This window comes from Nymphaea colorata, chromosome 12 (assembly GCF_008831285.2).
Source record: "Nymphaea colorata isolate Beijing-Zhang1983 chromosome 12, ASM883128v2, whole genome shotgun sequence".
NCBI lineage: Eukaryota > Viridiplantae > Streptophyta > Magnoliopsida > Nymphaeales > Nymphaeaceae > Nymphaea > Nymphaea colorata.
In genome coordinates, this window is record NC_045149.1 from 838,614 (window position 1) to 910,702 (window position 72,089).

The window sequence follows — 72,089 nt, forward strand, 5'->3', positions numbered from 1 at the left end:
AGATATGACGTTTAATGAAGATATGGAGGAACATCTCAAATACAATTAGAAAAAAAAAAGTATTTTGTTCACTTTGCTATATTAGAAGTATAACATATTACACCACAATTTAGATGTAATGCACATAGAAAAGAACATATGGGACAACATGATTGGTACATTAAATATATGCAACAAATTGAATGATCATTTGAATGCTAGAATGGACTTGAAGAAACTAAACATACGGGAACCACTTCATGCATGACAACATCCAAATTCAGATAGGTGCATACTTCTTTCAGCATGTTACAACATGAACATGACTAAAAAAGATAACTTTTATCATATGTTGAAGAATTTAATATTTTCATATGGTTTATTCAAGCAACCTATCTCACAAAATAGTTGTGAGGGGACACAAGATTTATAATCTAAAGAGCCATAATTGTCACATACTTCTACAATAATTTCTTCTTTTTGCTTTATGGGGATCTCTACCAAAGAAGGTGAGTTTCATCTCGATAAAATTTTGTGAGTTTTATATAAATTTGTGTAAGAATGTCATAATGGATGCGAAGTTACATGAATTAGAACAACAAATTACAATAACACTTTGTCAATTACAGATTATATTTCTAATAAATTTTTTCATTTGTGAAGGAATGCCATAATGGTACATTTAACGATTCATTTGGCAAATGTGGTTCAATTGGATTGACCAGTGCAATGCCATTTGAGATATCATATGGAGAGGTACATTAATCATTTTATTTTAGGCAAGTTGTACACAAAAGTATAAGTCTTCACCCTATTGGTTTCTACTTATGTCATGCATTTATTTAAGTTTAAGATATATGTATATAATAAAAGTCAACCAAAATGGCCAATTCCAATGAGATTTTTGGCATGTGAATTATGATATTCTATTCAACATATTGTTGGTATATAAAATCAATAATCAATAGACCTGAAAGGAATGCCAATGACTTTGTTGTTCATTCAAAAGATGAATCCACAAAACAAAATTTCAAGATTGGTCTGAAAAACATGTAAAACTTTATATATATTTACATAACTATTTTCCATTTACATTTTTTATGATGTTTATGCATGTATATGTAATGTTACAAATTAGAAAGAAATGTTATCATAGAAATAAACATATACTAGAATATATTATTTAGTTGTCTCAATTGCTAAACAGGACAGCATTTAGATATAAAGGGTTCATATCAAATGGATCAAATTTCATGCAAGGGATAAAGGTATATATATGAAATACAAGAATAGTAGTGTTATAGTTGATACACATACTCCTAATATTTGTAAGAGACTAAAGTATGATAGATTCAGATGTGAATGGTATGGAAACATGTATAAAAAACATTAGAAGGGCATTTATTTTGATGAATTTGATTCACATGTGTTAACATTAACTTCAGATGTATGAAAGACGAACCATTTGTTTTAGCATCTCAGTATCAACAATTTTTTTTTTTTGGTGAAGGATCTAATAGACAATAACTAACATGTTACCATTAAACAAAAACCTAGATAATTGTACGACGGACTGTGACAGATGACAAAATATGTATAGATATACACAACTCATTAACAAGTCAAGCTAACAGCGTGAATGATGATATTGATTAGGTTAAGGATACTTACTATTCTAGTTTGGTTAATAACTGGTAAGATTATATTTTTTTTATGAACTTGCATTGTAGAATTCAATTTTATTATTTCATTTTATATGTATCTTCATTTGTTGTTATCTTATTTGAATAGTTGAAACTAATGTATTCATGTGTTGTTTGCGTTACATATAGCAAATACATATAGGGGAAGACATAATGTTCCATCAACATATGAGATTGAGTATGAGAATGATGAAAAATATGAAACTATGGAGAGCGAAGATGTAGGTGGTAAAGAACAAACATGTGATACATGCCCTTCTGGTAATGAATATGCTCGAAGTCACAGTCGATTAATCTATCAACATATTATTGTTAGTTAATATTTGTTAACGTTATCTCATTTATTTGTAGACCTCCCAAATAGAAATACATGTGAGATCGCTCGAGCTTTAACTACAAACAATCTTAGAATAGGATCAAAGCACAAGGTAGCAACGAACCCATTGGAGCAGCCGATTAAAACAGAAGCTCAATATTTGACAGTATAAATCAATACACAAGCATGAGATCTTATTGCTATGTTACTACTATATCAAATTTTTTGGAGCTTCTATCAACCTTCAAGACGTATCTTTGGTTGCATGTATAGGTATGTATATTTTCATAAATATTAAGCAATAGAAGGGTTATTCTAACATTCACTTTATTTGATGAAAACAGAAGAAGTATGAATTCCCACAAACATAAGTCAATTATGCTTGAATATGCACACATTGGAGACATGAGTGTAGAAAAATATTCAAACTACCATCATACCTTTGAACTCATACTAGAGTTACAAAATTCATCAACAAAAACAATATACAACAAAAGCATTGGGAGTTAAGTACAAATTACTTTGCAGAAGATAAGTTGAAAGTATGAATGGTTTATGTATATTATTTTGTATACCACATTAGGAGTCCATAAGCAATATCTATGCATTGGTGTTTCAAGAAATTAGCAAAAAAAGTGCATAGACACGTGCTGAACAAAAATATTTACATACAATAGGCACGCAACGTTTCATATGTTTTAGGGAGAATGAAGTAAATGTTTTTATGATTTATGTATTCTATGGTTGAATATATTAACTTATAACATATTTTACAATATACAGTTTCAAAAATGTTCAAAGCAGTCATCACATGTTGATTTGTCCATTGCTTCTAGAACTAATAGGAACCTGAACTACCCAAACCCAAAAATCAATAGTGTCGTTATAAGTGTCAATTAAATAATTACATTCTTTTATCTTAACGCTGCATATATGAATTCATTAACTATATTATTATATTTGTAAAATCAATTATAAGAATAACTCTATACATTGCCTAAAGGACACCAGATATACTAGAAAGTAATTATCTCTACTCTATGGTGATGAGACATGAGAGACGTGGTTGAGTACAGATGATAGGATTGGTGTTAGCCCTTCTCAGTGTACTTTCTCATCTAACACAATACATTATGTGCCCTAAAATTAGAAAATGTTGCACTAAAAGTTAAACTTTACACGCTCGACTCCAAATTCCTTGACTTTCATGATAGGCTTAATCAGTTTATGGCACAACAACTAAAGACTTTCACTTACGTAAATTTCAACTATCAGTTGTGGATTCTATTTGTAAAACTATATTGCTGATTGCTCTAATTTGTTTTCTTAATGTTCATTATAGGCATGCCGACATCACATAACTTTACACGAGTTCCACTTCAATGATGACATTTTAGGGTGTAGTTTTTTTTTGGGTTTTAGGTTATAACAATGTGGATACATACATAACCTCATTTAATACATAGTTTTTAATTCAAACTTTGGTTATTGAGTTTTGGTGTTATGTTATATAACTTTTAACTTTGGTTGTATATAATACACATGTTTATTTATAGACAGGTACCTGCTTAGATGGCCTTATAGAAAGCAACTTTTTGTTTATAGATGTATTCTGATTTTCGAATATTGTTTCAATCATCAATTGTAAAAAAATAATTAAAAATATTTACTGACAATGTTGCTGTGCGTCAATAAAGTATATTACCTACGCGTCAAAAAACATTGTGAAAAGTTTATTGACATTTTCAAATATGTTGGTAAAACTATTACGGATGTCCATCTGATCGTCGATAATAATCCTTACCAATGTTATACAAACATTAGTGGCGATTATCATCAACATATAGATAAATATCGCTAATAATATTACTGACGTTCGTTGACATCGACAATGTAATTTTCAACCACGTTCTGCATGGATCAGTGAACATTATCTACATGGATGTGTGCAGATGAAATATAGGTGATGGTTGTTACCAACAAAATGTTTACTGACGTCCATTGTAAATCTCAGTAAAAGTTTTGTCGACGCTTAGAGCACCTTTACCAACGTTTTTTGGCTGTCGGTAACATATTTATTTTTTTGTATTGAAAGTTTGTCTCAAACTCTTTTATTGTCTTGAACCATTTTAATTTTTTTCTCGGTGATAGCCCATGGAATCGCCTTCGAGAGCTTCATCTCTGCTTGTTGAAGCCTGAGCTTCTTTTCATTCACCAGAATATGATAAATTTCATGGACTCCCTTGTGTTTTCAGAGATTCCAACATATAACGTTCTCTTTCCATTCTTATTTCCATCACTGAGAATCTCTCTCTCTCTCTCGTATTTAGTCGTGTATCGAGGACATGGTGGATATTGGTGAAAAAAATGTAACTACAAAAGCAAGAAGGCTTGGGTCCTAAATCTCACCTGGACTGGACTTAGGGGTGGCCTAGACATCAACAAGTCCTGGACCAAGTTTGTATCCAAATTTTGGTTTCGGATTTGGACTATATAAATTTAAAATCGGATATTCAAATTTGGATTCAGATTTATAAATTTACTTTAATTTAGAATAAAATATTTAATTTTGGATTAAGATATGTAAATTCGGGTCAGATATCCGATATCTTTTTAAGAAAATTTTATTGTCTGGTCTGTTGTTTATTTAATATTAAATCCAAATAAGACTTTAATTGAAAGTCAATTTTTAATATCGAATTCGATCTGATTTTTTATTCGGATATCAAATTTTCTTTCATATCCAATTTACTTAAATCAATTTGATCGGCATCCCAATCCTACTGAAATCCGTTGACATACCTACCCAAATGTGAGCCGTGCGCCTCTACTTTTTCCTACCCTTCCTTCACAAAAAAGTTTGTACTTTTGTTTTTCTTTTGGTTTCTGTTTTTTCTTTTCAACTTATCATGAGCTTTTGTTTTACTTTGCTTGCTGAACTCAGCTCACTGCAAACAAACTTGGTTATATTGGTAGATGAAAATTTTGTGCACTAAGAATGATAAATGATAAAAAATGCCCCAGATTGATAACGAAGCTGGAAATCAAAGAAACGAAAATACTTAAAAGAACATTTCTTTTTCAACAGTTTCAAAAATAGCACCTTTTTTCTTTTGGTGTGACAGTTTCAAAAATACCCCCAAACTCCACTACAAATACTATTAGAGCATGGGTCCTTAATTCGCCGTCCATCTTGAAGTCGGTTGGGATGAACGGCGCGCATTTAGTGTGATCACTTATAAAGAGCACAATCGCATGCATAGGGGGTACCTTTCTCTCTCTACGGCCGTTTGGTGGTGGTGGTGTTTGCCGCGTTGGCTTATTGCTTCATATCTTAAAGATGGAAGAAGCATCTCCCCTGCTGCTCAACGGTGCCAGTCGGGAAGTCTCCGGCGACAATCCGGAGGTGGAGAACGCAAGCATGGCTTGGCGCCTATTCCTCAAGGAATCGGGACGCCTCTGGTCAATCGGCATCCCCATCGTCTTCCAACTGCTCTGCATCTATGGCATCAACGCCTCAACCCAGATCTTAGTCGGCCAGGTCGGCGAACTGCAGCTCGCTGCCATCTCGATCGGCCTCTCTGTGATCGGCAACTTCGCCTTCGGTTTCCTGGTAAATTAAGTTCACGACTCTAACATCAATTAATTTGTTTGGTTTCATTTTCCTGCGTTGAATTTCCTACGGCGCTGCACTGGCCTAAGTTATTAATGGCTTAGTTACAGCCGGTAGAGCGTATAAAGGAGTCGGGCTTGAATATAATTCCGTCAGGCGAGGTTGGCGTCCATACGTAGGCCGAAGTTATTTTCTACGAGGTCCATCTATTTCGCTATAATTTCAGTTTTACAGCAGTGTATTATATTTTTCTAAAACAGGCGTAGTTAATTTTTGCAAACAAATGATAGAAAGAAGTGTTAGGGGCCTAAGCCTGAATCAAGGTGAAAAGCTAGTGTCACGCGTGTTTTAGGTGACGTTAAAACCGAATTTGTCGAAACCCCAGTTTTGACAGACCTAAAGTTTTTACAGGACCTTTTCTTCCACTAGGTTTTTTTTATCTTGTCATCCAAACGCATAAACTAATTTTCAAAAATAGTAAAAAGGTTCATTTTCTACAAAATCTGGATTTTTGACAAATCACCATATTTTTTTAAGGATCCTGTTCTATTAGATCAGATTAAAGAACCTGAAAATTGTGCTTTCCACCCTTGTCTGTTTGGATTGGAAAGATTTATGAACATCGTCACTTGCTTGATATCGTTGAATATAAGGCAGGCATTTATTTATGGTTGTCCATTACTTAACAGTTAGTTGTGGTTGGAAGTTGACCTGCAGATATTTAAAATCTATAAATATCGAAAGGCTTAATTGTGACCTGCCACCTGCAGTGTCTTCAAGGCGGAAGGTAGCAGTGCCTAGTGTAGGTATTCATACCCTTTTTACATGGCACGCCGATGACCTAGCAGGCCAACTGCGCACACACACACGCATAAAATATATTATTTTATTTTTTTGATACGCTTTAATCATTTCTGTATATTAGCATATATATGGTGTTCTCTTTCTTCATGTATGGAGACATCTAATATTTCACGATGACAACACTGCCAGGTAATATATATTTTAAGTGGAGGAGGAGGAGGAGGCTGGGGCTCTAATATGCATGGCCTTTGCTTGCAAACGACAAGCTGCCAGATCCAAGTATCTAACTTTATTTAAAAATATAAAAATTTACCCCCAGTAAAACATTGAATCCATGTTAAAACATGGAAGCTGGTTCTTTGTTATGCCATTTTACTTAGGACGGTTAAATATGCTTTCTTAAAGCATTAAGCAAGCACTGCTCTCTTAAGAGATATAAATAAATAAATTAAAAAAAGCACTTAGTTATAAATTTATTGAGTTATCTTTACATGTACGTAAAATCTTGGCAGATTGGAGGGAAAGGACGGTTTGTTGTGTTTTGGAGTTAAGCTAGGCTGTCAGTTGTATGGGGTGGGCCACTCGACATCTATAGATAACAATAAGAAAATAAGAAGACATTTTAGAAATAAAATATTGTCTTGCCTCAACAATGCAATGTCTAAGGCATGCTTGTGTAACCCAAATACACAAACTAGATTTTAAAAGCTAGTTAAGAAAACCATTTTGAAATTGAGCTTCTGGAAACCGAAAATATTGCTTTTTGTCAATGTCACAAACAATGATTTTCACAAAATGTTGTCCTCTTAACAAACACATGGTTTGCATTTGATTCTCCATGGATCTCATATCGGAGGGAATCTCAAAACTATGATAGCTGAAATCCACATTTGTATCAAAATATAGATTTCAGCTTCTACAGCTAATGTGTGAAAGGTGTGGATTTGAAATCTAATTAAGGTGGAGGGATTGGATTTGAAAATCGTGGATCTCATAGTCGTGAAAATCAAACTCAAACTAAAGAAAAGGCTGTTGCACAAAATGTACTTCTAAGTAATTGCTCCATAAATCTTCTATCTATTTATATGAAGAAGAAATCATGTAAGGAAACAACATTTTACAAATTTTATATATATATATATATATATATATATATATATTACCGTTGGGGCAAGAGATGGAGCCTTCAGCTGGTTTTACATATCTGTGCCCAATTACTTAAGTTACGTAGGAGAGCGACGATGTCCCTTAACTTAGGTTCCGGTTTATTGTAAACAAAATAATAATAATAATAAAGATAATTAGAACCTTATCATTGAGATGGTTGACTAGGGAGGATGGTTCTCTAGCATTAGTAAAATAATTTAAGTTCAAACTTGCCACTTAATGTTTGCAGGAGTACTCACAGAGTTAATACGTCGTACAGTTGGATGTCTATTAAATCCATATATTAACAAACAAAATTCAAGGATATGCCTATTAGTTGAATCCAGTTTTAATTTCTTGTCAGGTCCAGTGAGTGGGAACCACATTTATACAAATCCCAACACCCCAACATGGTAGATGTCACAGACATTTGTAATGACTGTAAGTGTGAAGTCGTAAAATCTAATGATTTTTCCATAATATGTTAGTACCATATTAAACTGATTGGGCATGTCTTAATCAAATCAGTCGGAGCGCTGGATCCATATCTAGATGTACAAAACACAATACCGATCTTCATCCAAATTTTTAAATGTAATTAATTTTTCTACCAGTCTCGCGCGGTGAGAAAAAATCCCACATATACTAAATGTGAGATATGTCGCGTGAGATATGTCGCACAACAGAATGCTCACACCTTTTGGCTTTTAGGTTGCTTAAATTCAGATACGACTCCAATATCTCAACTATTAAGCTAGGAGACTTTCAGACCGACTGGTAGTTGTCCATGAAATCAGTCCTTAACTTTCCCGTATAGATTGAAAGCTGTCATGTCAGCTGACACTTGCAAATTGCATTCATATTGAATGCAATTTGCAATTGTCAGCTGACTTGACAGCTTTATACAGAAAATTAAAGTGAATTTATACATCATTGGCATCAGGATTATTCACGAAGGGATCGTTTGATTCCCTCTCGTACTATATTTGATTTTAAATGATTAAGTTTTAATATCCATGCAATCACGGGAATTTTTGTCTTTTAAATCGTCGTTCCGAAACCGACTGTGAGAAGGGCCAATATATTGTTTGAAAATTGTTCAAGAATCGGCGGGTGCTGAACCCTTACAGGGTTTGTGCATGTCATCTTTGCGCAAGAGGCAATGCTAATTTCCTTTGTATCGTTTCAATTTTGTCCAAAAGATAAGGGTCTAATTTAAATTTATGAATGCATGGACATAGAATTAAATTAGACCGTTTTCCCTTCCTTCTTGTGAGAAACTTTTTGCAGGTGTAAAGGAGTAATGACAATTCATTCAAACACAAATGTTATGTTTCACCCGAAATTCTTCCTTTGATGATCGGTAGTGACCGTTAACATATTTCTTTTGATGCTGCACCTTGCCATATTAGATCATGAATTTAAGGTCAGAGGTAATCAAACATCTATAACTTCATCATCTTAATAAAATTGTGGAGGCTGACAGGAATTTTTTTCCTTTACTTTTTTTTTTTTTTTCCGGGGAGGATAGCTTGGGATGGGGAGTGCTCTTGAAACGCTATGTGGTCAGGCATATGGGGCTGGGCAGGTGCACATGCTGGGCGTCTACATGCAACGTTCGTGGATCATTCTGCTCGTTTGCTGTCTAATCATGAGCCCCATCTATGTGTTTGCTGGACCCATTTTGAAGCTCATTGGCCAAGAGGAAGATATAGCTCAACTTGCTGGCAGCTTCACCATTTTGATTATACCACAGCTCTTCTCCTATGCCATCAACTTTCCGGTCCAAAAGTTCCTCCAGGCTCAGTCTAAGGTGAGTTTTATAATGATGGTATGTATTGTTATATGTACATAGTAATTGGTAGCAACCATACCAATACCAATAATTCAGGGACAAATCCAGACCCTTTATATATGGTATTTAAAGATTTTTTTTTTTTTTTGAAACCTAACCTTACTAATATGAACCCAACGATACGCTGATGCAAAATGTATAATAAGTTAAATCAAAATTTCAACGTGAACCTTGCAAAATAATCTTTTATGGCCTTGTCAATTTCTTGAGCAAATATTACTAGCACCCTTCCCCAAGTTAGGCATACATTTGAAAATGGTTTTATATACCATTATCGAAGGACTTCGGTTCATGCATTTCCTTATTCCGAAGGGAAGTGTTTAATTGAAGAAAAATGGCCTTGAGGATGAAATTAACTCAAGAGTTAATTGAGCACCAAATTAATTGAATTAGAAAGAAAGAGAGAGAGAGAGATTGTGCGCGTGTGTATAGATAAGAGAGAGAGCACAGGAGAGAGAGAGAGAGAGAGAGAGAGAGAGAGAGAGAGAGAGAGACGCATAGGGCCACCTGAGTATTGACCACTTAAGTTTTCGTCCACCCAGTAATATATTTTGCATTAAAGAAGAAAAACCAATTTATGTATATGTTCTTCATGACCAAAATTATAAGAGCAAAAAAATAATAATAGTAAAAATAAAGTTGCATTGTTTTTTTTTACATACAAGTCGAATTTTTTAAACTAAGAGAATTCTTACTATAATAATAGGGATTTTTCCTATGTGACATGAACCCTTGGTCCACTTCAATAGCAGAGCCAGAAAATTTGCTGTGAGTGGAACTAATTAAGAAATTCTCATATATTGAGTGGCACACACACACATATTTTACTTATATATATATATGTGTGTGTGTGCGCGCACGCCCGTGTGCGCCAAATATAAAGAAAATAAACTTTTAGGTACTGGTGGTGTAGACAATCGCCCACCAAGGATGGATGCAGGGGGCAGGTAGGAGCCATGGCATGCTCTCAGATTTTAAAAACTCAAAACTGTGCATATAAATTATTAAAAATTTTATTTGGACCTATATAAAAAATTGAAAAATTATATTTATAGTTAAAATTTTGAAACTATAGTTCTGCCCCAACGAAGAAAAATTCCTAGATCCAATTTTGCTGCCCACACCTACCTAAATGTGGCTCTACCACTCCTATCCCGTAGATCCTTGCTTTGCATCTCACGCCTACCAGTCTACTTGAGTTGTGGTCCTTAGTTGCTAAAGAAGGACGCTGCTACCCTTACATCCCGCCATAACCACACCTACCTAAACGTGGCTCTACCACTCCTATCCCGTAGATCCTTGCTTTGCATCTCACGCCTACCAGTCTACTTGAGTTGTGGTTCTTAGTTGCTAAAGAAGGACGCTGCTACCCTTAGATCCCGCCATAACTGAAAGCAGTGGGCAGAGGCTCGAAGCCAAGTGGGGTTGGTGGGGAAGCGGGGTTGTATAGTTTTCAAAAAATTTAAGTTGGCCCCTGTAAAAAAAATTTGAAAACTATAATTGTAAGAAATTCTTGGCTCTGCCCTTGATCAAACTGCCAGGTAATTGGCCCAATGATGAGGCCATTCATTCTGCCCAAGCCATAGGTTCCCATGCAAGGACCAACCAGACGACGTTGGTCCTTTATTGATTATATGTTTTCGCCACACGAGCTAAGGGCCTTTATTGATTGGTTTAGTTATTTTGCTTAGGTTATGGTTCTGGCATGGATTGGACTTGTAGCGCTGGTCCTTCAAGTGTTTCTCGTTTGGCTGTTCATATGGGTCTTTGGCTGGGACTTGGCTGGAGCAGCCGTAGCACTGGACATTAGCGCCTGGTTCATTGTGGTCGCACAGCTGGTATATGTCTTTGGCTGGTGCAAAGATGGATGGACTGGATTTAGCTTGATGGCCTTGAATGACATTTGGGCGTTTGTCCGGCTCTCCCTAGCCTCGGCTGTCATGTTGTGCCTAGAAGTTTGGTACATGATGATACTTGTTCTTCTCACAGGATATTTGAACGATGCTGCCATCGCCGTGGATGCTTTAAGCATATGGTACTTTTAGTCATCAAGTCCAATACTCCCCATCTCACATTTTGCTTGCTTTGATTAATTTGCTTATTTGTTCGTTTTTTAACCCTTCTTTATCTTCTAATAGCAATAAAGTAAGGTTTATGTGTGTGTGAAGTTTATCAGTAACTTTTAATTTTCGTTCACTTAGAATTTTTATCTAAATATGGTTACCTGATTATCTAAAACTAACTGACCAGTTCTTTTTAACTTCCAGCATGAATATAAATGGATGGGAGTTCATAATTTTTATTGGAGTCAATGCAGCGATCAGGTGAGAAGTAACTCACTAGCATGTGATCCTTTTTCTTTCTTTTATTCCTCTTAATTTGCTTTATAGAGACGTACCATAGTAAATAAGAAGTCATGAATTACATCTCAATATGGATTTTAATAAAAATAAAAGGAAATAGGCCTAACTAATTATATAAGCAACATCAACTTCCAGATTCAAGGTTTTTTCAGCTTGTCAGCTACATCAAATAATGGTCAAGTTTATAAATTGATGCAATCTTCATATATTTTATCTATTGTTTATGTTTTTTCATGTTGGGCAAGATTAGAGAATTAGGCATGCATTAAAAAAATGATTGAATTAATACATTTTCATTCCCAAAAGGAAAAGTTCTTTCATCATTAATTAATTTGCTTTAATCAAGTGAGCATTGGAAATGTTGAAGCCGATAATTATTTCCAACAGTTTCTTTCAACTACGTGGTGAATTAAATTCGCTCTTTGTGATACAAATGTTTAATGATTCCCTCTTTGTGATATAAGTGTATTTTTTTTCAGTGTTCGTATATCAAATGAGCTTGGATCCGGCCATCCTAGGACTGCAAAGTTTGCAGTGGTCACTTCTATCATCTCGTCACTGCTGATTGGGTTTTTCTTCATGGCTGTGATTTTGATAGCTAGAGACTATTTTGCTGTGCTCTTCACCAGTAGTAAGGAAGTGCAAAGGGTAGTTACTAAACTTGCATATATTCTCGCAGTAACCATGGTGCTCAATAGCGTCCAACCTGTTATATCAGGTAACACTTCCATATTTCTGAAGGCTAACTTTAGGGTATATATCACATAAAATATTGGCCAATTTTAATGAAAAATTTGGAACTTGAGCATTTTTCTGTTAATTTACTAAAATTGGGTGACTTTTTGTGGAATATGCATTATTATGTTAAAGAAAAAGGGTTGTCTTTTTTTGTTATGTGTGTGTACTTTTATGTGGTACATGGAAGACAACTCTCTATTCTCTCTCTTTGTTAAATCCCAAGAGGAGAACAATCAAAAGGAAAAAGAGCTTAGCCATACACATATGCACCAGCCTTGGATGGTGATATTATGACTAATGAGTATTTCTCTATGACAAGGTAGACTGAGTAGGAATGTGCAATAGTACAGAAATGAGAAGAAACTCATTTCCTTTGTATGTGCCGACAAATATATGTTCTCTCAAAGTTGCTTATCCAAGAAAAATGTATGAGCTACCCATCCAAAATTGATGTCTCTTTTAAAACTCATGTTTTTAAACACATAAAATCAATTAGATTGTAGGATCTATATAAATCATAGCTGAAGTGTAAACAAGCTAGATTGCCTGAATAGTTAGATATATGTATGATACCGTATAAGCCACTAGATATAGGACTTATATTTTTAGAGTTAGTTATACCTACAACTTACTTAAGACATCATAATCAGGTTTATCTTTGACCCTATCCATTGAATTAGATAGAATGCGTGACAAAAGCCCTATTAATGGACTAGTTGTTTGTGTTACAAAAAACGAGCTTATGATTTTCAATGTTTTCTATTGAGACATTTGAAACATTAGAAAACCCTGACAGACAAAAATCAATCTTTTCTAATCCAACCTTAAAAATTTAATTTAACCAAATTGGATGCAAGGTTTCGGGCTGATCCTGGACTCTATCAAATAATTTAAGGGAGATAAGCATGGTAGGTTCACAAGTTCAAGGTGTCATTTTATTTTTTCAGAAATGATATATTTTCTTTTAACCCTTTAAATATGATGTATGTACATTTTATTGTAAAAACCATGCTTAAGTCATGTAGTTCTCACAAACAAACAAGTATGAGAAGTGTATGCCTATGAGTACCAACAATGGCTTGTCATTTTCTCGTAAGTGGTATAGCATTTGCTAACAAAAGACACACTCTATTTTACATTTATATATCTATTTGGATCATCTTCTGCTTCACACAATTTTTAGGTTAGCATTTTTATAGATTGATGCTGCACATGGACAAATGTTATAAAGCGTTTTACAATTTGTTGTAAAATCACATTCAAAACTATTCTTTTTTTACATCACTTGACATTCATTTTGCAGTCATGTTTCTGAAAAAAAAGTTTAAATGGTTGGTAAACAATACATACTAAGAATGTTTTGTGTGTATGTGTATTTTGCACATGTACTCGGTAGAAGCAAACTAGAGAGAGAGAGAGAAAGAGAGAGAGAGAGAGAGAGAGAACTCAATGGGTGGCATAGTGTCCAGAGAGAGAGAGAGAGAAAGAGAGAGGGAGGGAGACGTACTTACTATGGTAAGACACTATGCCACCCATTGAATTCTCTCTCTCTCTCTCTCTCCTTTTCTATTTTCCTATGTATGGTTAATGCACAATAACTATCCATTCAATTTTCTCCCCCTCAACCTTACTACCAAGTAGAATGGGATCTATAGATTCACTGACGAGTCTAAATTACCGTTATTGCAATGCAGGAATTGCTATTGGAGGAGGCTGGCAAGCATTAGTGGCTTATATAAATCTTGGGTGCTACTATGTATTTGGCCTTCCTCTTGGCATCATTTTAGGTTACAAATTGGACTTGGGAGTTCAGGTAAATCTCTACTTTGTCTTTGTGCCTCCTCAATCATCTTTGAGAATTTTTGCATTGTTTATCAATATCTCTCTATTACCTACTCATATTTTGCTTAATTTGTATTTGAAGAATGCATTCTAAATATGCTAGCATCTACTACTGTACTTATATAGGTGAGCTTTTTAAGTTTAATTCTTTTCACGTGCTTAGACAAAGTATATCCTGTTACAAGTTTGAACCATTCTTTCTTGTATATTGGTATGATGCTCTTTATACAATTGTATGCTTAGGGTATTGTAGAAACATGGAAAACATGTGATGGATTTACCAATGTCGTGAAAAGATGATATGACAACATGAACCTATAATACAACCTAAAACAGTCAAAAAACAAAGTGAGATATTTAAGTTGGTGAATTGAATTTATTTATTGAAGCATATCATGTGAAATCTATTCATGAACTTTTGAAACTTTTCCAATTTGTGCTGCAGCTTCCTACAAATTTTTTATTATTTTCCTTCTTTCTATTAGTTTGTGCCCTTTTGTCACCTTTTTATTGTTGAAAGCAATACACAATATGTCTAACAGGTTCTCTCTGTTTTATGATCTCTTATGCATCTATTGATCAATATTTTACAGGGAATTTGGTCTGGCTTGCTTGCCGGAACTATATTGCAAACTCTCATCCTCATAGTAATCCTATGGAGAACAGATTGGAAGAAAGAGGTAACCAATCTCTCCCAAAAAGAATAAAGAATGATCTCAAAACCTTGGAATCTATAGTTGTTTATTTCGCAAAGCATCAGATGATGTCATGCACAAATAAAAACTTGAATCATGCTTTGGAGAAAATTTTCATTAAATATTCATGAAGTCCCTGTTCATTTTTTTTGTTCCTTTGTCTCAGGCTGCTGTCTCATCTAAGAGAGTAAAGACTTGGGGTGGTCAAATAGAAGACGAGTTGCAGGTAGATACTTGAATGCAATTACAAGAAAGTTGAATTGAATTCAAGATAAAACCGTGAGGTTAAAAGTGCGGGAAGCTTGTTCATTTTTTTTCCTTGTGAAGTTTTTTTTTTTTTATATATTTGAGAACCATTTTCATGGTTATGTTGCCCAATAAAGTTGCAACTAAACAATTAAAGTTTTCTATATTAGAAGTAAGATTTATCTAGTCTGACATGCATATGAACAAGAGGATTTTAATGTCCTCCTACCAAAAATATTTCTAAAATAATAAGAGGCAATACTCTCTGAACATGTAAACCACATGGTTTAATGTGAATACACTGATGCTCATTATCCTTTTTCTCAACAAAAAATCGTATGGTAGAATTCGTCCCCTCTCAAAGATTTTTTAAGTTATCTCATAAACGTGGGAAATATTTGGACCCTCAATGTAGTTGAACTCATTCAGATGAGTTTTTGAATTTCAATGAAGTAGATATATTTTGGAATGGCTCTCATGTGACGCTTCTCTATAGACTCATCTTTCTAATTGGAACCATTTTCTTATTTCATTTTGTTTGCATCTTCTTTAAAAAAAATGGTTCTTTTCCAACAGAGTGTGGCTAGTTCCTTTAGTTTAATGTTTTTTGTTTCTCTTCATTACCCATTGGGATAACCGTAGAATATATAGCCTACACTAAAACAAGCATGTGGTTATCATCCATGGCAAATGCCAATAACCTTAAAAGCTATTGCCAAAACTATTTTTGGCAATAAGTCTGGCCGTAGCAGATTGCGATAGGTGGCATGTGGTGAACATCGCATGGTGGGTGCCACTGGGTACCATTGGCACCAACTAGAATCAAACCATTCAAAATATAATGGTGCAATAACGGTGATTAGACGTGAATAAAGTGTAGCCACGTAATTAGCACATACTTGATCTGTCCTACCCAAATATGTGTTGTACTCTAAGCATGAAGCAAGGAGTAATGAGTATGAATCTATTGAAAGCATATAGCAAAACACACATAATGGGGCATATGAACAACAAAAGGGGGCCCCTTAAGCCAAAACTTAAGTGACATCAATCAAAGAATGGCATTAGTGTCGTCCAAGATATTCCCCAGTGTGCTCAAACCGAACCTTGATCATGGATCTGCATAAGCTGCTTGATGAATACATGGAAAACATCAAAACCAAAGGAGTAAGGGCAAAACCCTGAGTATGGTCCAAATCCTCCAATCAGTCATCATTATGAAAAGGGAGATTCCCAAGGACACGGTCTAAACTAAGAGCAAGGAAGTGCAACAACAATACCTTAAACAGAGAAAATAGACCAGTGTCAAGGAGTGAGTACTGTAATGCCCAAACTATTATCATATAAATTTCTAAGCAAGGAAGGATGCCACCGAGCTCCTTGGATAATTCGGTCTGACTGTTGTGCAGATTATGGTCTACAACATCCAACTGACTCACTGGGATTGAAACTAGGCAAAGGTATCCATAGCCGTAACCTCAACTCACAAGTAATGATGAACTCAGTCTACTCTATAGTGGAAAGTTTCACACTCCACAACTGTTGAACAGGCAAGAACTAGCTCCTCATTAAAGGCCTAGAGAGGAGCACTTTCACTATATGCCAACCATAAATATCTGGGTCCTTACACCATGCAATTGAACCCTTTTTATGGTGGGCTCCACTTACTACAACCGATATACATAACGTCTTGGATCTTCGACCACATGCCGTTGCCTATGCCCACTTATGTTAAGGTCCAATTAATGCATGCTCATGATACGTAGTTGATGGAAACACATTATAAAATAATTCGAGACAGCAATACATCTCATGAAAGTGCCCAACCATACTCGCACGTCTAATGACCGCTCATATGGTCCACAATAGCATAAATGTCGTGCCATTGGATCATCAAAATCATGGCTGATCACATGACATTTTCAAGTCACAACTTGGGCACACTATGTATAGACAATCACCAGTCCATCACCAAGTTCTGCTCATGGGCTGATTCCAAGCCCGCTTCTAGAGATCAATAGCTCAGACCCACTTTCTACTATGCCAATAACAAGCGACCCTCTCCAGGCCCCACCTCCAACCAAATGCACAACTGACTTCATAAAGGGTCAACTAATGTCTCTGTAAGGTGCAATCATGCAAACGCTAGGGCTATTAACATCCTTGTGAATTTAATGCCCTGAATTAAATGATTTATGATCTAGCTATGGCCTGAACTATCATTCGTCATTTTAAGGTCCCTCAATGGACAGTAGATCCACTGTTAAGACTACAAGCTATAGGGGCAAACAAGAGCCTAGTGGCACAATCAGTCCCCTCCCAACTGTGAATGCAGATAGAGGGTTGACATGTCAAGTTTGAGAATTGAAGAGATCCATGCACATAGGTGTTCCAATTTCTCCAGGAAATTAATACATACAAGGAAAGTCGAGGTGTGGATGCATGGCCTGACCCCAGCCGAGCCCTAACTTGCCTTGGCCTGGCAATACGGTCTTGGCCGGCCAGCTTGGCTTTGGCCTGGCTAATGTGTCCTGGTGTGGCCAGGCCAAATCCTACTAGCCAGGCAATATCACACTTGGCCTGGCCTAGTGGGAATAGATCTTGGTAGACAATATCCTAAAAGTAATGATTTTGCTGATTTTTCTGGTAATTTATCATTGCACACAGTACATTTGTGTCCCAAGGCACTAAATTTGTAGTATTGCCCACCCTAGCGCCCACACAAGCGTTTTCTCCAAATTTGACTATAATATGACAAAATCTCAGTTGTACATGCTTTGTAAAATTGAAAATAGGGGTATATCGTACAAGCACCACAGAGGTTGCCGCACATGGCCCACTCACAAACATCATTTCTAGTAGCATGCAATTCCAAAAATCACCTTTTAACTACTAAAAAGTAGTCAGAATTGAACTAAACTTGAAATGGTGAGCTTTCTTGTTAATATGCTCTCCCCCTATGTTCATGCGGCCTTTTGACATGTAGTTGCCCCTCCAGTCTATCAAACTCTCTCTCTCTCTCTCTCTCTCTCTCTCTTTATCTCTCACCCCTGTCTACTCTCAAGTTGCCGCATCCTTGAGGTGGTTTTATTTGTTTATATGACAAATATTATTATTTTATTCATAGTTATTATTTGATTCTTGCGGAGGTGTACTAGAGAGCCCACTTGGGTGCAGGTGACACCACCTATATGGGCCTAACTGTATTTAGTTAACTCCAGTTAACCTTAATTATGCTTAATGGAAGTCCATCCTAGTTCAATGACTTAATATGTCCTTAAAGAGTAATTAGGATCTTAATATGTAAACATGCTTAATCATGATTAAGGGACCTTAATCCAAGATTAACCTTTAACTAATTTGCCCATGGTCCTGACTAAGAATATGACTATGCCGCTGGTCCCATTAACCAAATTCTGAAGTCTTCCTAGGTTTTGGACACCCATGTCCCATAGGTACGACTGCAACTTTTGCTGGGCTCGCAACATCTGTTTCGCATCCCGATTGAAATATCAGATAGATCTGGTTGTGTTTGTCACACCCCAACCTTTTGTCCCTCAAATAAAATTTGTTTTTTTTTCTTAAACATAAAGCATCGAGGTGCGACGACACAACAATTGAAAAGGAAATGAGCCGTGCAATTTCGAACAACGGGGCAACTTCCCATTATATAATCAATTTCATTCATACAAAAATCATGTCAGTACATATGACAAAAATGTCTCAAACCACAATTTTGATGCCTAACAAAAACAAGACATCAAAGAGACCAAGACACGATGTGCCGATACTACAAAAAACCCAAAACCTTTTCAGTAGGATGTGAGTGAAGCCATCTGATCAACTTGCTGCCCTGGGTCCGTCAAACCTGAAAAAGAAAACAATTGAAGGCTTAACCTTCGCAGTATGACAACAAGCCAGAAAAATCCCTAACCCTCTATAGTGAGGGTTTAAATGTGGGATATAATAATTTCGAAAACAATCACTATCATGTTGTGATGGGGCATAGTTTTCTATGACTTGCCATGAGAGTCTCTCACATGTACCACGACATGTAAAGCCACCATAGCACATGCACAAATCACATGCAACTCATGCATAAACTTATCATTCTCATTCACTTCATTCACACTACAATATGTAAAGGCCACTTAATGACTAAACTCAACATAATTCATAATCGCATTAACTTCATGCATATTCACTACATTCATATACACTTCATTCATATTTACTATCACATTCTTCTCATTTACTTTAACTATGAAACAATTTACTATCATGTTGTAGTAGTGCACATAGTCACATAACTTGTCAAGAAGCCCCTCACATATACCACAACATGCAAAGGCCATACAAAGGCCACAATATCACATTCAATAGTCACATGCAATTCAGGCATATCGCATCATTCATATCACTTCTTTCACATTCTTTCATTTACATTAACTTTAGTGAATTGAAAGTTCATGTGGGTGCAAACACAGGCATGTGCACACAGCGGGTAGCCTACAGCCGAGAGACAACCTTCATGGTGGCCCATAACAATATGGATCCATTCCCACTGCAGCGGTAGAGCATTCATCCATGGGTGTGTGAATTTCAAGGAGAGATACTCAGCCTTCCCTACGACACCCAGTTTGGGAAGGGGGAAGCCCAATGCTCCAAGCACATTACACAACAGTACCCTAGGGCCTTGCACCGCCTGCGCTCCGAACAGGCGAGACCAGTGGTGAAGGCGGGACAACTCCCAAACACATAGCCACATCCTACTGGCCTCTCATCTCTTATTCTTTTATTATTATCATTATAATTGCACATTAACAAAAAGACTGGCTAACTCACGAGGTTGGTTCACTTTACGAGTGCATCTATACCTCCAATTGCCTCCACACAAGGGCCACACATAACATTAATAGTCTTAGCTAGCCGTCATAACAATATGGGTACATCTACCCTCTAATCTCATTCAATTGCATCATTACCACGGCAATACATATGCAACAAATCACCACATTCACATTCATAAAAATTCACATCTTATCAAACACATCAATAATATCTTTTAAAACCTAGCCAAATCTCGGAGAGTAGTCTCGATCCGTGATTGCTCGTAGCCATCCTATACAATTATTATTCTATGATTCTCTCTAATGCACAATTGAGGTCGAGGAGACGCTCGACTCGATACCCAACCTCATTTGTCTTAAGCAGTTTTCAATTCTACCATGCACATGCAAATGAGTAACAATTTTTAAAACAAGCTTCTAATAGCTTTCCAAAACAAAACTTGTCACATGACGAATCATTTCCAAATTGACTGGCTAGCTCATGAGGTTGGTCCACTTCACGACTTCACACACACCTCCAATTGCCTCCCCACGAGGGCTACACATATCATTAACATTCTTAGCTAGCCATCATAACAATATGGGTACAACTACCCTTCAATTCATTCAATTGCATTATTGCCCACGGCAATGCATATGCAACAAATCATAACATTCACAATCACACACATCAGTCACATCTTTCAAAACTTAGCCAAACCACGGAGAGTAGTCTCCATCCATGATTGGCTCGTAGCTGTCCTATGCAATTATCATTTTATGATGCTCTCTAATGCACAATTTGGGTCGAAGAGATACTCGACTCGATACCCCACCTCATCTGTCCTAAGCAGTTATCAATTCTACCATGCACATGCAAATGCGTAACAGTTTTCAGAACCAGCTTCTAATAGCTTTTCAAAACAAAGCTTATCACATATTAATCATTCGCATGCGTACATACATTCACTCACAAAACAATCATTCAATCACATCACAATCCTAAGATCCAACGATCTTAGGAACACACATTCTCAAGTTGGCCCCAGGCAGGGATTTACCTGGAATGCCGTCATACCTGTCGCGCGTCCACAAAATACTTCAAGACACCTCAAGCTACAAAACGCATTGCTCAAGGTCTACTTGACGTACCCGGTGTACCTGCAAACATAGTCAAACGATAAGTTATCTATTTGGATCATTATCCAATCTATACAAATCTGAAAATATAAAAATTGAGGCATGTCATTGCCTCAAAAGGGTGTCGGCGAGTAGTATCGACTCACAAAACCCTCCAATAGGCCTCTACCCCAAAACATTGAGGTTGTGACCAAACATCTAAACTCAAAGCTTCGATTAACCTATCACTAACACACTTCTCATTCGCTTTCTTTAGTAGAGGCGTCAACCCAATAGTTACATCTAACTTACGTATTCTTTTCCCAAATAACGCCAAGATACACACGTTCACAAAAGCATGCACCACGTGCTCACTAAGACGGTTCTAAATCTTTTCCACAACATCACAATCTCTACCATGCTTCCCTATTGCTCCGAAAATCAACATATGATGCTAAAGAAATACATATACACGTGGATTCATGTTCTTCTCAAATTAATCATGAACTTTCCCCCAAAATAGCAACATCGCTAAAATGCAATCCAAATCATGAGTCTAGTATGCTCAAATAATAATTATGCATGCTCCAATAGATAATATTCAACAATCTAGGCTCGATTAGGCTTTGCTCACATCAATTTTAGAGTCTTAGCTGCTGCAGTCCTCCCGACAGCCACCTCACGAGTTAGAGTGATCCTCAAGCAGCCAAAGTCCTTCAAGGCCACCACCACCAACACATTCTAGTCACTGTTAAGATGGGGAGAACACGCCCCCAAACTGCAATCCATCGAACAGCCACAAAAGAGTTGAAATCAGCGAAAGTGGAGTTTACGAGAGGGGTCTATCATTAGAAGAGGCCCACGGCAGTAGTGTGGGAAGCTGAAAACGAGTGAGTGAGGGGGAAACAAGGGATAGGGTGAGGGAGACAGGTTTGGCATAAGAGAGCAAGAAAGAGCGTAGGGAGTGTCTGGTTGAGGGAGAGGGCTCGAGCAGGGAGGGTTCGGGCAGATGGGAGAGGCAAACAGAGAGGGAGAGAGAGCATGAGAGTGGCGGAAAGGGGGAAACAGTACGGGAGGGAGAGGGATTGGTGCGGTGAAGGGCGAGTGAGAAAAAGATGAAAGTAAGGATAGGGAAGGACCAGCGTTTCTCACCTGTGCGCCGCCGCCGCCACCATTAACCTCTGTCGCCGCTGCTCAATCCTCTGCCTTCTTCTTCTATGTGGTAAGGACAGGGAAGGACCTACGTTTCTCACCTGTGCGCTGCCGCCGCGACCATGAACCTCTGTCGACGCTGCTCCATCCTCTACCTTCTTCGTCTCTATGGTAAGGTCGTAGCAAAGGGAGAGACGAAGAGGAGAAACAAGGGAGAAGAGGGAAAGACGAGGGAGGAGAGGGTGAGGTTGGGACCGTCTTTCGTGATGGGTTTGGGTCTGGGTCTTGATCCCGATCCGACCCGACCTGCCCAAAAACAAATAGTGTTACAATGTTATTCCCAAGGGTGTTCTAATCCATAGAAGAGTGTCTCAACCCAACACAAAATGAATAACCCTACATCAAGATACAAGGTTCATCAAAAAATTATATTGGGAGCAAAATGTGTGTACCTGGAAAAAGCTGGCATTACATTCCTACCCCCCTTAAGAAAATTTTTGTCGTTGAAATTTTCTAAGGGTCCAATTGTTGGTATAGCTTCTACATATTCACTTTGGGTTCCCAAGTATATCCAGTGGTTCCATGATGTAGCCACTCGACTTTGACGATACAAATCTTCTTGTTGCATACCACACGTTCTTGTTTATTCACGATGCAAACTGGACATTCCTCGTGAGGTCTTCTTGATTGATTACTTGACTAGGGCAGGCATGTATTTCTGAAGCATTGAGACATTGAACACATTGTGCATATGTGAATATTATGGTGTCAAGGTTGTCAGCAATGTTGTTTCTCCAATCCACTCCAATATTTCAAAAAGGCCAATGAATCTTGGGCTACTTTATCTTTCTTGTCAAATCTAGAAATTCCCTTAATTGAGAGACACAAAAAAAGCATGTTCACCAACTCAAAAGCTAATGCTCTTTGTCTAAGATTAGCATATATTTTTCGATGTCTCTGAGCCGCCATGAGCCGCTTCTAAATCATTTTGATTTGATATGTACAATTCTATAGGATGAGGAAATGGTCTAAATTCCTTAAAAGTAGGTGATCAACAAGGGCGACCATAAAGTTCCTTGAATGTCAATATTTGAGTGATATCTATTATTGTATGCAAACTCTACCAACTTTATATGATCATCCCATTCACCTTTCCACACTAGTGAACATGCTCTAAGCATGTCTTCTAAGTTAAATGGTCCTTTTTGTCTCTCCATTTGATAAATGATGAAAGGCAGAACTCATGTGCAAATTAGTTCCAAGGGGAGCTCAAGTGTCCTCCAGAGCTAGAGATAATTGGGATATCAGTCTAATCTACTAATGTGCACTACACCATGAATTTATACAATCTCATTGATACAGAGATCTGATAAAGAGTTCAGGGACTGGTCATGCGTGCATATGGAAAAAATATGTTGCCTTGGTCAACTAATCTACTATGTCCTACATCACATCATGTTGTCATTGCATTCTAGGTAGTCCCATGACAAAATCCATTGATATATTTTCCTAATGCCATTGAGGAATATCTATAGGCTGCAATAGTCCTCAAGGTCGCTAATGTACTACCTTTACTTGTTGACAAACAAAGGCATCCTGCTACATAATTGGTGATGTCTATTTTCATTCTTGGCCACCAAAATTTTTGTCATGCATCATGGTACATTTTGTTGGATGTACATTGTGGTTAGCATTTAAGGTGAAGGCATCATCCTTCTACTTACGTGGAATGGTTTCAATCAGATCATCCTAAATCAATGCATGTAAGAAAAGTTTATTAGGGCACACTGGGAAGGTGCCATGAAGCCAAGTCTTCCATGGCATCCACCACAACGTTGGCTTTGCATGGATGGTAAGCCAATTTGAAATTGAATCCATCAAATGCTCTATCCAGTGTCGCTGTCAAAGACTTAAATCTTTGTGAGAGAATAAATAGGTGAGCGACTAGTGATCGGTGAACACTTCAAACTCTATGCCATATAAATATTGATGCCACATCTTGAGGACATGAACTATAATGTCAAGCTCCAAATCATGTGTGGGACAATTGCACTCATGTGGTCACAACTGCCATGATACATAGACAATAGCTTGGCCATTATGCACTCACACTCCACCAAAGTAGTAATTAGAAGCATAATGTAAATGGTCAATCCTCTTTTATTGATGGCAAAGCTAGAACCTAGGCTGTGGTCAATTTCTGCTTAAGAATTTGAAAGCTTCGCTCACAAACCTCATACCAATTAAATTTTGTTTCTTTCCTCAATAACATAGCAATTGGGAATTCTATCTATGAAAACCCCTTGATGAATCTTCTAGAATATCTAGCTGGACGCAGAAAAGATCAGTTTTGTAGTATTGGTAGGAGCCTTCGGTTGCTGAACCACTTCCACCTTAGCTAGATCTATGGCAACACATTGGGCAGATATAATGTGCCTCAAAAAGCTAATTTCTATCTGCCAAAAATCACACTTCCATAACTTGTCATACAATCTGTGTAAACCAAAAGTGTTTAGTACAGCTGCAAATGATCAACATGCTCTTTCAGACACAAGAACAAACAACATTTTTAGGAACAGCTGGAAACCATTCCTAAAATTGCGGGCAGTCCTTCCCAAATGTAACTAGGAACGGTCAACCAGCCATTCCTAATGAAGATAATTAGGACTAGTTTTCTATATGTGTTCCTAAAATTTGTAATTATATTTTAATATGCATAAAGGAACGACCAGGGAAACTGTTTCTAATACTTCATGCAATAACTTTTAGGGACAATACCCCAACCATTCCTCTCTCTCTCTCTCTCTCTCTCTCTCTCTCTCTATATATATATATATATATATATATATATATATATATATATATATATATATATATTCCATAACAAAATTGAAGGAAAAATGACCTTGTAGAGCTTGTTCTTAAATCTTAAAAAGTAATATACAGTAAAAGTTTCGTCTAAAGCTGGTTTATCTGAACCCTTGAATGGGTCTATCATAGTCCTTGGGGTTCAAAAGCTCTACCCGACCAAATTTCTTTGTTGAAATAAGCAGAAAGCAAAGAACATGTAATCTACAAGTAAAATCAGAACAAACTGGATCATGTTCATGCCATGATAAATACACGCCTCCTTCAAATCTGTTGCGGTTCAGATCAACTCCAATAGTTCATGAAGCTCTGGTGATTCTTGCACCTTCAGAAGCCTAAAAATTGCAGAAAAAAAGTCATGTTATATCTAGGACATAAAAGGGAATGTACTTACAAAGATTTTAGGAAACCCAAGAACTTATAGCAAGGCCTATGATACGGGCCAACTTAGAACCATGCCGGAGCTGGCCGAGGACATGGTCGAAAGTAGCCATTTGCGGCGGGAGCAGCCCGCCTTGCAACAATTTAAGGCCAATCCAGGCATTGTTGACCCAAGTTTGGGTCAAGCGGGTGGAGAGGGTGGTGCAGATCAAGGCCCTAACAATCAAAAGGAGGTTAATCCAGATCTTGGAGTTGGAGCAGAGGGAGGTGAGGGTGGAAATGGCAACGGCTCTGAGACATGGAATTGGAAGGGAACACTAACACTTGGGCGTGGCTTCTTCAAGCAAAGGCCAAGGCGATGGACTAACCTCGGTTTAGATCAAGTCCACCTAGGTGTTGAGTCTAGACCCCAAACACTTAGGGCCAGCCTAGGGCGACGCCTTGGCAAATGGGGTCCAAATCCTAGCCCAGACTAGTGCGGGAAGGAGGAGGATCCGGTTAGGAATTGAGACATTTGGTCTCAATCTTTGCTTTTGTGCATTTAGATTAAGTATTTGCTTTTGCGCCATTTGTTTATGCTTTGGGATTCAAGTTTTAATCCGGATCAAGTGTTAGATCCGTTTTTCTTAGTTCAGACTACATATTCTTTGTATTCTTTTGTTTTCGTATGCAATCAAGAATATTGGAATTCATTTGTCAAGTTCCTCTCTGTCTCCTCATGGATCTCTCTTTCCCTAGCGCTCCTTCTTCTCCACGGCACTCTCTTGTCTTCCTCGTCCCCACATTTGGTTGAAACCGGCAGCCATTGCCGATTCAAGCCAAGCTTCCCCAAAACCGAGGGTTTCTTCTTCTCCCTTTGCTTTAATCTCTTTCTCTCTTCTCATCCACTCGCCCAAGGTTCGACGGCTAGAAGATCTCCAAGTGCTTCGGCGTGAAGAGTCTCCTTGCCCACGTTTTTCCCCACTTCAACATTCAGCTATCAATGGTGCAATCTTCCTTGAACACGAGGGAGGATTAAAGGCCAGATCAGCCCATGGGAGGACCACATTCTGGCTAGGCAACTAGGTGGCGTGGGGTGTCGACATTGAACCAAGCGGTAGAAGGTTAGTGCAATAACTTTCCTTGGCGACTTGTGAAGTTTTGTTGACTGTTTTGAGGTAAGATTCGACCCTAGAGACCAGCTCTTTCCCATGGTGTAAACCCGTGAGTTGGGGCTGAATTCGACGGTGGAAGTTTGCTTCAAACCCGTTTTTACAAGCCACAAGGACACCTTGTGAAGTTCGTGCTTTCTCAAAGCTGCTTGAAAAAAGTTCACCAGCGAAATCCATCATAAAACTCAGTTTTAAGCTTCGGATTAGGCCTGAAATTTTTGCCAAAAATCAGTGAGAAAAGTCTTGGAAAAACATTGATTTGGACGGTGGAAAAATAGGAAAAAGCATAAAAGAATTATCGTCCAAGCAAAAGAAAGAATTTGGCCAAGTTTGAAGCGATTCCAGCTTGAAACGGAGTAGCTTTGGGCTCGCCGGAATTCTGAAATTCTGGCGACCGCTGCTCTTTTTCTAGCCAACATTTGGGTGCTCCGGCCAAAAGATCAGATCTCCTACAATTGTGCAAAGGATCAGCCACATTTGGTGAAGGCGCAAGTGGGAAATCGTGTGGCAATCGGGAGGATCTCCTAGGAGCGTACACCTAGGCGCCGGTGCAATTGGGAATCATTTGGTCGTCCTACATTTGAGGTAAGTTGATCTCACCTTTTGGCCCTTCGCAATCTCCACCTTACATCCTCGCCAAGTGGAGGAAATCTAGAGCACGAGAGATATTCTTGGAGGGAGCTCGCTATCTCTTCCCTAGTTTCTAGCTGAGCTTAGACCTAGTTTGACCTACCTAGCACGGACCCACCTAAGTTCACCCAAGCCAAAAGGGCTCACTCCTAGGCGGTCTCAACCTTAGTCCCCAAGGCAGCCCGCGGTCTTCCCTACCGCAGCCTTGTGTTCTTGAGACCGGTGAGTCTCGCCGCCGCCGCTTCCGGCCGGTTCAAGGAAGATTGCATCATTGATAGCCGAATGTTGAAGTGGGGAAAAACGTGGGCAAGGAGACTCTTCACGCCGGAGCACTTGGAGATCTTCTAGTCGTCGAACCTTGGACGAGTGGATGAGAAGAGAGAAAGAGATTAAGGCAAAGAGAGAAGAAGAAACCCTCGGTTTTGGGGAAGTTTGGCTGGAATCGGCAATGGCTGCCGGTTTCACCCAAATGTGGGGACGAGGAAGACAAGAGAACACCGTGGAGAAGAAGGAGCGCTAGGGAGAGAGAGATCCATGAGGAGAGAGAGAGGAACTTGACAAATGAATTCCAATATTCTTGATTGCATACGAAAACAAAAGAATACAAAAAATATATAGTCTGAACTAAGAAAAACGGATCTAACACTTGATCCGGATTAAAACTTGAATCCAAAAGCATAAACAAATGGCGCAAAAGCAAATACTTAGTCTAAATGCACAAAAGCAAAGATTGAGACCAAATGTCTCAATTCCTAACCGGATCCTCCTCCTTCCCGCACTACTCCGGGCTAGGATTTGGACCCCATTTGCCTAGGCGTCGCCCTAGGCTGGCCCTAAGTGTTTGGGGTCTAGGCTCAACACCTAGGTGGACTTGATTTAAACCGAGGTTAGTCCATTGCCTTGGCCTTTGCTTGAAGAAGCCACGCCCAAGTGTTGGTATTCCCTTCCAATTCCATGTCTCAGAGCCGTTGCCATTTCCACCCTCACCTCCCTCTGCTCCAACTCCAAGATCTGGATTAACCTCCTTTTGATTGTTAAGACCTTGATCCGCACCACCCTCTTCACCTGCTTGACCCAAACTTGGGTCAACAATGCCTGGATTGGTCTTAAATTGTTGCAAGGCAGGCTGCTCCCGCCCCAAATGGCTACTTTCGACCATGTCCTCGGCCAGCCCCGGCATGGTTCTAAGTTGGCCCGTATCAGATCCACCCTCCTTAAAATGAGCTTGTCCCCAAGCTCCTAGCAAACATTTCCTTTGGTGGGTCTGTTCATAGTCACTCTCTTTTCCGTTTCCTTTTTGGTCCATAATCTCTAGGTAACGCTCCTAAAGAGTTTCTTAGGAAAAGGAAACATCTTCTCGGTCCTCTTGTGTAGAACTTAGTAATCCCCCGAGTCGTTCTTTTCCTTTATTTTATTTGGCTGGTTTGCAATTGCCCTGGGCCATAGTCACGGGGTAGCTGTCCAATCAATACCCTATGCTGCCCTGTCAGTTGTTTGCCCAATTTAGTGTCCTCTAGTTGTGGACTGGCTCTCCCACGGTCATGTGCTTGCCATTGTCTGCTTTTCGCTCAAAGAACTTGCTGGCCTTTACTGCTCAGGGCCTGTTGCACTTTCATTGCGCTACTCCTTTTGGAGTCATGAGGTACAACTGACTCCAGTTTATGGGGCATAAGAGGCCCAAAGCTTTCCCATAGCTCACAAGTACAGTTTGGGGAGTTGTAAACTGATAGGCTCTCCATCTTTCCGGGTAAAGCTTTTCAATCTTGTTTCCCCGAGTTTGTGACATAGTATGGCCACCATTTTGAAGGTCAAGCCACCGTTGTGTCGTTTCCAAGGTGGCTAGAGTAGATCCCTTGAACTTGTATGGTTCAGTTTGTGAACTAATAACTCCTTGGTCCACTTTGTTTACTTTGTGTGCACTATAGTAATTGGCTGGATTTTCCCTTTCATTATTTTGGAATGGACTCCATTTGAAGTGGATCCATGGAGGTCCTCTGAGCTACTTATTCTATCCTCTTCGGATTCAAGGAGGATTCCATCACACTCAGCCAACTGCTCTTCTTCTAACATTTCTTGGACGTTGAGGGGCTTAGTCCTCTGCTTACATCCATTCCTGGTCAATCTTCTAGAAGAGAATGCACATTGCTTCGAACTACTCCATTTTCGCATGTTGGGAAAAGCATTCTTCCTCACATAGGCTAACTGGTATGCCTTAGTTTTTCTTGATGTTTGAGAAGATACTTCGCATGGTTCCCTCTTCGCTGCTTCATACTTGTTGAGATTGCGACTTAATAACTCTTGAGTCATGCACCTTTGCAGTTTCTCCCTTATCTTAGTAATAGACCTTTGTTCCTCATATGGATCGTGACCACCCTCCTTAGGTTCTATCTTATCTTGGATAGGGAGAGGAAGTGGTCGCATACTCTCTTCCTCGATGGGATGCTCTACTTCTTCCATTTTCATGGTGGCATCTCCGGAGTTGGATCCAATGCTTTCATTGTCGAGGGGTTCTTTTCCATCTAGAAGGAGTTCTTCCTGTAGTTGGTATCGGATTAATTCCACTGCATCATTCGGAAGTATGTGCTCAAGGGGGTAGGGCTCAAAAGGCTCTTCCTCCTTTCCCATTGGATACGTTGGAGCTTGACAGATTAAAAGCTGATCTTTGCCTGGGATTGATGCTGGCTGAATACTGGTTTCCAAATTTTCCACTTCGGATGGGTATAACGTACCATGTTGTAATACCGGTTGTTTTATGTTGGATGAGTACCCTTTGCCCATGTCAAAATCTCGGTATTCCCAACCAATCTCCATCATAATTTCTTGTGTGGTCCTTGTTTTTGTTGATCTGGCTGGCTCATTTAATGGAAGTATCCCTTTAATGTTGTCACCTCTCCTCATACTCTTTGTCTCGCTTTCGGCCTTTGGTAGGGATAATAGTACTAGACCATCAGTCCTTTTTTCAGGCTGCTTTTGAAGTACGTCCCCAAACTGAACATTAAGATTTTCAACCTTGGAATAAGCTGCTGGTTCCCGATTTTTACTTTCAGAATTTGGTTCTACCATTCTTAAAGACTGTGGTGGTTTCTCCTTCCATGCTGGCCATAACTTTTTGGTGGGGCTTAGTTTGACTAAGCGGTTTGGATGCATATAGCTGCCTATATGCCCTTGTATTGCCTGTCCTTCTCAGTGGAGGAGCGGTGTTGGTCTTTAGCTGAGCATTGCCCTTCACTTTCTTGACAGAAGTTAATGTTCGAGGAATCCTTAGTAACCCTTTCCCATTGGTTGTTGCTCGTGGCGTGCCAAAAGTGACGTTTCTTTCATTACACGATTCAGATTCCTCATCATTGGAAAATTCCGCACTGTTCTCATTATCGGACCCTGATGATGTTTCATTGTCACTTCCACTACTCGCCTCACCCAAATTCTTTTCCTGCTTTGGGGTGTATTGGGAGGATTCCATTTCCAACACCAAACACGTTTTCGTGTTTCCCACATATATAGTTTCTCCTGGAGAGATTGTCTTTCTTTGATAAGGTCTAACCTTGGTTCCTACCACAATGAGTCTACCCGTTCGTGTATCATTGGTGACCCAAGTCGTACGGGTATCCTTATTCACGACCAACATAAAATGGTATTCTTCGACACTTAGGTGTTGCATAACCAAATCATAGTAGGGCGAGCTACCAGCCTTGATGTAAATTTGTCTTGGCCCTCGGTTCCAATTCTCCCCACGAACTAACCAAATTCTCCCTTTACACTTTCCATTCTCATAGGTGCTTAGGAACATGTCCATCTTGGATCCTTCCAGACGGGCACCTATATCTGTCATCTACTCCTACCAAACAAACTACGAAAGCAACTCTAATGCTGAAACAAACACACTGAAAAACTGCTCAACCACTGCCGCGATAGCTGCCACTATCCGCTCCGTGTGCGTTTAAGGAAGACGGAACTAGTCCGCCTATCACCGCGCCCACCTGGCGCCTCGGTGACTAACTCTCACTCTCAGCCAGGCCCAAAAGTGGGGCTAAACTATCGCGTGCGCCTGACGCCTCGACAGCGCAACTCGAGCTCAAGCACCTTAGTGTTGTGCGGTGTGCACAACCACAATCTAGACTGTTTTATGGACAGTCAAAACTCTTCGCACATAAATAGCAAACGGTGGAGTTTTGCCTTCAAACTTGGTCAGCAAAAGATAGGATAGTTATCTAACTACCCTCTAAATTTCAGCTCAATATGACCTCGGAAAGCCTATGGACCAACTCGATTTTTCTGGCGGACTGCTACCCGGACAGGTTCTGTCCGCCCAGCCTGTTTCGCTAATGAAGGGTCAAAAGTGAAACTTTTTCAGAAAATCCAAGTCTGGTTCCCTATATGACTTTTGTAGAACAAATAATTACGAAGCTCTCAACCAATTTTCGGGCTAATCCGACTTCATTTGCCCCTGGAAAACACCGATTTACTCGTGCTGGCTGCATCAGTCCAGAAAACAGCAACTACTATACTACCGCAATCTCCAAAAACAGAACTCCAACACTACTGAAAACTGAAAAATCTGCTACTAACACCAAATGAAACACACTGAAAAACCTCTGGCTGTGCCCAAGGCGGCTCTGATACCAAATTCATAGATTTGGTATCAGTCGGTCCAAGGTGGCTGCACCACAGAAATCTGACTAACTACAAACTGAAAACTGCAACAACTATAAACTGAAATCTTCTGGTTGCGCTTCAAGTCTCGCTCTGATACCAAATTGATAGGATCTAACTTCGGAGTCGATCAACGCCCAATCCAGACTGCCGAACCTATCCCCATGATCACCCTTGAGACAGCCTAAGCTAAACCTAGAACAAACAAATACAATGACACTACCCAGTCGGACAGGAACCCGACTTCAAAATCCCAATAAGTAAGGAATACAAGTGAGGCTAACCCAAAACCAAAGCTGGAACCTACTACAAAATACTAGAGATGTGAGGCCAGTACAAAGCGCAAGCGATACAATGATAAATCTCTCACAACTCACTCAAACAAACCATCAAACCAAACCTAATCGAGCAAACCACACCCACCCGTAGGAGGCTAAGTTGGCTAGAGGGCGTGTCTTTGGCTTGGAGCCTCTGAGGTACCTCTATGCACAACGATGGCCAAGGCCGGGCTAAAAGCAAAAGCGGAAGCAAAAGAACAACCTCCCACGTATCTATAGGGTGTGTAGAGATGTACCGGTCAATGCTAGCTTGGCGAATGTATACCCAAGGACCACGAGGTGAGATTCCACACTCGGGTATTTTCAGCAGCACGGCGGAAGGGGGCTGGAAGTTGACACTGGCTCCAAGGAAGAAGGGGGCGCCCACGGTTGAAGACATCTCCAAGAAGCCGTGGATGAGGATAAGCCTTCACCGAAAGTCGCCTAGGAGCTTTGCAGGACCACACTGAATGAAGTGGTAGCTGGCTGGAAAAGTCACCGGAGGGTCGCCGAAAAAGTAGCAGCGGCGGCCGGTGGTGGCTGGAAGCAGCGGCGGCCGGTGGTGGCTGGAAGCGGTGGCGGCGAGACTCACCGGTCTCAAGAACACAAGGCAGCAGTAGGGAAGACCACGGGCTGCCTTGGGGACTAAGGTTGAGACCGCCTAGGAGTGAGCCCTTTTGGCTTGGGTGGACTTAGGTGGGTCCGGGCAAGGTAGGTCAAACTAGGTCTAAGCTCAGCTAGAAACAGGGACTAGGTCAAGGATAGAGTAGGCGAGGTAGGTTCTAGGGTTCGAATCTAGGTTCAATTGGGCTAAGGGAAGGGGTCCAAATGTGAGTTCCTAAAAAGTAGGAAGGGTAGGTCTAGGGCTAAAACATGAAATGGGAATGGAAATGAGCTAAGGCTAAGTCACCAAATGGTAGTGGCGGCTGGCTAGAGACGCGTAAGGCAAAGGATGGCGAGAAATGTGGGAGAATGACGGCTTGACTAGGCTAGCTAAAACGTAGGCTTAGGTGTGAGGCTCGTTGCGGCTATCTCCCTCCAATGTTGGGAGAGAGGTTGAGCAAATGGAGAGAGTGTAGGGCGAGGTGGCCAAATGTGGTCCACTAGAGGAGGTTTGGAACGGGTTCGGGAAGAGGACAAGTGGCGAGGCTTGGGGCTTCTAGATCCTAAAATGTCGAGCACTAACCTAAAAGCTTGGGATTTAGAATCCCAAATGAATCTCAAAAAGGTGGGGCGATCCCACCAAATGTGGTCCACCTCCTCCAAATGTGGGAAGAGATAGCAAGCTCCCTCCAAGAATATCTCTCGTGCTCTAGATTTCCTCCACTTGGCGAGGATGTAAGGTGGAGATTGCGAAGGGCCAAAAGGTGAGATCCACTTACCTCAAATGTAGGACGACCAAATGATTCCCAATTGCACCGGCGGCTAGGTGTACGCTCCTAGGAGATCCTCCCGATTGCCACATGATTTCCCACTTGCGCCTTCACCAAATGTAGCTGATCCTTTGCACAATTGTAGGAGATCTGATCTTTTGGCTGGAGCACCCAAATGTTGGCCGGAAAAAGAGCAGCGGTCGCCAGAATTTCAGAATTCCAGAATCGCTTCAAACTTGGCCAAATTCTTTCTTTTGCTTGGACGATAATTCTTTTATGCTTTTTCCTCTTTTTCCAACGTCCTAATCAATGTTTTTCCAAGACTTTTCTCACTGATTTTTGGCAAGAATCTCAGGCCTAAACTGAAGATTAAAACTGAGTTTCATGATGGATTTCGTCGGTGAACTTTTTCCAAGAAGCTTAGGGAAAGCACGAACTTCACAAGGTATCCTTGTGGCTTGTAAAAATGGGTTTGAAGCAAACTTCCACCGTCGAATTCAGCCCCAACTCACGGGTTTGCACCGTGGGAAAGAGCTGGTCTCTAGGGTCGAACCTTACCTCAAAACAGTCCAACAAAGGACATCAATGCAGGAGATAGCCACTAGTTCGATAAGTGACCAAGGAGACCAGGTCGAAGAGATTCCAGGCTGTACAAAGAAGAAACTTGTTCCAACGCCTTGGAAGGGAGGGCTAAAACATAGCAGCATGGGATCACAGAAAGGGTATAGTCAGATCATCCAAGAAGATAACCTCATACGAGCTTGGGGTCAAGCTCGGTCTAAGGAGGGTGGATCTGATACGTGCCTTATTTTGACACCATCGAGGACGGTCGAAGGCTTGGACGAGGGTGCAAGAGCAGAGCCGACCAGCGGCGTTAGTAGCAGCTGGGCACGCCGATTACCACCTGACAGGCTTATGTCCTCGTTGCCTTGTGAGGTTTGTCTCGGCGGGGAGTGCCGAGAGCAGCAGGCCGCAGCATTGCGCGCGGCCGAGGATGGGCGCAAGCCCAAGAAGCGATTTGCAGGGTTGGGCAGTAGCACCTATGTGCGTAGGGCCAAGTGCACGCGATTGAGTTGGACCACACGACACCTTGGCATGGTTTCAGGGTTCGACACTAATAGAACCCTTGGGCATTACTTATATGGCTGCAGTGGGAGGAGCGGGTGGAGCAGCTAAGGTCGAAAAAAGTGAGACAGGGTCCGGATCCGTAGAGAGAGCGGGTGCAACCAGATCCAATCCAGGTGCCCTTTTGTTTATGTTTATTTACTCTTTTGTACCGTCTCGGTTTGAGACGTGTTAGAATCTTTTTATTTTAAGTTCTTTGTACCGTCTCGGGTTAAGAGCTAAGTGAACCAAGACGCTTCTCATGTATATAAGCTTTGAAATTAGGGCTTTTGGGATTACGCTTGAATGAAGAATGAATTGATTTTCGTTTTGGGCGTCACTCTCTCTCTCATCGCATCTTCTCCTCAACCAAGTCGACTTGTCTTCCCGGCGGTGGCCGGATTGATTTCTTCTCACCATTGACCAGCGACGGCTGGTGTCTTTCTTCGATCCGACGGCGTCAATCCTTCTCCCATCCTAATACTCATTTCTTCCTCTTCCCAATCGGCCGAAGGAACATCTGCCTCCCCTGTTGCTGCAATAGAAAAAAGAAGCGGTGGCAGACCACAAAGTTGAAATCGATTTGCCCTACTGAGCGTGATCTTGGGTAGAGATAGCGCCTCGGCAGTGAGGTTCTATTAGCCTATCACACCCAAGTAGAAAACTGCCACACTCTGACCCTTCTTTGGTTTAGCCACAATAACAATGACTCCAAAACTTGTAACACATTCCAGGGAACAATTGACTAAGAAATCTTTATTTTCTGGAGTCAAAAGAAAGAAATGGAGTGAGAATGTGAGGATGATCTTGTAAATAGTTTCCCATGCATGTTGAAATTCCACAACTAAGGGTGCATACTTTGTTGAGAGGACCCTCTGGATTGACCTTGTCAAGGAAACCCACTTGTACAATAGTATACTCATTGAAGGTGAAGGTGTCAACAAAATCATAGATGGGCTGCCCTTTAATGGAGACCCTTGATTGCTCACCAGCAAGAATCAGTCGCCTGTCCATGCTGATGCCGAGAAGGTTGCACCTGATCAGACTTGAAGTGAGCACATTCCCCACATTCCCAAGTGAAGATAGGGAGAACATGGTTACCAGGCTGAAGATCAGTCACGCCTCAAATGGCTCTCTCAACAATCCTGCCAAATTCAAAATTGAAAATCAGTGGTTCTGAGGGTTAGGAAAATAAAACCTCCATTGCACTGATCATGTTCCTATTTCTTTATTTCTTGGAAAAATATTTCATTAACTTCAGTTATAGGCTAGTAATTGTAACTGTGATATTAAACAGCAGAACCATCTAAACTATATCATAGTTACGATTGTAAAAGTCTAACAAATTTTGTGTGAGTAAAAAAAATCATATATTTCTGTTGGAGTTGTAAAGGAAACATAGCATTTTGTACTACATCAAGTAGAGGGAGCAGCCTTCTTGGAAAGCTCATGAACTAAAAGCATGAAAAACAACATTTCCGAAAGCCAAGAAGCAACTTCAAGGAGAGAAATGCATAAGAAACACACCTGGTAAAGTTGAAGTGCTCCACTTCTTTCTAGGTTTCACCACTCTTCAGTCAATAGATTTTCTTGAGTTGGTTTGAGGGGGATGCTTCAATTTCTTCTTGAAAGGTATCAAATGAGACTTTGTTTTGTACGTCTTCACGATAGACACCCTGCTTCTCTAGGTGTAAAATAAAAATCAAAATGTTACAAAGTTGTTAAACCTAATGCTTTTCCAAGAGTTCAGTGCTCATCTTTGTGCTTCATTGTTATTCATGTTGGGCATACAAATGCCAGAAAGCAATGGTCCATAGAAGGATTTTTAGAAAATGAATGTGAAATTGCAATCAAGATACTCTTAAATGGAAAAGTACTGCTTAACAATAACCGAGACTAGCTTATCAAGACCTCCACAGCACAGTCAAGCCCCTCCAAATCTCTAAGCCAAAAAGAATTAAACTTCAAACACTATGCCATGTATCCTCTCAGCAATAAAGGTATGACATCACAATTCCATTACCAAAAAATATTGATGTTATGTAACAATTTCTTAGATAAACAAAATACTTGTAATTTTTACATTGTATGAACTTATATTTCCCTAGCATGATTCTATCATAACACCAAATAATGGAACATGATAACCATGTAGAAAATAATGCCCCAATAAAAAAAACCATCATACTTTTTGGTACCATTGGGGGTGAACTGGGAACATGATGCCTTGCATGTGAGTGTTTCCAGGTAGGATAATGGGTGAATGTTTGTCATTCCAACAACTTTTGAAATGTTCAACATTTTATTTGTCATCCCAACAACTTTTTATGTAGTTTTTAGTTGCTTTCTGGTAGAAAAAACTGAAGTTAATTTGACAACTGAAATCAGTAGAGCTAGTGATAAACCAAGTTGCAAGATGTTTAACATTAACTGGTTGCATCCTAAAAGCAGAAATGCATCCTAAAAGCTCATTACAAAATTGTGATACATAAGTCTTAGTCAAACTAGTCATAGCAATTGATCAAACAAAACCAACATATGGTATGAGAAAGAACTAGAGGAGTAAGCAACTATCAACTAAATGGACTTGTCGGTTATCCCGATAGCAGTAAGAACAATACAATACTGGAAAAATTCCTTCAATAAGACCAAAGCTTATCAAAAACATATGTGTTTGCATGTGTGAAAATTTTCATAGCAAGATAATCTTCAAACTGAGTTCCTCCATCACAAAAATAGCCCCGCAGCAATCAAAATTTGGATATATATCTCAAGCACTATGGGGTTGGAAGGAGGTCCAATCAAGTCCATTAATACTTAGTGGTAGAAATGACTTGTCATTGAGCTTGGCTTTGCTCACAAAGCTACAGATTCTGTCATAACTACAAGTATAATGATAAAAGATAAAAGATCCATTCAAAGATAAATGCAAGGATTATATATGAGCTAAATCACTTGAACATCATAAAAATTTGAAAAGTACCATTGCTTTTAAAACTTAATAATGAAAATAAATGTACAACAAAGATAAACTTTTCCACACAACATTCAAACCAAGAACATCACTTCCCATCTTTTGACCATGATTTATCTTTTCTAAATCAAAATTGAAATAAGTTATTTAACACAACATTTGTCTTAGATAAATTTCACTTTCAATTAGAACAAGGCCTACCATGGAATACTTTATCAGTTCTAAAGTCAATAAATAAAAATATAGCTGTAAAATTTTCTATACCTTATCAGTTCACAATCAATAAACAAAAATATTGTAGCTGTAAAATTCTCTGTATGCATGTACAATGAACATCCTAAAGTTTAGTCTCCTAGGCATGGATTAATTTTCCCTTTTACCTACTAAAATTATGATTGAATACACATACCTACAAGTATGTGCTTATATTGATCTTAGTTTCATATTTCAACACTCTTCGTCAACTTGAAGGGCAATTACAAAGGCCTTCTACTTTTTAGAAATAAAAGAAATCACAACGTTAATCTTAAAATTTTAACTAATAATAGAATTGAACATACCATAATCAATTTGAAAATCACATAATAATAAGGGAACCTAAACATGATAGGAGGATCAAGTAGGTACTGCTAATCATTGATTTATGACCTAAGTTGATCACCTGTTCGGGGAATATCATATTCTTCAATCTATGCTTTTGTAGATGGGTAGATGAAGAAGATGCTCTAGTTAGGGCAAGCAGCAATAGGGAGCAGATGCATCTTGTCTCTACCCTATCGGAGAAACCCTAAACCTAGGAGTCTTATACGAATTATTCTTAAATAACAAAAATGGAATCATTAGACAAATCCACTGATGATGAGCTGCCACTAGATACATACAGAAAAAGAAGAACAAGGACACCGATATTGAAAAAAACAAAATTGAAAAAACACAAGAAATAAGTACTTGCACTTTAGCAAGGAAATGAGAAAATTGACACATATCCCTGCATAAAAAGCAAGAAGAATGGAACTAATTAGAGGTAAACCACCTGGAAAAAATGGAAGAAGATATCACTAAAACCTTAGCTTGATTGGTAACTATTGTCAAACAGGTTCCCCGACAGTCTTTCTTGCAATAAAATGCTCCTTCCTTTTGATCATGGCAAAAGTGATCCATTAGAATCTCTCCTAATTCTAGAGAGACTTTTCCATGATCCAACTCCAAGGATTGTCTATTGTGAAAGGTGATGCCAGTGATGCATCCTCCACCTTGAGCTTCAAAGTAAAGAACCAGCTCTGATTGCTTTGCCTCTTCATCTTGACATAGAAAGTGAGGGAGTCTATCTTTCATTATGTACTCTTCCAGCCAAGCAAACCACTTGGTTGGGTTGGGCCATCCACACAAATGGCCCAGATGACCATTCATAAAAATTAGGACATAAAAATTTGATGCAGCATCGTGCATGCCTGACGCTGCCCTCATTAGAGTGGAGGTGGCAGATGCCTTCTCCCCAGTTGACAGTCAGCAAACTCACTGCCTCTTGCCAGAGAGAGGAGGGGTCAGCCAAAAAGAATTTGCAGTTCTTTTTTACAAAGGGGAGGCATCACCTCCCTCCACCAGCAGCCTCTCTGCCGCTAGACTCCTTGCTGGTGGCAAGCAGAGGACGTAGGGGTGCTCCTTCAATTGAAAGAAGAAAATTCGGAACTAGTATCATATTTGAGCGAAAGAACAAGAAATTGAACCTGAACCTATTTGCCCCAAGGTTCACAAAAAATCATGGCCTCTCTAAGAAATGATTGAGAGATCGATAGAGCAAGGTGAAGATTAAAAGCCTGGGAGAGAGAGGAGAGGCCCAGAGGGACATAAAGTGATATTAAAACGAAGTGAACGAGATATATAGATGAAAAATTTCTGAATTAGGTTACCAATGAGTTATGAATTGTTCTTATGGACTTGTTAACAAAACTAAAATTGTTGTTGTGTGAGAAGGGGAGTAAATAACTATGTCATCAACAAATACGATGATAAACAAATTGAGGCACTCCCGGAATACTTTATTCACTACATCCATGAACACAACAGGGCATTAGTGAGGCCAAATGGCAAAACATGAAACTCATAGCAGCTATATCACATTTGGAAGATGGTCTTTGGAATATATTCTTCCTTGATGTGTAGCTGATGATAACCAAACTTAAGGTCAATGTTAGAGAATACTTATGTATCCTTGAGCTGATCTAACAAATCTTCTATCCTGGAAAGTGGTTATTTAATCTTGACAGTCACTTGATTCAACATTCAGTAGTTAATGTATAGGTGAAGTGGCCCGTCTTTTGCTAACAACACAAGTGCACTCACTAATGGCACATTTGGACTGAAAAATCCCTTATTAATGAGTTCTTGTAGCCACTTCTTCAACTCTTCCAATGCTATTGGTGCCATCTTTTATGGAGCTTTCCGATTGGAGCAATGACAAGTACTAGCTCAATAGCAAACTCAATCTCCCATGCTGGTGGCAAGCTCGGGAGGTTGTCAGGGGACTCATCCAAGAATTCATGAATGATGGGAATCTATTCTACCTTGGGTGGCTCTCATTTCTCCAACAATAAGTTCACCAACTAATTCATCATCTAAATCTAAACTTCCTTGTATACAGTGTACTAATACCATTGACTACACAATGGTCCTACAATTAAGGGCTTGAAACACATGATGGGATTGGTTGCACTAGCACAAATAATGACTTTCTTTATACAATAGTCTATGTAAGCATTGTACTCCCCTAACCAATCCATCCCTAGAAAGACACCAAGTCATTCATATAAGGATAACTAAATGAGCAAAGGTTTTCTCCCAAAATCTTGATTTGGACGTTAGGCACGTATTGGGTGCAATAATCATGAAATCCAAAAGCTCATAGGGTGCTGTCAAGATAGGAGCATCAAAAAGCTTAGCCAACTGCCATGATATAAAAGAATTAGATGCAACAGAGTCAATCAAAATATGTTATAATGTGAGATTGGAAGAGGAGTATAACTTCAAGAAGGTCATGTTCATGAAGGTCTTCAAAAAGTAGCAGAATAAATGTGTCTATGAATATTCTTGCTTTGTGACTGAACAACAAACTATGGCTAAATAATCAGGGGTTGTCTTTCAATATGGTCCCTTCACTTGGGGCAATGCGGATAAAGTGTCCCTCTATTCTTCATAAAATAAACATGCATCTATAGTTCTAGGGCAAGGATGTTTGTAGTGTGTACTATGACAGCCAGCGCTCATCCCTAGGTGGTCTAAGTGGAGGGGTGGCCTACATCCTTGGATAGCAAGGGGTCTCCTCTTTGGTTGGCCTCTTGACTTGACCTTGAGGTTACCCACTAGAAGCCATCTTTTTCTTCCTAATGCTATCCTAAGTATGAGTCCAAACATCCTCGATGCAAGTGGCCATTTTGATTGCTTCATTTAAGGTTGCAGGTTTGGATGCAATCATTTTGTAGGCCACCATTGAGTTCTCTAATGAACTTGCTAGCTGTGGCATTATTCATGGTATAGGTGTTCAGAAAATACTTCTCAATACAATAGAACTGACAAATGTAGACCTCAAGACTCATGTTTTGCTGGGAAAGGTCTAAAAACTCTTTCATTTGAGCTTATGAACATGCTCAGGAATATATGCTTCCATGAATATTTCTTTAAATTCTCTCCCTGTAATTGGATGATTCTAAAAACAAAATTTTGCCTGGGTGCTCCACCAATTCTCTGCATCACCTGCTAATTCAACTTTAGGATATTTAGCATGTCAAACATCATGAAAGCCTTCTCTACCACCTACAACCATTCATCGGCTTTAATGCTAGTATTTAACTGGTGAACTAAGGCAACTTCATATCCATAAAGTTTTTCTACAGAATGTCTCGTACAGGTGGCATTATCGGCCCATGATCTACTGCAATGGCCATCACAGCTATAGGTAAATTGGTGGTACAGGCTCTACTATGGTGGCAGGGGCAGCTGCAGGCAGCAATGGTCGTGTAGGTTTGGCTGCAATGGTTGGTGTGGCTGGACAAGCACCAGTTGCACAAGGGCTCAAACCAAATCAATAAGCACCCGAAGGGTCTCCATCAGTATAGTACGGTCATCCAGTGGCTCGATCGTGTCATCTTCTTCATGGGCACTACTAGTTTCTAGTAGCTCCTACTGTGTCCACTACTCCGTATGATGTGACATCCTTACTATGATATAAAAATCTCTAATCTACAAGTACAATACACCTATAGTTAGTGGTTCTTAGGCATACCTTGCTACTACCTAGGTTGAGAATTAAATCATAGCTTCACCAAAATAATATTAAAATTGAATTCTAGGTCAACATTTACATGGCAAATGCATGATTATGATCTGGTCCTATCCAAGACACTAAGGGAGAAATGGTCTGGCACCAAACGCTGTGACGAACATAGCATGGTGGCTACTACTGCTGCCACCCATAATCAAAGCATTCAAATATAACAGTACAACATTGGTAAATAGAACCTGGACAAAGCCACGTAATTAGCATGCACTCAATCTGTTATATGCAAATATCTGCTCTACTTCAACTATGATACATGGAATAATGAGTGTTAAACTAGTGGAAGCAAATAGCAAAGAAACACTTTATATACATGAGATGTGTTAAATATATATTGGTAGTTAAGTATGTCAGATACAACGTAAGGTGAAAAACACACAATGGAACATATGAACAGCAAAAGGAGACCCATCATGCCAAAATCATGAGATGCATTAGATACATTTCAGTAGGTAAGTATGTAAAATACAACATGAGCTGAAAAATGCACAATGAGGCATATGAACAACAAAAGGGGGCCCTTAAAGCCTAAAATTATGGGACATCAATCAAAGCATGGCATTAACATCACCCAACACCTTCCCCAATGTGCTGGAACTAAACCCTGATCATGGAGCTCCCTCATCTACCCGATCCGTACTTGAAAAGCATCAAAATCAATGGAGTAAGGGAAAAACCCTGAATATGGTCCAAATCCTCCAACTGGGCGTCAATTAAAAGGAGATCCTCGATGGCATGGTCTAAAGTAAGATAAAGAAAGTCCAAGACCATTGTCAATGAGTGAGTTTAGTAATACCCAAACTATATGATATAAATTTGGAAGCAAGGAAGGGAGAAACCCAGCTCCTCAGGTAGTTCAGGTAGACTACTGCACAACATATAGTCTACAACCTCTAACTGGGTCACTTAGGATGGAACTCGGCAAGTATAAACCCAGCCATGTCCTCAACTGACAAGTATTGAGCTCAGTTCTACCATGTAGTGGTAAGTTCCACACTCTCACAAGCATCAAGCAAAAGGGAACTAGCTCCTCGTTAGTATCCTGGAGTGGAGTACTTCTATTGTATGTTAGCCACAAATATCTAGGCCCCTGCACCACCTAACTAAACCTTTTAACAGTGGGCTCACCTTATGACACTAGATAAATGATCCATCTTTAATGTCAGACCACATGACCACATGCCATTGCCCAGTTTTCTTTTTTCTTGTCATTGACCTCCTATCCTTAACCCTGATTATATACATAGCCCAGCTGTGAAGCAAGAGGGGAAACTTGCTTTTCTGGATGATATTAGTCAGAACTGCGTCTCTGGTATGAATAGGTTTTAAATTATCTTCCTAATTCCATCAAAACTGTTATAAATAAAAGATGATTTCCTTTGCTGCCCAAATATGCACATTGTTCATGACATTATACGTTAAAGTTGGCACCGGGCACAAAGGCAAAGCAAGAAAAAACAAAAATACATCATCAAGTATCCCACAAACGTCATCTGCACCCACTCCTACAATAAACAACATTTCCTAGAAAAAAAACATAAAGTAACGTCATAGTTTTAGGCAGCAAATTATGAAACTGGATATTATGAAAACTAGTTCAACTATTAAAAAGAAGACAAAGGAAACATAATAACAAGCAGACCACCAGCTTGATTAGCTTTCGGTTGAGGTTTCTCCAAAAAGAAACAGCAGCAAAGAGCTCCTGATGCTTCCATATGTATAAATAAATAAAGATGAAGATGCACCCCTTAAAGTCACAAACTTTGGCCTCCATATTTTCTTCAAGCTATTGAATCCTTCCTGAAGAAAATAAATAAACATACAACTGACAAATATTACTCAGTGGATTCTATTAAACAGGGGAAGCATTGAAGGACATTGTTGGTAGTGCATGCTGTAATGTGCAGGAGGGCTTGGGGAGAAGATATGGACCTGAAGTTTGGAGAATTGGAGTAATGTTGTCTACTTCCTAATCGAGTTCCCCCCTTCTGGACTGGTAAATTTTCCTAACAAACTACGGTAATTGCTCAAACGTGTTGCAGCAGTTTATTTTACTGCAAAATGTATCCCACTGCACGGTTTATCACGCACACCTGGTATGTTGTGTGTGTTTGTAAGTCATAGTCCATATGCATAGCAGGTAGATGTAAGTGCTTGGTTGTGTATCTTTGTGCTTGTCTTGTCTAGTATGGAAGCATGCTGAGAAGAAGATATGATGTTGTGCATGCATATGCAGAATAAAATGCACAACCAAAATGAGGTGGATGCGATGAATGTGTCTACATCTGCAACTCCTATTCACAATTCAGGAAATGGAACCCACCTAGGGATCAGTGTAAGCAGAAGAGGTTAGATTAGCTGACCGTCCTATCACCTACAAGGGCACACTTTGTAGGAGGAAGATTCTGCATCTATAGCATTGGTATCTATATTGCATATCTACAATCTTGTAGAGCACCTCAAGAGTAATTAAAATTTGCTATGATCAAGGACTGAAAGGAGCTTAATACAACAATAGTGTATGTTTCTTCTTTTTATTCTTTAATACTTCATGAATTCTAGGCAAAGAGTTGTTCCCTTTTTTCTTCAAAAAGAAGGGGCATTTTTTTGGAATCCTAATGACGACACAGCATGCCGGGCTTGGGTATATATATACATAGTCACTAAAATTAAAGAATTCGTTGATGAATGAACCATTTCATAGCTGAAACTCCATTGACTAGTCAAGCTAGGGTGTCTTCTATATTTAATTGGAGAGCCATGAATTAAGAACCTCACATATGCCAAAGTAAGAAACAACTTTTGTGCTGACTACTTATGTATACTTGTGGACTTTCAAGTGCACCTATTTAGTTTATATTAAGAAACCTTATTATATGCGTCTACTGTCTATGGAGAGAGATAAACCAAATTAATTAATATTTTGGTCCAACAAGCTGTACTTGTTGCCTATGCATATGATAATATATGGCAAATTCAAATTGTGCATTCATGCTTGGAAATGCAGCCTAATTCCAAGTAATTACTGCTCATAAAACTACCAACCTTGGGTTGCTCTTTCAGCTAATTTCATGAAGCTCTATCGATTACAGAACCAATAAAATATAATTGCAGCAACAAAGATGTGAGAGAAATAACATAAATATCAACTATAACTGGAGGTAGAAATTAAGCAGGAATAAGAGGGGAATCAGCAAATCATTAAGGTAAAGACTGTAGATTAAGCCCTAACATATAGTTAATATACATGCTTATCTATTTTCAAAGATTAATTAACAAGTCAGATTTGAAAATTGCAATGAATATGGGGTTTACAACAAATAGTTGCAAGAAACTTGACCTTGCCACTTGTGAAGGTTATTTGACTGTTTTGCATTGGAGTTTGTCTTTCTCATGAACAAAGTTCAGATATCACAGTGAGATTTTTTTTATTTACCATCTCAAGTACAACCAAATAAGAAAATCAAAAGCTGGCACAAGAAGGAATTTCTTTTTGCATTTTTTTTTCTAGAGGTCCATCTCCAATCTCCTGCAGCTTTGTTGATGAAAAGAAACTTTTTCCCAGCAAAGAGGGATAAGGAAAAGCAATGCCGTCCATACCTTGTTGGCGGTTCTCAATCTATGAAAAAATATAAAAAACCGAGGACACATGGCCTTAGCTCTTGGATAAAACTTGTTCTTATTTTATTGAAGAAATAAAACTAGGTGTTGACATGTATTAGTGAATGAGCCTTTTGCGCAGGTTTTTAGTATAGAAAGAGAGTCTGGCTGCTAATGGGTGTCAGACCTCCTCAATCGTGGTTTTTTCCCTCAAGTTGGGGGTTTTCCACGTTATATCACTGTTCTATCCATTTTTTATTTCAACACTAGGGTTCAGAAGCTTGTATAAACAATCACAAGACCTTAATGGAATATTTCTACATACTTGTTATGTTGTTTGCCTAATTTTATTTGCATAATTTTCTACCTTCCAGGTCGAACCCCTTGCTCTTTGTTTGTTTCACTCGCTTTCCTATGAAAGTCTGTAATAGTAAAAAAAATATCATATTGGATAAAGCAAACATGAAAATGAGCAGTTTATGTATAACTTGCTACCTAAACAACTCTATTTTCTGTATGTGAATACTTGTTATATGTTTAAAATCAAATTTATGGGCATTCCTCATCTCTATTGAAAAAAAAAGAAAGAAAAAACAAAAGAAAAACTTTTTAAAGGATGCCTGATCATCCTGAGATGTGGAAAATATATGAATTTCCACAATGCTTGGGAATCCACACCTACAGTTCTAGAGAAGAGATATCTGTTGGCTCAAGAATAGAATGGGATACTAGAGTGTGGAGCCAGAATCTACATTAATTTCAAATGGATCAGTATTATTAATGAAGAGAAATGAATGGAGAGTAAGAAGCAATAATCTACCATGTCACTACCATGTATAATAGAGATTCTTAGCTAAGAAACGCTTAAATAGTGGTTCCATATGTTATTCACAATTTAGAACTTTACATGATTCAAGAGAATTAGTAGAAGAATGAAATCTAAAAGGTCAGGAATCTTTTTGCTCACTAAGTACAAGGCAGACATTCTTTCATTTCGAGGGAAAGAGCCTTGGTGATGTTTCCTATTCTAAAATTTCATAGAATCTAGGTACAACTATCACAGTTCGAAGCAGGGAGACACAAATCACACAATCAGCAGAAACCCATAAAGCAAAATTGACAAGATAACCTTTAGACAAAGAAAAAGAGAAAAAGGAGCATTAGATGTTCCAAAAATGATAATACTACGACTCCATTCAACAGTATACAGATTAACAACAACAAATACTTTGGATTTACATACTGAAGAACTGACTTCAGAATTAGGCATTGATGTGTGCATTTGTTATGCAGAAAAACAACAAATATTTTGGATTTACTAACCTATAAATAGATGGCTAAACTTTTGATCGATGAGAAAAAAGACATAAAATATCAATAGGATATTAGGTTGCATTTATATATGTCCATGTGTTTCCTTTGGAATAGCACATACAATGATCAAGCTCAAGGACAGCTACAACACAAGGATGATCGAGCCCAATAGCAGCCCTATGCATTGCAGGAGAATGCTGGAAATTGCACACTATGAGGGAAGAGAGCAGGCCTCAAGGACTGGAGAATGCCCCCCACCCACCACACCCCCTGCCCCTCCCCTCTGGACGAAAAAGTAGCAGCACTTAAAAACAGGATAATCCATGGGAGAAATTTTGTAGTGGAGTTCCCGAAGACAGCATGAAAATGCATTTGCAAATTAGGGCATTAGTAGGTTGTTACTAACATAGGAAACATATTTGTTTGAAAAGAGGAAACTATTCCCTAATGCAAGGAGGAGTGCATTTGTAAAGATCATATCAACTCGTCTTCTACAAGCAGGCTTTTCTAATGCAAGTTTCCGCTTGCATGGAAAAAGATGTAATTCTCTAATTCTAGATCCTTCTATGGTGCTAAAAGAGAGGTTATCCTTACGCATCACTAGTTTATGTTGAAGAAAGTAAAGTTAGTAACACATACTAGAAGTGTATTTGAGAAGCCCCACACTAATAGTAATGATGATTAAAATTGCATTGTTATATGTCATGATTCTTGTAGTATCTTCCCAAGGTGTTCTAATCCATAGAAAAGCATCTCAATTCAACACAAAAATGATTTATCTCTAAATCAAGTTACCAGGTTTATCATACAATTATACTAGGAGTTAAATATATGTAGCTTAAAATGGTGAGTGTTACATGGCCTGCCAACAAAGAAACCTATTGTGGTGATGACTTTTGGTACATATCTGCACTGTTGGATGTCACCACAAGGTATATAGATTATATTTCTCACCGCAAGGTATACTACATCTATTTATTAAATGAACCTGTGGGAGCCACACATATAGTAACAAATATGAAATGAAAATATCATGCATTTATTTATATTAATCTATGTCCACCATAAAACAATTAAAATGCACCAAATTATGCACAAATGTACATGTTAATGGAATCACAAGAAAAAACAAGAACATGGTAGATTGTTTTTTACTTGCAATTACTAAATATTGTTCACGACTACTTCTATGGAAGCAAAGAAGTAGATGTCTTACCTTTCAAAGCCATTGCATCTAAAGTGAAAATAAACATTAAATATCCTTGTGGAAACACTAGCACATAATATCCAAAGAGCGTATAGAAAACAACACACACTTCGACTCAAGGCATATGCAGGAGTCAAGGACCTATAGGCTCCTTAACTGTTCAAACATTACCATCAGAAAACACGTCAAACTTAGAGGCTCAAAGAGACTGTTTTCATGAAACACATAGATGGATATTCCATCAATATGGCTTCTCTTATGCAATCTATCTAATTTAGTTGATTGGGTAAACATAAATTTGATTATGAGATCTCAACTACATTGTATGTACAAGTAACTGTAAAAACTGCAAGTCTTATGCATAGGAGCTTACATAATGCCATACCACGGTCCAACTTGTTTGCACTTTGTGTATGATTTTTATAAAATATCCAACAATATAATCCATTTGTGTCTTTAACAACATGAGTTTTAATTTGAAGATAGTCAAAAGTTTGTGGATGAATAAATAATCATATATTTTAAAAGGATAAACAACTTTGCTAAGGCATAAAATTTTGTTTAGGCATAAAAAAAAGAGTGAAATTCTTTTCCTTTTATGAATTATTACACATTCTTCATCTTTCTTGTTAGAGAGAAATACATAGTAGTAATTGTAATTACATGTACCATCTAAGGCAAGTGCGTAAGTGCATATCTATGCTTAAGGAAAATCAAACATGAAATCAATTTTGTCTAGCTTTTCCCAATTGAGTATTCTTTTTATGAGGATTTGATGAGAAAGATATGGGGAGTTGTCGTTGTTTACCATAAAATATGGTACACAAATATACACAAACTGATATACTTCTTGTATGATTAATAATAAATACTCTACAAAAAGTTTCTAATTTTAGCAAATTAACAAAAAGATGTTCAGGTTCAAAAATATTCATTCTATTGCCTGATATTTCATGTTATATATATTTTGAAGTTTAGCTTTAGGAATATGCAATTGTAACTTGATATGACACGTTGGGCACTATTGAGCACCATGTTTATTGCAACAATGTATGTGAGGTTAGTAACTTTTTATGCCTTGCACTCCCTTACAAATGGTGAAAAGTACAATGTAATTTCTAGCTATCAAACCATAGTTATAGTTAGTGAGAAGCCAACCACAAAAAGCCCATGGAAGCAGGCCTCAATCACATAGGGCATGAACCTTCACAATGCATCGCTGATTGTTGGCACAATTAGATGAGTCCATGTCCAAAGAAGCTTACCCTTGGAAAAAGTTTATCAGGCCATTAGGTACTAAAGTCCTGCAAACAAGAAAGGGTTTGAGCTATCACAATCATTTTTTTTTTCATTTTTTTTATCTCCTTCTATGAAAATATCATAAAACTTAATATCTTCTAGGCACCATCTGGCATGGCATCTTCTAGCAATCTTTTTCTATTAGAGCCTATTCTAATAGAATGAAATCAAGAGAAAAAACTGATGGGTACCGCTTCAAAGGAGCAACAAAGTTTTCATATCAAAAGGTGCCCAACTGCCAATAAACAGCTAATGATGATAAATATAAAATAGCAAATAAAATAGTCATATAAAGTATGTCATCCAACTCATAGTTCAAAACTAGGATCATAAAGATCTGTAAAGGTAATTAGATAATCAACATCCCTACCCAAAACTGGCTATTGAGATATGTTGATGAATGAAGACATATTTACAAGAGGAAGCAAAATATTATATTCCTAGAAACATTGACACTTTTCAAGTCAAAACCTTTGTTTTGTTTAGAATAGAGTAAGCAAAGATCACCTCAACAATGGGTTGCACAAGTGGGTACTTGTACCACCTTGGACAAACTCACTAGCACATCTTCAACATGTATACAATGCATGCATCTGCAAAAGAAATAATAAAATATTGAGGGAAAAAAAATCATATAATGTCAAGCCAGGATGAGTAGTTGTTGAATTCCTAACATAGAGAAAGGGCACAACTATACAACTACACAACTCCTTTCGGACATTTCCCACTTTGAACCCCAAATGATCCTCACCCTAGTCCTGCAATATATTATGTATTAAGTGTCCTCCTTCCTAATCTCAAAATTTAGAAGATCTATGTTACAAATTTGAAAGAGCTTCTAATCATGTTCTCTCTATGCCATTTAGGTTGCCTACTATGTTACTAGAGGGTATGACACAGAATTACAATCACTAGTCCTATAGATTAACTGTAAAGTTACAAATGAGGTACAACTTCACACTGCAATATCATGCAATCATCATACAAGAAGGTTACCAATGCATTGAAATTCAATCATTTGCACAAAGTTTACAAAATACATACTTCACAAGAGTGTCATGGTGAGTGAAACAAACAACTTTTTTATAGTAATAATCTTAAGTATGACATTGTAATTGGATAACATCAAATTCCTAGGTGTATCTATTATTATAACCAAATTTTACAACTAATTTTGAACAAAACCAAAAGGAACATTTAAATTTAAAGAAGTGGGCAATATTAGTGTAATGCAGATTTATTGAATTTGGGAGCAACAGATTGGTTCATGTTGGCCGTGCACCAGCAACAAATATGACATATGTTTTCTAATCCATGGGAGGAAAATCTATGAGTTTTAAAATTCATTTACAACAAAAGCAATTTTATTGATAAGCAATACAAGGACAGAAAACCAAATCTACGAAAAATCAGTCTAATACCCATAAAGTTCAAGTGGTAAGATTGGTGAGATATAGTAATAGATATAAGGACACATTGATGTGCATAGAAAGTTGCTTCCTACATTCTTTAGACTAAAGAACTGCTAGATTTGCTGATAAATGATGCTAAATATACATTTTCAGCAATAAACAAAAACTCTACAATGTATAACTTGCTTATTATAAGAAAAGACAATGATGGGCATCTATCTATTATAGAATTGAGACTATAACAAGTGAAGCAAGCTTTTGTTAGGAGAACAAAAACTCCAATATAACAATTTTTTGCCACTCTTTAGAAGCAAAGTGCTTCACACTTCCAAAACGCACACCCTAGAAAATCGGCTTTTCTACAATATTACTCGAAACCCTAGATTAGTGACTAAACTGCCCAAATAAATAGTTGCTGAAATAACTAACTAGTGAAAAAAATTTCCAATATACACATTACTAAAGGAACATATAAGCTCAAGCAAATAAATACATTCTATACTTTGTGATAGCTCTTTTTTTTAGGTTTGCACCAATGCATGTTGTATAATTTTTTCAAGTTTCATCTTATCTTGCAAAATTGTCATCATGGATAGTATAGTTCCCAATATTTCATTTGAAAACATTTTCCTTGCAGGCAGTACTATTCCAAACGTTTTCCTTGCAGACAGTACTATTCCCATCATACGTTGCACATGTTTGTTTGATAACTTTCCAAACATTTTCTTTTTAGTTTGACAACCTGGAGCAAGGATGATTATATCATATATTAAGCCCAAGAAATACATTCCATATGTTGAACTCCAAACCTCCTTTAGTATGAAGGCCTCATGTTCAAATCTTACAGGAGGACGAAACCAATAATATCTTGATTTTCCATTTCTTAATCAAATATACTCAAAGAGTTGTTACCAAATTTTTACTAACATTTACTGATTTTTTAGTAACATTTTGCGACATCCTTTTTCCTCTTAAAACCATATCATTAAAGAAACTGAACTATGCTTCACCCTTGTGTAGACTTTTTCATCACCAACAATCCATCTTATGTAACCATAAGCTTGAAGCTAAGATGAAACACCTGCCTCTTACAAGTACCAAGCAAAAACAACACTAATGAGTGGGTGAAGGAAATTACAAAACAGTATAAAACTTAATATAAAGGTGACTATTAAAGACAGACTTACCAAAACTAACATCATATACTAAAACAAATTATAAACCCAGCCCACTATATAGCAGGAAATAGCAACTTTTCATTAAAGCTTTTTTTTTCTCTTTGTTCTCTCACTCAAAATGACTAATGATGACCATATCTAGGATCCAGTATGTTCTGTTCTAGTTTCAGCCATAGCAAAATTTGAACCTCCACAAAGAAAGTTGGTTTCTTTCGAACAGGCTTTAGTATTTGAACATTGAACATCAGGGTTTCATTCTTGCTCATCATAGCACCAACATTATCACATGCACCAACATAATTTGTCACTAAAAAATATTTCTACAAGATGCTTATTAGTTTGTAGCCATCTTCCACAACCTAGAAGTATTGAAATAAATGGCTCATTTTCCAACATATAATCTAAGGGCACCAAAAAAAATTGAAGGAAAACCACATGTCAAAACCTAGTATGACAATTATAGAGCCTGCTCCTCTATAAACACTTTGACTTTGTCATGGTCAAAGGGATATTCATTCATTTCTCGTCTCTTTGGGAAATAACAAAATAATCAAAAAGGGAAATGGTAGGAAATAGAGGAAACTGACTGATTCAAGTTGTCATCATCTATGGAGCTCCCTATGTGATCAAAGAAGAGAGGAGAAGATGATGCCTACAACTGAGAGAAGTCAATGTGGGAAGAAATGAGATGAAGCATGATCAAAAAGTCAAACTCTCACGCTTTCTCACTTTGTCTCATGATCCATTGAAAAGGATTTGCAATTGGAAGTGATTTATTTTTAGTAATGTTGATTAATGTTCTTCTACTCTCTCTCTATCTCTCTCTTCCGTCTATCCTCAAGCCCCCCCCCCCCCCCCCGCCATCCCTTTTATGGCTCAAATATTGGTGTAGACTGTTTGACTCCTTCTATGGAAGAACTTTTCTAGGGAATTTCACACCTTCCTATCTGACATGGTTGCTATGTCAAACCATTGTCCTAGTAATGGTTTGGTTAGTTTATCAACATATTTATGAATTAAATATGATGGCAGAAATGTCACTTCAACATGGAAAAATATTTTGTAAGTCAAAATGGTTCATAAAAGTGACTTTAGTCACAAAAGTGGTTCTTATCTAAATGCTACAATTACAATTATGTTGGCAATACATCCAAAAGAAAAGTATGAAGCTGGCAATAGGAAGGGAAAACACAAACTCAATGATGGTGAAATGAAAAGGAAAAATTAAACTTAGAAACAGATTGGTGATCAAGAACAGATTGGTTCACACAATCTAAGTCCTAAAAATATAGCAAAAGAGAAGGTCTTCTTAAAATCTTATAATTGACCTCAAATCATCATATGTAATGCACCCACAGCATCATGGTGAACAAATATCATGGAATATGACATTTTTTCCTTACATGTTGACCATGAAAAAACAAAATACAAAGTTTGTTTTCCTTTACTATTTTTTTTATGGCATTCAAAGAGATTTCCTAAAGTGAAAATTTGTGAGATCACTTCTTTCTTTTGCATCATGATACAACAAGCCATGGAGTATTCAACTGGAATACTACAACTTGTATTTAGTAAGACCACTGCCTAGGACTGCCACCATGATGGATAGATACTTAACGTTTATGCATGGTTAAAACTCATGCCAGTTGTTGAAATGAAAGATTTTTAAGTGAAATATTTGCCTCGTGGGTATATGATGGAAAGAATTAGGATAGATCTTCCTGATGCCCTTGAAGATGAAATGTTGTCTTTTCCTTGAAAATTGAATCTTTCTTGCATTCATAACTTAGTTTCAAATAATGGTCTTATTTAAGGGCTTATAAGCATGTAGGCTTTTGGGGTCCAAAGAATCTATGGTGATATCATACCTTACAAAGTTAATTCCCTTCTAATTAAAGATAGTACAAATGATTGTTGCATTTAGGCATATTGCATTGTATATATCAAATAAAAGGGAAGCCATCAGCTTACCTAACCTAGCATCCATTATCACTTTTTAAGAAGGAAATCCTCTCCAATTCTTTGAAGTTTAAGGCCTTGAGCTTCCTTGTTGTGAATAGAGAGCTTAGGCCAATATGCTGCAGCTAAACATGACAAACCATAATTCTATGACATCCATAATTTCCTTCAAGCTACTGTTTTTTACTATCTATACAAAAAATAATCAATAGAAAAATGTCCATCAAGGTATCATTCTAGCCTTTATGTTGTATCACATAGCCCCAACAATTGTATCGGCATAATAACTCTTAATAAAAGCTCATACAAGAATCTATAAAGAGCAGGTTGGATATCAAACACTACTTAATCAAATCATTCAAACAAGCAGGATATTACTTGACCACAATGAAAAAATATTGTCAATGATTTGTCAAAAGGGGCATAAATTGTCAAATCAATGCACTAGTTGCGTATTTCCATTCAATAGTATCTTTTTGAGCCTTTCTCCACATGGCCATTTTTATTTCCTTGGCCTTATCACTCCATTTTTAATTATCTAGAGTACACCTTGAGTGAAACATAATCTGGTATATAAAAAAGAAATTGTGCTTGCTCAAATAGGGTATGTGCTTCAAGAAGTAATTCTGGCTATATATAGTGATGGTTATCTCAAACTTGTTACAAAAAAAATGTAGATATATATGTTTGTCCGAGAGTGTAATACATAGAAATACATAACAAAATGGATTGAAATTGTGTCACTTGAGGCAATTGACACCAAGAACATTGCTTATTTCAGCCAAAAAGCCTAGTGTTTCAAGTTAGAAACTATATGAACATCATAGATTAAATGGGACCCATTTACAGGATGAGAAATTAAAGCTATTTTGTTACAACTACTAGAATAATCACCTTTATCTACTACCCAACTATTTGTAAAGTAATGATCTGGCAAAGACAACATATAAAGACATTCCTGAAGACTTTTTAAAAATTACAAGATTTGTCAAAATTAGAATTAAAAACCACATAATTTTTTATGGATTTATCCTATGAACATTTGAATTAATAATGCTAATCGTTGTGAATTAGTTTATGGATACTTGTATCATTTCACTTGCACATTTAGACACCTGCTCAGTGTTGAACATGTTGAAGGATCAACAACACTAGTAGAGATTGATGCAGCTTGGTCTTCTTAATCACAAGCAATTGCTTGCAACTAGAACATTGAAACATAGTGGCAAAAGATCGACAAGGACTATGAAACATAGTGGCAAAAACAACATTGAAGCAAGGAAAGCAGAACGCTCTAATTGTGAACCTAATTTCCTCAGTTTGCATGCTCCTTCATGTTTTCTTCTTGGTCATTTTGTCATAAACTTTTCTCTTGTATCAAAGTCTTGTAGTATTATATTGGTTGGTTATCTGCCCATGAAGATGTTCAAGTGGTCCAATCTTCTTTTGCTCCGAGACCTTTGTAAGATTTGTACCTTATACTGATCATTATGTGTAACCCTTTGAGGATTTCAGCAAAATGCTTATACATTGGGTGATCTTTGAGACATGCAAGGCAGATTGTTGCTTCTGGTTTGTTAAAGGTGGAACCTTTCCACTCGACATGATTCACCTGTGTTTTTTGTTCCTCTAATCCGAGATGCTTCAAACTATCCTCCAAATAGATCTGTTCACGGCCACATATACTGAGGAACTAGATATTGTATGTAGGCCTGGGTTATCATATGTTGTAGCAACCTTTCCTTTTGGTTCTCAACCAGCACTGTGATGATTATTCCACATGGCTTCATTTTATAATATGGTGCAAGGCAGACAGTATGCCATTTGCTCTGTGAATCCAGAGATGACCTAGTAGCAGGTTGTAAAAGGGTGGCACATTTCACACAGAAAAGGATAGAGTGCACCATGTAATTGATCCAAAGGTCCAAATTAAGCATGCCTTTCATTGTTTGCCTGCCTCGATCAAAGCCAAAAATCCCCATGTTGTTTGGAATGTGATATTCTTCCTTGAGGCCTACGAGCATGTACCACAATATATAAGTCATTATTGTGAAACTGGTGTGGCTTGGACAAACCATTATCAATGAAGGTGATAGGGGCATTGGCCATTACTGAATTTACTGTCTGAGAAAGTGTCTCTGGAGTGGTGCTTGGTTTCAGCTTGATTTTTGCCAATACTTCTTCTAGTACCTGGCAATGTTTTAAGGAAACATTCATCAATTGTAGTACTGACACATTGACCGGGACATTAGGAATTTTACTTTCTGCTCTTTCTTTTTCTGTTCAAGAGCATTTAGGCTACTTGACCACTTGCTTGCTTGCCTGACTCTTCCATTCTAGTGATCCTCTTGGACTGTAAACCAGCTTGAAAATGGGCTTCAGCTCATTATTTCATCTGGTGCGGCCAGCTTATAAGTGATGGCCATTGCAATCATTTATTCAGGGGTGCATAGCCAGATGTGGTTTGCAGCAATTGTGTTTACTTCATTCGCTTTATGCTTAGGAAAACGATCAGTCATTAGCTTTGGAGCATCTCTTTTGGCACTAAACTTTCTTTGTTAATGCACACTTGAATGATGCACTTAGGACTTATGAAAGCATTTGTATAATGTCTCAAGGCTCTATGGAACTTGCAAAACTGGTCTTGACATTTACTTCTTATTTTTGGAGGTTCCGCCACCTGGGTAACTGACATAAATTTTGCTTTATGAGAAATATCAAGAGCTCTTCTTTGTCATGTTCGATGGGAGTGAATCTTTTACCTTTGGTCTAGCTTTTGGGCCTTATGAAGTTTATACCTCTTGTTCTGCCCTTTTGAATGCCTCTATTTGGTTCTTTATTGGTAGCTGGCTCAATCTATGAGTTTAAGGCCCCATGGTTGAAGTGCTATATGTCTTTATAGTGAAAGTCGAATGGGCGTGAGCTTTCCGAGATTTCTTATGTTCTTTCTTGCTTGACAACTGACTGATCTCTTCTTTGAGGTAACCCAACTTCATGGCTCTCTCAATTTTCTCTACATTCCATGTGGGCTCATAAAAGTTTTTATACTTCTAGGAGATGAGATGGTCTTATATCCTCTTGAAATACTCCAAATATCATGGTGTGTGCACGAACTTTGAACATAGGAGAAACTAACTACTCACCACATTTAAGTGTAATCTCGAACTGATTCTCTCAATTCTTGATGAAGGCTCATGAGAGTTTCCAATGTGGATACCGCAGAGAGATTGGCCTCATATTTTTCTATGAAAGCATTGACCACTTCAAAAGGGTACTTCATCGGTGTTTGGTCAACAGTTTTCATATATCACTGGGTGACTTCTCCTTCCAGGCTCCTAGGGAAGCAAATAAGTAGGGCTTTATTGTTATGGTGGAATCTGCTACATTCAGCAAAGAAGATACCAAGATGGGTATGAGGATTCTTAGTTCCCTTGAATTTGCTGAACTTTCTAGGGAGCCCTTCTAGAACCTCATCATCTAGGCCCTCATAGAAGGTTGTGTTTGAGTGAACCTTCTTTCCTCGGTTGTGGATTTTTCTCACAACCTTTTCATTTGCTTGATTCAAGATTGTATGGGGTCAGGAGTTCTTCTAGTGGAGTTTTCTAATACTATACCTCTTTCATTGCTTACTTGCTTTCTTGCCACATCATTGTCATTGTTTCTTGTTTCTCTTGCTTGAGAGCAATCAAGATTATTTCTTTATATGTGCATTGTGATTTTTTGTACTTGGTTCTTACATCATTTGATGAATTATTTGTCTAATAACTCCTAAGAGTATCAATTCAACTTCTCTGCCTGTTCTAGTTTCTTTATTGGCATTGTCACTAACATTGGTTCTCTTGGGAGGCATATTGGTTTGTCAATTGTTTTGCTTTTACCTATTAGAAACAGAGTATTAGTTAGGGAACAATGAGGATATGAGATGGCTCAAGAAGCACATGACACATAATAAAGAGGAGAATCAGAAGCCAGAAATTTATTTATCCAAAATGTTTTGGAGTATAAGATTAGACTGAACGACAACAAGGACTATGAGCGACACTCCACCACCACCACGTGTACAATCTAGATCTAGTAGGTTGACCGTGACCAAGATAGTCCCTCTATATAGCTGCCAATTTGCTGCTACCAAGTTGTTGATGTTATTTTAATCATCAACCCCAGATGCCGAATGATGATAGTGGGATCCCCTTTTGAGACCGTTGATAACTATATGTTTGGGTCGGGTTTGGGTCCAGACCCGACCCGTTACTGTGTCTCCTAAATATGTCTTGTAACCCTAACTTTTGATTATGAATGAAATTAAGTGAGCGAGAGAGTGACTAACAGCTAGTGGGCATTGGAATCATCTCCGTCGTGGTTTTTCTTCCCTCGAGTCAAAGGTTTGCCACGTTACATTCATCTTCATTTTCTACTGCCCTCAATGGTTTGCAACGTTACATTCATCTTCATTTTCTACTGCCCTACTTGATTCTACCATTTCAACATGGTATCAGAGCCCGCCATTGCCAGTGTTGTTCCTATATGAGAACGCTGCCCACCGTCTGATGTTGAAGTCGTTCGCCGTCGATTGAGCTGCAAGGCGTCTACTGTTTGTTGTTCACCTAAGTCACACTGCGTCCAACTAAACTACATAGGGTCGAAGCCGTTCACCGTTTACCACTCCACTGTCTGCCTTGCTATCGCTACTGCTGGAACAGTAGCTACCATCGCCTTTGTGCTCGAGTTGTATGTCCGCCTGAGTTGCTGCCAACGCCTGAACAACAGACACCACCGTGCTACCGCTAGAGTTGCTGCCAGTAGCTACTACCCATCTGAATAAAGCTACCACCTCCTGTCAGAATAGAGGTACCGCTTGTTCATGCAAGCTGTCGCGAGCCTTTGCTTGAGCTTGCTATGTCGCCCAACCCCTCTGCAGTTGACCGAGGTATCGCCCAACTTTGTTGTCGCCGAGGTGTTGCCCAACCCCTCTGCCGTCACTCAACTCTACTGTCGCTCCAGGTGTCACCCAACCTCTCTGTTGTCGCTCGAGGTGTCGCCTGACCTCTCTGCTATGTCGCCCGACCCCTCTTCTCAGCCACAGTCTCTCACCCCGTCACCTGGATAACCTCCTTCTGTGCAGCCTCTTACCCAGCCTTCTGTGCAGCTGTCATTGTCTGTGCAGTTGTTGTTTGTTTAGCTTTTGCCTGAAGGAACCTCTTGTGTTGCAATCTGCACTAGTGCATGTCACAGGCGTACTCTCTTGGATTCTTGATTGTTCAATAACTGCATTGTGATGGTGGAATCTGCTTCATCAGCTGTTAGAAATGACTGTGTGGATGTCGGGGCCTCGAAAACTAAAAGTATTCTGGTTCAAGTCACTATTATTAGACTTACCAAGGATAATTACATGCGTTGGCTTGCTGCCATTATTATGGGAGTTGCCGGTCATGGACGGATTGCCTATATCAATGGAAGAAAGGCTGAACCACTCGCAACAAATCCAGTATGGGACACATGGTTCCTTGAAGACAATCAGGTTAAGACTTGGATTGTCAATTCTATGTCTTCGGATATTCAACCTCTTATCCTTGGTAAGAGGACTGCTCGAGACATGTGGGTAATCTTAGAGCAAATGTATGGTCAAAAGAAAAAGGATGTTCGTGTGTATCAGTTGATGAAGGATGTATATGCTCTATGGCAAGGTGATAGGCTGGTTGCTGATTTTTATGCTGCCTTGAAATCTAAGTGGGAAGAATTAGACTATTATAGACTATTATACTGATGATGTTTGGAGCTGCCCTCAAGACCAAACTTTATACTAGACCAAGGAATGGAATAACAAGATATTTGTGCTTCCAGGCGACCTGAATGATGATTTTGAGGGCATAAAAATCCAAATCCTCAATTCAGGAGATATGTTCAGCAATTGAAGCCGTCTACTCTCGTATTGAAGCCAAAGAGCAGCAACATCTTAGCATGTCAGGGAAGTGTCTTGTTCCTTAGGTAATGAGCGGTCTGCACTGGTTAGCCGGGGCCCTATGGGGTCTCTTTGTTCTTCCCAAAAATGTGCTCATTGCAAGAAAACTAGTCATACTATTGAGTTTTGTTGGGATCTTCATCCCAAGAAAAAACATAACCAAAAACCAAACTCTAGTGGGAAGAAACCTACTAATTCTGGCGTTTCCAAGACTACTGGTGAGAAGCAAAAAATTTCCACTAATCAGATCACCGAGCTTCGTGCTTATTTGAGTCTCATTGAGACACAACGAGATGAGTCATCAGATGACGTGAAGTTCAACCGTCAGCCTGGCGAGTCATTAGACGATGCGAAGGTCATCCATGCTCTTGCGATCTGTTGTGAAGAAGGTAATTCTTGTGTGGGAGAATGGAATGTTGACACTGGTGCATGCACCACATAACCGAAAATGCCAAGATTTTTCATGAGTATAAGCTCTCTTCTGGCCAAGATCGAGTGTCCCTTGCTGATGGCTCCTCTATTATGGTGGCTGGCCTGATAAAATTCAAGCATAGAAAATATAAGTCACTCACGATTTAACGTGGTTTGGAGTATTGTTCTCCTACATCCAAGACGATCCTCTCTCACCTTGTCTCACTAGGTGAGGTTCCATTATTATATATAGGAAATGTTACATCAAGCCAATCTTGGAAAGATATCTTTCCTTTGGTTTACAAATTAATTGATTCATGCGTAGGGATTTAATTCCCTTTGCAGGTTTGGCAGCTTTCCTTTTCTTGTTGTTGTAGTCAAGGGATCGTTGTTTTCCATTTTCCTTAACTTTTTTTCCTTTTTATGAGAATGATTTTGTCTATGTAATGCGTTTTCAGAATCAGCTCCAGATTGGGTGCTTGTTTGATATGATATGCTAACATACCCCCTCAAACTCAATTGTCCTGAACGAACATTGAGTTTGAACCATCCTCGAACAAAGGCACCTGTGTGTAGAGCTTTGGTGAGAGGATCCGCCAATTGATGAGAGGCAGGAATGTGTCTTCTAGAGAGTTGTCTATGGGCAACAATATCTCGAACGAAGTGTACATCTAATTCAATATGTTTACTTTTTTTATGAAGAACCAGATTTGTCGTCATACAGGTGGTACTAATGTTGTCGCACCAAAGAAGTGGTGGTTCTAAAAGAGAGATGCCCATATCTTGTAACAAGTATTTAAGCCAAAGGACCTCTACAGCAGTGTTGGCGTTTGCCTGGTACTTAGCTTCAGTGGAGGATCGGGTGATAGAGGGTTGTTTCTTCGAACTCTTAGAGATCAAATTCCAGCCAATGAAGATAGCATAGGCCCCAGTGGATTTGCAATTGTCTAGACATCCAACCCAGTCTGCATCAGAGTAAGCATGTAGGTGAGTTGACAAGTTTTGGTTGAGGAGAAGGCCATGATGGACGGTGGCTTTAACATAGCGTAATATGTGTTTTACAGCATTCCAGTTTTCAGTCGTAGGAGTGTGCATGAATTGACACACTTTATTGACTGCATAGGATAGATTAGGTCTAGTGATGGTGAGATATTGAAGGGCCCCAACACTTTCGTGATAAAGAGTGGCTTCTGGAAAGGGTGTTCCAACCTTTGTTAGTGAGGAATTTGCCGATAAAGGCATAGAGATAGGCTTGGCACCAGTCATATTTGTCCAAGGTAAAAATGTCAATAATATACTTTTTTTGTGAGAGAAGCAATCCTTCTGACGTTGGAATGGCCTGAACACCCAAGAAATAATGTAAAGGACCGAGATCTTTGAGAGAGAAGGTTGTACTAAGACGATGAATCAACTTAGTAACTTGATCAGTAGAGTTCCCGGCGATTAGGATACCATCGACATAAACCATGATAAAGATCCTAACCTAATATGTAGTTAAGATGAACAATGAGTTGTCAGCGTGAGACATTTTAAAACCCATATGCAGTAGTGACTGACTTAGGCAGTGATACCAGGCTCTTGGGGCTTGCTTCAGTCCATAGAGTGCTTTATGAAGTTTGCACACATAACCTGGATGATTTTGATATTCAAATCCCAGAAGTTGAGCCATATATACGTCTTCAGTAAAATCCCCATGAAAAAACGCATTATTAATGTTGATCTGTTTTATAGGCCAACGAAGAGAAGTAGCGAGTGATAAAACCATGCATACAATAGCTAGCTTTACAACAGGGCTGAATGTTTCAGAATAGTCTATGCCTTCAATTTGATCATAGCCTTTGGTGACCAGTCAAGCTTTGTAACGTTCCAAAGTTCCATCAGCTTTGCATTTAATATTGAAGATCCATTTGCACCCAATAATGGTAAAGGTCTGGTCAGGTGGAACAGAAGTCCATGTTCCATTTTGATGAATGGCTTGCATCTCCTTTGCCAGAGCCTCTTGCCAATAGGCTGTCTTGAGGGCTTGAACATAAGTTCTTGGTTCCTGGTCGTTGTAATATTGGGTGACAAGAGCAGTGAGAAGTGGGTAGGCTGTTGAAAATGAGGATTTTGGTCTTCTCATACCATCTTGGGAGCGGGTGATTATGCTATGGCTTCGAAGAGGGGGCACGGCTGTAGGTGGAGGGATGGCTGACTCATCGAGTATAAGAGGTATAGCTGGAGTGGCATTTGGGTCATGTGTAGGGTTGGGTTGAGATGATGGTGGTGGCTGATTTGAGATAGAGTTGCATTGTGGGAGGTATCATAGGTAAAAAAAATGGGTATTGGTGTGGTGGTACGATGAGTATCATGGAGTTGGTTTGGTTGTTCGAGAAATGAAAAATTTGGTAGTTGTTGCTCTGGTGTTATCTTTCCTTGCTATTTTAAAGCAGTTTTTGGCACTATGGCCCATTTTATCACAAAACTGACATATAATTCAATTTCTTCCACCGTAATCAGATCTACCATGTCCGAAATCAGACCTGCCTCGGCCTTTAGTACGGCCCCTTTGGAGCGTTGAGGGCTGTCTTCTGTCAAAATTTTCCCTAACTGCTGAATATGGTGGGGCATAATGAGCAGCAAGGGCAAACGTTTCATGCTCAAGATCTTGTTCTTTAGGTTGCATCTCTTGTGTGGGAAGAAGGCCGTGCAAATCACTGAGAGATATTTGATCTACACGAGTGGTCAGAGATGTTTTGAAGGCTGAGTATTCTCGAGGAAGTCCTCTGAGGATATGCATAATTAAATCTTCCTCTTCTACTGGCTTTGAAGCAACAACGAGTTTGTGAGCCAACATCTTGGCTTTATAGAAATAGTCATCCATAGTTAAGTTCCCTTTCCGAAGTCCTTGCAGTTGTTCCGTGAGTTGCAAGATTCTTGAGATCGAGAATGGGCAGCATAGGACCTTTTAAGAGCAGTCCATACTTCATATGACGTTTTAAGCCCAACAACTTGTGCAAGTACTATTTCTGACAGTGAATAAATAATACAACTTAAAAGAAGTTGGTCTTGTTTCATCCACGTCACATATTCAAGATTAATGGATTGGGATTTTCCATCACTACTGGTGATATATTGATTTGGACAAGGTTTAGAGCCATCAATGAACCCAAACAAATCATATGAATATAGCAGAGGTAGCAATTGAGATTCCCATAATAGAAACTTGTTTGCACTCAACTTGATGTTCAAATATTGTTGTAGAGTAGTACCTTGCAATGACGTCCTTGTTAGATCTCCGTTTGACGCCATGGTGAGCCAAGAAGATGAGGATGCCAGCTAATGAAAAATGAGCACTAACCAAAGGACTTAGTATCAGTATCAATATTAGATTCAAGCCACCAAAACCGGTAGAAGATGAACTTGAGGAGGCAGCAATGAGATCACACGCCAATACAAAATTGCAGCAGAGTGACGCCGATTTCCAGTCGATCAAGCTCCAACGCAAGTGAATGCACAGACAACCCAATCAAGTTCAATCAATTTCAAAAGGTTTAAATGACAACAAGGGTCGAAATGATCCACTAGAGAGACATCGAATCCCAATTCTTAAACAAAAATGGGGAAATATGGGATTCAGTTTCAGTCACCGTAGGAAGTTTAATAGCAACAGTTGGTTGTTCAAAAATTCATATCTCCTCAACGCCTGCTCCAAAAATTCTGAAATTTTGCAAGGAGGATCCTCAGATGTAGACGATTCTAAAGAGGCCTTGCTCGACCCCTATCGTCATCGGAGCTGACAACACTGGCCAAATTTCGTGACTTGTTTCCAACGAACGTATGCTCTGATACCATGATAAAATTCAAGCATAGAAAATATAAGTCACTCATGATTTGACATGGTTCGGAGTATTGTTATCCTACATCCACGACGATCCTCTCTCACCTTATCTCACTAGGTGAGGTTCCATTATTATATATCGGAAATGTTATATCAAGTCAATCTTGGAAATATATCTTTCCTTTGGTTTACAAATTGATTGATTCATGCATTGGGATTTAATTCCTTTTGCAGGTTTGATAGTTTTCCTTTTCTTGTTGTTGTAATCAAGGGATCGTTGATTTCCATTCTCCTTAGCATGATTTTGTCTATGTGATGCGTTTTGAAAATCAGCTACAGATTGGGTGCTTGTTTGATCTGATATGCTAACATGGCCAAGGAAGTCTCTCACTATTGAATAAATTATTGGTTCATAATGCATTGCATGTCCCTCACCTCCCTTTGAGTCTTTTGTCGATTAGTAAGATTACGAAAGAATTGAACTATGGACTCATTTTTTCTATTGATCGATGTATCTTACAAGACTTAGTGGTAGGGAAGAAGATTGGGATTGGATTGGTTTCTGAGGAATTGTATCAGCTACCCATGCGTGTTGTTACAGCTCTTTTTAGAGCAATTAGTAGGACAAAGAAGAGTCGAGAAGATCATATTCAGCTCATTATGCGGTGGCATGAGAGGCTCAGGCATCTTCCTTTTGTTTTGCTTAGACATTTGTTCCCTGACTGGTTTTCTAATATTAATGTGAACTTGTTATCTTGTGAAGTTTGCCATTTGGCCAAATATATCCAGGCATCATACCCTGTTTCTGAAAGTCGTTCTAATACAACATTTGCTTTAATACATTATGATGTGAGGGACCTTCTGGAATACGTTATTGTCATGGCTTTCAGTATTTTATTACATTTATAGATGATTATTCTCGGATCACCTTTGTTTACTTGTTGAAGAATCGTAGTGAAGTTCCTAATGACATCGAAACCTTTATCACTTTTATAGAAGCACAGTTCAGTGCTTCTGTTAAAACCATTTGTTCTGACAATGCACGTGAATATGTGTGTCATCATGTCAATAGTTTCCTTCAATAAAGGGATTGTTCATGAAACTTCTTGCAGTTATACCCCACCTCAAAATGAGGTTGCTGAACGAAAAAAAATCACTAGTTGTTGACGAACCCTCCTTTTTCAACGTCATGTCCCAAAGAAATATTGGGAGGATGTTATGCTAACCAGTGCGTATCTAATTAACTATATGCCTAGTCAGGTGTTGAATTGCTCTATGTTGCACTCTATGTTAATGGCTGGTCGTGATCCTTTTCCACTTCCACCTCGTGTATTTGGCTGTGTCAGCTTCATTCACAATCACAGCCCCACTATTAAAAAAGTTGACCCATGGTTCATTAAGGGAGTCTTCCTTGGGTACTCTCCTACTTAGAAAGGATACAAGTATCTAGACCCTTCGACTGGTCGTATTTATATGACAAAATATGTCATATTTTGGAACCTATCCCATTCTTTGGTGTGAATCCTCTTCAGGGGGAGTTGTCAAGGAGGAATGAAGAGTATTCTCCAGAAAAAGAGATTCAATTTACTGACTTTCTAGAGTATAAAACTAATGGATGTTTTGATCCTAACATCAGTGGCCAGCCGGGTACTACAGGAGAGTGTGATGATCACATGATTGGTAATGGAGGGCAGCATGACCACTTATTTAGGCAGGTATATTTGACGAGGAAATCGGTTAAAATAGAGCTTGAGGATGACACTAATCCCAATTGTATACCTTCCCTGAAAGATCCAAGTCTGGCTTGGGAGGGGTCAGTTGAAGGAGGTTGAAAGGGAGTTGTTACTGAAGAGTTGCCCATCGCTCTCAGAAAGGGCACCAGGTCATGTGTCCAATATCCTATTGGTAATTTTATATTGTATTCCAAACTAAGTGAAAATTACAAATGTTTTATGTCATCTCTCTCTATGATTCTCAGGATCGTTGTTGAGGCTCAGGCTTATTCCAAGTGGGTGCGTGCAATGCAAGAAGAAATAGAAGCACTTGAGAAGAATAGAATGAGGGAAGTTGTAAGTATACATGAAAATGCTCATATTGTGGGATCCAAGTATGTCCATACAATAAAGTATAAACCTGATGGTGGTGTGGATAGATATAAAGCTGGGTTAGTAGTCAAGGGTTTTAGTCAGAAATATGGAATTGATTATCTGAAAGAGTTAGCTCTTGTTGCAAAGATGAAGAGTGTTAGGGTTATTCTTGCATTGACAATGGTGAATGAGTGGTAGTTGTACCAACTCGATGTTAAAAATGCTTTTTTGAATGGAGATCCTAAAGAATAAACTGTATATGCATATGTCTCCTGGATATGAGAGAAGTAGAAATGCTGCAAGTTGAAGAAGGCTTTATATGGACTTAAACAATCTCATCGGCCATTGTTTGAACATCTCAAAGTGGTGATGAAGAAGCATGAATATCATCAGGGTAATGGGGATCACACTCTTTTTGTGAAAAAAAGGGGGCACAAGGTAGTTATCCTCTTGGTATATATGTTGATGATATGATTGTAACAGGAGATGACTAAGATGAGGTTGCAGAACCAAAGAAACTGTTAGCTACTAAGTTTGACCTCAAGGACCTTGGCAAGTTGAAGTATTTCCTTGGGATAGAGATTCCTCGATCTGGTACAAGCCTTGTTTTAAATCAGAGAAAGTACACCCTAGATTTTTTGGAGGAAATTGGGAAACTTAGTTGCAAACCTACTCCTACTCCCATAGAAGCTAGAAATCAAATCAGCTTCAAGGATGAGGAGCTTCTAGATGAAGACAAAAAGGGAAGATATCAATGTCTTGTTGGGAAGATGATTTATCTCACCCTCACAAGACCATATATTATTGTTAATGTGATGAGTCAGTTCATGCATACTCCTACTAATGTTCACTTGAAAGTTGTTGATAGGATCCTATGTTATCTGAAGAAAAATTCCAGGTAAGAGCCTTTTATATGTTAAGAAAGACCCTCTTGGGATTGAAGGATACTCAGATGCAGACTAAGCAGGTTGTACAGATACAAGGAGACCTAGTACAAGCTATTGTATTTCTTTGGGAGAAAATCTTGTTGTTTAGAGAAGCAAGGGACAAGAAGTGTGTTCTCATTCAAATGATGAGGCAGAACATTGGGAAGTTGCTATGGGGGTCTTAGAATTACTATGGTTGAAAGTTCTGTTCTCTAACATTGGGATCAAAATTGACAGACCTATGAAGATGTATTGTGATAACAAGGCGGCCATAAGCTTAGTCAATAATTCAATTCTACATGAGAGGACGAAGCATGTGGAGATTGATTGTCACTTCATTTGTTCAAAAAATTGACTTGAAATAACCTGTACTTCATTACATGAAGTCTGAATATCAGACTACAGACATCTTGACCAAATCCTTGTCATCCACTTTATTTGAAATGAATGTATTCAAGTTAGACATGTATGACTTGTATGCCCAACTTGAGGAGGAATGCTGACGACTATATGTCTAGGTCGGGTTTGGGTCCAAACCTGACCCATTACTATGTCTCTTAAATAAGTCTTGTAACCCTAATTTTTTATTATAAATGAAATGAAGTGAAAGAGAGGACCAGCAGCTAGTGGGTGCCAGAATCAACTCCATCGTCGTTTTTCTTCCCTCGATTCAAGGGTTTTCCATGTTACATTTTTCTTCATTTTCTACTGCCTACTAGATTCTACAGTAACAAAGACATCAAAAGAAAACAACTGCATCCTATAAAACTGGGTCATTTATCTCTATGGTTCACGGAGCACAATAAAGAATGATTTTGTTAGCAAGAAGTCGTTGTGACGCTTGTGTAAAGTGTACCTAGTCGAGTGCTCATCCTGATCACAAAAGTCCCACATGACCTGTTCCTCAGTCATATAATCAAGCAGTTGATGATATGTGTGTAGAGAGTGTAGTCACTATATAGCTTGAAGTCTTGTCTCTCCTAAGTCGATAAAACCATTTTTGCAAGAACCAAGTGCATCCCAATATTGTTGATGGCTGTAGCATAGCATACTTGGTGAGTCCTCTCTACAAAAAAGTCAATCTTGTAATTTCTATTGACAAGGTCTTAGTGTGATAGGTCCACCACATCCTAAATAGCTAAAGTGTGTGACAATCTATTGTACTCTACCCATTGGTGAAGATGAGAAGTTTAATGGTACACAAAGGCATGGCCTTCCATGTTCTCTCTTGTATGGACTTCGTGGGATCAACATCTATTTTGTAGTGCCTCCTAGGCGTGCATGTCTATGAGGTGAATGTGCTGACTTCTGTTCTCTGGCTTTAACTTCTATGATCTGAAACCCATTTAGCCTGTGAAGTAGCTCCTTGCAATTGACTAACCCCTGGTTGACCAATAACTGACAATCTACTTGGCCTCTAATCTTGCATGTCGGATCGAGGAGGGCAATTTAGTCTAAAAACTCATCCATGTGAGTTGTCATTTCTCCCCATAGGAACCAAAGTATAGACATGTAAGGGTTCCATCTCTCAACTATCTCTTGAATCAATGATCCATTCATCTCCTTCTTATGAGGAAAGGTGACTTTCTCCATCCACAATCATCAAGGTGTCTGGGATAGGATATCAAGAACTACTTTAGCCACTTAGAGTATCATCTTGGGGCAGGAACATTCAAACTACTTTAGCCACTTAGAGTATCTTGGGGTAGGAACATTCATTCAAAAGCTCACAGTCTCTAAGTCTCCTCATAGGATGGAGTGCATAATATAACAGTGTGGATATGTCCAAATAGGGTGCTAGAAGATAAAAGACAGGGACAGATAGATTTTATCAAGATTTTGAGATTTTTAGCTAAAAGTAAGTATGTCTACCTAAGTCAAGCCAACAGAAATATTGAAACGATAGACATATTTGGCTCAAAATATAGTAGGATAAATCCTACGCAAAGGAATGACTGAATTTTGAAGCTCTTGATGGTTTTGATGCGATAAAGTGGAAGACATTTTGAAAGTCACATCTAGTTTTTAAGAAACTTCGCAAAGCATGTACTCATCAAGTAGATATCAAACAAGGTTACTTATATGTGAACACAAAATTCCCTAGAGGTGGTCTTGGCATAATTGTTTTGAAAATAGGCTTGGACATCTATGTATATTTCCTAAGGTTTTTCAAGATCCTTAGTAGTTTCAAAAAAAAAAAGTATGCACATACGTAGACAAAATCTAATGCATGTGGTGTAGACTCCTCCATGGGCTCTACAGGTTGGGGTTTCCCATTCTCTTTTAATCCTTACCCATGTACAAAGTTGTTTGCTACAAGTATGTGGTAAGGAAGGACTAATACTTACCTCCAATAGGTTGGTAACCCCCCAAAGTTATTGTTTAATTGGACAATACAATGGCATGTAGACTGGAATGTTGCATAAGTCAAGGGTTGTTTAGAATATGAACACATGTGGAAAATAGAAGATTCTAATGAAAAGTGGCTTAAGATGGAGATTAAAATCAAAGGGAGCAAATATTGTTTTCAATCAACTCCTAAATTGGGAAGGGCGGTATTCAATTTGAATGTATGTGAATATGAAGGATGCTTCTCAATTCTATGTCCTAAACAAGCGAAAATGCACAAACAGTATGAGCACTCCTAGGTGGTTATAAGGTTTGGATGAAAACCGTATTTGGACGTTTAATGCTTAATCAAGTCCAAATGAGGATGCATCCCATCACGGTCGTCATTTCTTTTGATATGTAAAATTTTACAATCCTACATATAATTTTTCATATGGGATGAAGAAATAAAATATTAACTCAGCTTTGTATTATTATTGCAGGAATCCACAAAAGATGACACTCGACTCATCAGTATGAGATCTGACTATTTATGTCACCTTTAACATGAGTAATCATACCATGACTGGATTAAGTATTTAAGGCCACAATATGTGATTGTCATCAAACTAACTACAAAATGATGGTTTAAATTTGAAAATAGAGGGGTTTTAGAAAACTAAGTGACATAGTGTCACAATCCAACCCTTTTACCCCCAAATAACCTTTTTTTTCATTAAAAGGTAAAACGTTGAGGTGAGACAACACAATGATTCAAAAGGAGCTATGCACATCAAAAGACAATGGGGTCAATATTTCATTATGTAGTAAATTCAATTCATGCCAACAACTTCATATTTCTCAATAACACATATGACTAAAATGCCACAAAACAACAATATTGATGTCTAACAAAGACAAGACATCAATGAGACCCAAAACACGATGCGTTGGCACTATAATAGATCCAAAATCTTCTCAATATGATGTGAGTTGAGCCATTTGATCAATTTGTTGTATTGAGTCTGCTAAAACCTGAAAAAGTAAACAATAGAAGGCTTAACTTTCACAATATGACAACAAACCAGATAAACCCCTAACCCTCTAAGGTAAGGGCTCAAATCTAGGATATAACATATACGAAAACATAACATTATCATATCATGATAGGAGCATGCAGTCACGTAACTTGTCATGGTAGCCCCTCACATATACCATGACGTGTAGAGACCACTCATTGACCACAATTAACACATTTAACAATCACATTCACTTCATGCATATATATATCATTCACATTTGTTTCATTTACAATCATTTTATTTACATTTGCTTTAGTGAATTGACAGCTTTTGTAGGTGCAAACATAAGCGCGTGCGCACCACGGGTGACCTATAGTCGAGAGACAACCCTTGTTGTGGCTCGAAACAATACGAATCTATTCATGCTGCAGTGGTAGAACAATCATCCATAGATGTGTGAATTCCAAGGAGAGTTGTTTAGTCTTCTCTATGACATTCAGGTTGGGAAGGCGAAAACCCAACGCTCCAAGCACATCACACAATGATATCTTAGGGCCTTGCACTGCCTATGCTTCGAGCAGGAGAGACCAGTGGTGAGGGCGAGACATACCCCAAACACATTGCCATAACCCATTGGCCTCCTATCTATTTTTTTTTTAACTTATCATTATGAGAACATATTCATATAATGCCTGGCTAGCACATGAGGTTGGTTTACTTCACAAGTGCATTCATACCTCAAAATGCCTCCATACGGGGTTACACATTCACTCAACACTCTTAACTAATTGTCATACTTTATGGGCACTTCTACCCTTCAAATTCATTCAATTGTACCACTGCCCATAGCAATGCACACGAAAAATATTACAGCATCCACATCAATCAAAAAATAACAATCACATCATACAAAACTTAGCCAATCCATGGAGAGTAGTCTCGATCCGTGATTGGCTTGTAGTTGTCCTATGAAAATATCATTCTAGGATGCTCACTAATGCACAATTGGGGTCGAGGAGATACTTGACTCGATAACCCACCTAACATATCCTAAGCAGTTATAATTGCTAGCATGCACATGCCATTGCGTGGTAATTTAAAAATAATCAACCAATCTCATAATCATTCAATCACATGCATACATTCATTCAAACACAATACACATCATAGGATCCAACGATCCTGAGAAAGCACACATTCTAAATTTGGCCTCATGAAGGGATTTGCCTAGAATACCACCATACCTGTCGCACGTTGCCAAAATTATCCAAAATCACCTCAAGCTTCGAACCTTGTCGCTCAAGGTCTACTCGATGTGCCTGGTGTACCTACAAAAATATTCAAGCGATAAGTTTTTTTACTCGTTTCACTTTAAAATTTATACAA

At 38.6% G+C, this 72,089-nt stretch overlaps 1 protein-coding gene and 1 pseudogene across 3 annotated transcripts; one reads left to right on the forward strand and one right to left on the reverse strand.

Moving 5' to 3' along the window:
• Positions 1-5,274: 5,274 nt before the first annotated feature.
• LOC116265913 (protein DETOXIFICATION 35) lies at positions 5,275-15,486 on the forward strand. 3 transcript variants are annotated; one of them, XM_031646908.2, is made up of 9 exons: positions 5,275-5,611; positions 6,605-6,694; positions 9,093-9,374; positions 11,108-11,451; positions 11,684-11,740; positions 12,259-12,497; positions 14,212-14,330; positions 14,953-15,039; positions 15,221-15,486. In XM_031646908.2, the coding sequence occupies exons 1-9, from the start codon at positions 5,339-5,341 to the stop codon at positions 15,290-15,292; spliced, it is 1,563 nt and encodes a 520-aa protein (XP_031502768.1). In that variant the 5' UTR covers positions 5,275-5,338; the 3' UTR covers positions 15,293-15,486. The 3 variants fall into 3 exon arrangements, with proteins under 3 accessions (XP_031502768.1, XP_031502769.1, XP_031502771.1); XM_031646909.2 differs by lacking the exon at positions 6,605-6,694; XM_031646911.2 differs by lacking the exons at positions 5,275-5,611; positions 6,605-6,694 and adding an exon at positions 8,471-8,987.
• A 9,883-nt stretch (positions 15,487-25,369) lies between these two features.
• LOC116265801 (alcohol dehydrogenase 1-like) lies at positions 25,370-56,485 on the reverse strand (annotated as a pseudogene).
• Positions 56,486-72,089: the final 15,604 nt, after the last annotated feature.

What these genes read in the sequence shown, in the direction of transcription:
- LOC116265913 (XM_031646908.2), top strand. Translation starts at nt 5,339, where the DNA reads ATGGAAGAAGCATCTCCCCTGCTGCTCAACGGTGCCAGTCGGGAAGTC. An exon ending in ACTTCGCCTTCGGTTTCCTG is followed by an intron (nt 5,612 to 6,604) that starts GTAAATTAAGTT and finishes CAACACTGCCAG; the next exon opens with GTAATATATATTTTAAGTGG. An exon ending in CGTCCAACCTGTTATATCAG is followed by an intron (nt 12,498 to 14,211) that starts GTAACACTTCCA and finishes ATTGCAATGCAG; the next exon opens with GAATTGCTATTGGAGGAGGC.